At 41.2% G+C, this 72089-nt stretch overlaps 2 protein-coding genes and 5 long non-coding RNA genes across 11 annotated transcripts in view; 3 read left to right on the top strand and 4 right to left on the bottom strand.

The window, feature by feature from the left end:
* LOC112181313 overlaps window positions 1-1605 on the bottom strand; it is a 1797-nt gene extending 192 nt beyond the window's left edge. Inside the window, exons 1-3 of the mRNA XM_024319715.1 lie at window positions 965-1605; window positions 421-613; window positions 1-360 (exon numbers count right to left, since the gene is read on the bottom strand). The exon at window positions 1-360 is cut by the window's left edge and continues 192 nt beyond it. Of these exons, the coding sequence (XP_024175483.1) occupies window positions 1-360; window positions 421-613; window positions 965-1605 (1194 nt within the window). The remainder of the gene's footprint in view (window positions 361-420; window positions 614-964) is intronic.
* A 9446-nt stretch (window positions 1606-11051) lies between these two features.
* LOC112181320 (protein PLANT CADMIUM RESISTANCE 2) lies at window positions 11052-12473 on the top strand. The gene is made up of 4 exons (XM_024319716.2): window positions 11052-11193; window positions 11282-11353; window positions 11441-11653; window positions 12118-12473. The coding sequence occupies exons 1-4, from the start codon at window positions 11100-11102 to the stop codon at window positions 12201-12203; spliced, it is 465 nt and encodes a 154-aa protein (XP_024175484.1). The 5' UTR covers window positions 11052-11099; the 3' UTR covers window positions 12204-12473.
* A 3031-nt stretch (window positions 12474-15504) lies between these two features.
* LOC112181323 lies at window positions 15505-16721 on the top strand. 2 transcript variants are annotated; one of them, XR_005804290.1, is made up of 4 exons: window positions 15505-15598; window positions 16016-16104; window positions 16206-16370; window positions 16665-16721. It is a non-coding gene; the product is annotated as an uncharacterized LOC112181323 (long non-coding RNA). The 2 variants fall into 2 exon arrangements; XR_002928791.2 differs by lacking the exon at window positions 16665-16721 and adding an exon at window positions 16457-16553.
* A 138-nt stretch (window positions 16722-16859) lies between these two features.
* Window positions 16860-17258, top strand: LOC112181314. The gene is made up of 3 exons (XR_005804289.1): window positions 16860-16939; window positions 17055-17118; window positions 17200-17258. It is a non-coding gene; the product is annotated as an uncharacterized LOC112181314 (long non-coding RNA).
* A 9818-nt stretch (window positions 17259-27076) lies between these two features.
* Window positions 27077-31221, bottom strand: LOC112181315. Its single transcript, XR_002928771.2, has 4 exons — window positions 31116-31221; window positions 29875-29945; window positions 28064-28143; window positions 27077-27496 (listed from the first exon to the last, which is right to left on the bottom strand). It is a non-coding gene; the product is annotated as an uncharacterized LOC112181315 (long non-coding RNA).
* Window positions 31222-53923: 22702 nt separating this feature from the next.
* LOC112181312 lies at window positions 53924-56175 on the bottom strand. 4 transcript variants are annotated; one of them, XR_002928770.2, is made up of 5 exons: window positions 55683-56175; window positions 54766-54820; window positions 54560-54676; window positions 54260-54359; window positions 53924-54132 (listed from the first exon to the last, which is right to left on the bottom strand). It is a non-coding gene; the product is annotated as an uncharacterized LOC112181312 (long non-coding RNA). The 4 variants fall into 4 exon arrangements; XR_005804297.1 differs by lacking the exon at window positions 55683-56175 and having other exon boundaries at window positions 53924-54129; window positions 54766-55374; XR_005804296.1 differs by lacking the exon at window positions 55683-56175 and having other exon boundaries at window positions 53924-54129; window positions 54256-54359; window positions 54766-55374.
* A 5485-nt stretch (window positions 56176-61660) lies between these two features.
* On the bottom strand, window positions 61661-63762 carry LOC112181322. Its single transcript, XR_002928790.2, has 4 exons — window positions 63406-63762; window positions 62928-63024; window positions 62714-62779; window positions 61661-62369 (listed from the first exon to the last, which is right to left on the bottom strand). It is a non-coding gene; the product is annotated as an uncharacterized LOC112181322 (long non-coding RNA).
* Between the last annotated feature and the right edge of the window lie 8327 nt (window positions 63763-72089).

Below are 72089 nucleotides of genomic sequence, written 5' to 3' on the forward strand. Positions count from 1 at the left end.
CTCATCATAATTAGTAGCATTATTAGAACTTTGAGAATTATTAAAAGGGGAAGAGTTAGGAAAAGCCTGAGGCTTCTGATAAAAGCCTGGTGGTCCACGATTGAAGTTCTGAGCTTGAGGAGGTCCTTGCACATTGTCATTATTCCTCCACCTAAAGTTAGGATGATCCCTAAGTCCAGCATTATAGGTGTTGGAGAATGGATCGTATTTTTGTCCTCCTTGGCCTCCTTGAAAGCCTATAGCGTTAGCTTGCTCCCATTCTTCACCTCCCATGAGTTGTGGGCATTGATCAGTCGCATGTCCTTGCATGGAGCATACACCACATGCCATGGCCATTCCTTGTCCCTTTGTTGTCAAGACCTGAGACACAAGTGAAGTAAGCTTATTAATTTTATCTTTAAGATGGCTATTAGTACTTACCTCGTTGACTTTTGTACGTGTAGAGCTTAAGACATCATATTGTTGAGCTGTGAGGGCTCTATTCTCAAGCAATTCCTTAGCAGCCGCAGGTGACTTGTCGATGAATGATCCTCCACTAGCTGCATCAAGCATTTGTCTCTCTAGAGGCGTGAGACCTTCATAAAAGTATTGGAGCAAGTTCTCCTCCTTCATCCTATGTTGAGGACATTGCACCAAAAGTGCCTTATACCTTTCATAATATGCATGGAATGACTCATAATGTGCTTGCTGAATACCTATGATCTTCTTCCGAAGCACTATCACACGTGAGGCAGGGCAATACTTCCGAAGCACTATCACACGTGATCATATTGTTGAGCTGTGAGGGCTCTATTCTCAAGCAATTCCTTAGCAGCCGCAGGTGACTTGTCGATGAATGATCCTCCACTAGCTGCATCAAGCATTTGTCTCTCTAGAGGCGTGAGACCTTCATAAAAGTATTGGAGCAAGTTCTCCTCCTTCATCCCATGTTGAGGACATTGCACCAAAAGTGCCTTATATATACCTTTCATAATATGCATGGAATGACTCATAATGTGCTTGCTGAATACCTGTGATCTTCTTCCGAAGCACTATCACACGTGAGGCAGGGCAATACTTATCCAAGAATGCCCTAGTCAACGCCTCCCAAGTGTCGATGTGTCTAGAAGGCAGCTCATATAGCCAATCTTTTGCTCGATCCATAAGTGAGAAAGGGAATGCCTTGAGCTTTAAAATCTGCAAATCTGCTTCGTTGGGCCACATGCTCACACAAACAAATTGAAACTCCTTCAAATGTTTGTTAGGATTTTCACTAGAGAGACCATGGAACGTTGGAAGCCTATGGAGAAGACTTGATTTCAATTCAAACTCTGCTTCCTTTCCCTCTGCAGCTGCAGGATAGGTGATGCATGTTGGGATGGTGTTTCCTGCATTGGTGGATGAGAGTTGCCTTATACTTGCCATTGGTTCTTGCTCTTCTTCCTCAAAATGTTGAGGTGAATTTGGTGGTGGAATTTCTACTTCAATGTCTTCAAGTTCCTTAGTGATGTCTTGGATTTGCACTTGTGACGTTTGTCCATGTTCGTTCTTCCTTAATTTCAAGTTCTTCTCTAGCTCGTTATCAAGAGGTATCAAGGCTCCTTGAGGATTGTTTCGTGTATGCATACAAAGTTCCTTCAACGGGAAGAGATAAGATGAAGTTAGTAAGAAGTAATGGAATGAAACACAAGTATAATAAGACAATGAATTTCAAGAAAAGCACTATCTTAAGTTAGATTACCCGTTGGTTTATGTGAAGAGAAAAAGTTCGAGATTAAGTTTGAATCAAGGTTTGGACGTGCGGCCCAAGATGTTTCAAATGTTAATAATTCACTTCCTCTGGAAGAAAATCTACTGTCTCTACGGTGTCCAGCATACAATCATCACAGACAACGGCACACAGTTCAATAACAAGGAACTCATCTCTTTCACCGCCAACCTGGGTACCAAGATGCATTTTGCATCTGTCGCTCACCCCCAAACCAACGGCCAGGTCGAAGCAGCAAACAAGATAATTAAGAAGCTGCTAAAGAAGAAACTCAACAAGGCCAAGGGTTTGTGGGCGGAGAAACTCCCGGAAGTTCTATGGGCCATCAGGACGACCCCAACTTCCGCCACTGGTGAAACTCTCTTTTGTATGATGTTCGGAACTGAGGTCGTCCTGCCTATCGAGGTAACTCAACCAACCGCTAGGGTTGAAGGCTACTGCCCAGAGACCAACAGCGATGGCATCAACCTTGACAGGGATCTCCTAGAGGAAAAACGACACAAAGCCCATCTGCACAACCTGCAAAACAAGCAGCGGGTATTGCGTTTCTACAACGCTAGGGTCAAAGCCCGCAACCTCCAACTGGGGCACTGGGTAATGAAGGAAGTCATACCACCGCCAACAAAACTCCGCCCAACTTGGGAAGGTCCATACAAAATTGTAGAAGTCGTTAGCCCAGGCACCTTCTACTTAATGGACAAGGATGGCGTCACAACGACCCACCCTTGGTATACCGAACACTTTCGGTATTACTACAAATAGTCATGCCGCTACCCAAGAGCATATTGACTTAGCTAAATTTTTGTTCAATATTTAGCTAAGGGAAGCTACCCAATGGGTACGACCCCGCTTTTGTAAACGCTGATCAGTCAGCTATCAAAGACACGAGGAATTATTTAAACCATTGTTACCAAGTCTAGCACTAGGGGCAACTGGCAACGTCAGTCAGCGGACCACGTCCGCTACATGGTGCACTTGGACCAATCTTAATTCCTTTAATGTTTCATTGATTGGTAAAAGCAAAACTTAGTCAAAGCTCTAGTGGTACAGACATCATATAAAAATATAAATAAAAAAAAAACCAAATTCTGAAATTTCATATATTTAGGGCTGGGACTCCCCACCCAAAAGAGTTCATTACATCAAACAATTACTCCTCAGTGGCTACAAAAAAAGAAAGATAACTTCCATCTTTCAAGGGTTGGCTCGGCTGCCTTCGGCATCTCCACCTTCGGCTTGCGGCAACGGATGTAGGCGGCTTGTTTGGTCAGATCCGCGGGCAGTGGGACTTGGAGTCTCTATTGTACCATCCGCCCGGGTATGGGCCGCTAAGAACCCAGTACGGGACACCTCCGACTGGGTAGGAGGAGTCCGCTGGGAATCATCCGCCGGGTATGCGCCACTTTCCCCACTACCCGAGCAGGCACCATCAACCTGAGCGGGGGTAGTACCCTTTGCCGGCGGAGCATCCTTAGTTGGCGGCACGATCGGCATGGACGCCTTCGCCCAGTCAATGGCGCCTTTCTGCTCCAGCATCTCCACATTGGCAAGGGCACCAGCCTTCGCAACCTCAATCAGCGCCTTCTTATATTCCGCCGACTGCTTGAATGACTCCACAACGGCGGCAGTAGCACGGCTCCCCTCAGCATCCAGGCGAGCAACTTCACCCTCCAACCGTTTAACCTCGACTTCACCCTAAACCGTTTAACCTCGGCCACCCGATCTTGCAGCAGGGACATATCTTGCTTCAGCTTGGAGAATTGATTGTTCCTCTCCAGGTCCCACTCAATGGTGACGGCCAACTTGCCACGGGCATCCCCTGCATCACAGTTGACCTTTGTCAGGCGTCGCTCCACGTCCGCCAACCTGTCCTGGGTCTCCCCAAACTCCCTCTGAAGACCCGTCACCTCCTCCCTGAGCTCCCGCTCAACCCGAGGCTATTTCGACGCCGCCAAAAACATCTCGTGCAGTCCAACATAGATATGCCCAAACGCCGTGCTGAAGGGCGTCAGCGGCGGTCGAGCGTACAATCCCTTCCAGGCCGCCGAACCCGAGCCGCTCACAGAGGTGGTAAAGAAACTCCCGCTCACCGTCATTTAAGAACTCGGCATACTCGGCAAAGGAGTCTAGGTCGCTCGCGGGCACCTCTCTCGCCAAGACTGCAAGAGCCTTGGGCGGAGCCTGTCGTGCCTTCTTCTACTGGTGAGCGCCAGTGATCTCCACGTCATCCTCCTTTTCCCCACCAGAGTCATTTTGACCGCGTTTTCGCTAAAGCACTCGTGTGCTTCCAGCGGGAGCAGGCCTCGATCCCCTCATCGGCGGCTCCAACCCCGCAATGGTGACGGCCTCCGCTGGGCGCACTGTTTTCTCCTTGTGTACCTCGCGCAGGGTGGCAGGCGCCCTCTCTTTCTGCGGCACCACCTCACTAACTGCACCAGTCCCCGCCTGAACGGCAGGCAGGCGGTCACCACCAAGATGGGAGTGGTGCGGCATGGATAGCACCACAGGAACCTCGGACGGGCTTAGCGCCAGCGTTTCTGGGTTCACAACCGTCTGCTGAGCCACCAGCCCGGAAGCATACATGGTCTCCATGAAGTTGTTGATCTCAGCACGGTCCATGGCTTTGGCAAAGGCGTCACGACTCGCTTTGTTACCCGGCGGAGTTTCTACAAAAAAAAAAAAAAAAAAAAAAAAAAAAAAACAACAAACCAGTTAGCCTGGGACAATCTGATCAAAGGTGCGGTATGGCCGAGATTGCTTACCAACGGCACGAGTCAGTTGTTGATCGACCAACAACTCCCAGCCTGTAAGGAGACGAAAATCCAGCAAGTTACGATTCGCCAGCAACCTCTGATACGTGCCACGCGGCACTCTTCTTCGTGAGTCAGGTTATAGCGCAACCCCGCTGCACAAAAAAGGTAATTGTCAATACAGAATACAAGGCTATATATAAAAAAAAATTAAAAAAAAAAAAAACCCGCCAGTCATGTTCAGCGGAGACCGACAAACAACCTCGGATAGGCTGAAACTCCGACTTAATCCTAAACGTCGGCTCCCCCTCGTTGGACCCCGCTTGGTATTCCCACCCCGTCATGGCAACACAGAAGGTCTCCCGCCAGTAAGACATGGAATCTCTCAGGTTCTCGATCAGCTTGGGCACTCCCTGGCGGCGACTCAAGTTTACCTGCCCTCTGCAACCTTGGCGCTTCACATACACCAGTTCCTAGAAGTGCCGCACCTCCGCCACAGTTGGTCCCTCGCAACCCGACAACCGCCATAGTGAGTTCAGCGCTAGCATCAACTGCCACATGTTGGGGCAGATTTGCCCAAAAGCAACGCCAAACTCGCACACCAAAATTTGAAGGTTTGGCACCAACGGGAAGGTCACTCCCTGGCGGAATATCGCCTCATGCACGGCGGCAAACCCCGCTGGAAGAATCGAGGCCTTCTCGTCTACCGTCGGCGGACGCAGCTTCACTACGGCTGGCAACCGGAACATCCGCTTCAGCCAGTTGATCGCGACAATAGTCATCCTACCTCCTGCCTCATCAACAGGGGTGTCATCCTAGAGGACCCACGCTGACTCAACATCCTCCCTCGCCACCTCTCCCCCGTCAGCAAAACCACTGGCAGCACTATTACTTGCCAACCGCTCATCACGCATATTTTGGGCAGCGGCAGCCTCCCCTGCCCTAGAACTCTCAGGACGCGAAGCACGACCCATGGCTACTTCCCAGGGTATGGTTTGTAGCGGCTCAACCTCTAGCGGTTCTGGCAGTGAGGTTCCTGCATGGGCAGACAGACACAACGAGTTAATAAAAATTCTATCCGCCGCGCTGAACGACACTTCAGACCCGGAGTCCTCACTGCTTGAAATCTCTATGATGTTGGCCATCCCAAACCCTAAAACCCAAATCAGTCAGCTCACACAAGATCTAACCTATCCCTATATCAGTTATACCCAAGAACATCAAGAACAGTCACCCAGAAAATGCCAAAACAAGAACAAACACATACTCAACCCAGATTCGACCATCTAGCAAATCCCTAAGCCCTAACTCTGTGAAACACCATAACTCAGACCCAAGACTCAACTTACACCCTCAGAACACATCGGGGAAGAATAGATCACACACAAAAAAAGACCCAAACCCAAGAAACCGGCCATGGCAAAAATCCAATGAAACAGGGATGAGGTTCTGGATTACCAACCTCAAAGATGAAATCTCGGGTGAGATCGTGAACACCTGTCTTTGATGCAGGAAATCGTCGTCCTTCCAAGTGTGATAACCCCACGAAATCGCTGCAGTTTCCTTCTCGAGTCTCAGACGAACAGAGCTTGAAGACGATGAGTGGAGTTTGAAGCTTTGGCAAAGTGTCAAATCTTGCTAAGTTCCCCCCCCCCCCCCCTTTATGTCAACGTCAAACAATTCTAGGCCGTCCACTAAAAAACGACATCACGTACCAACCGTACACGTGTCTCACGACTCCACTTACTCTCCGGATTAACCGAGGCGTCGCCTCGGTTACAAAATCCATCATTACTCCCATTAATGGTGAGGAGACGGCTAGGCTGAGGAGACACGCCTCCACACGCTAACCCTTTATAGGTTACCCACGTGTCGACCACCATCAGATGAAGCGTCTAGCGGAAGTAACCGCTGGGGAAGAGATCGCCAATCATCGGAAATCCCCGCTGAGCGAAACGCCGCTAGCTGAACTTCACTTGTCACCTTCCAAGTGACAAATTCCCCGCTGAGCGAAACCCCGCTAGCGGAACTTTTCACTTCACCTTCCAAGTGACGAAGTCCTCGCTGAGCGAAACCCCGCTAGCGGAACTTCTCACATGTCACCTTCCAAGTAACGAAGTCCCCGCTAAGCGAAACCCCGCTAGCGGAACTTCTCACTTGTCACCTTCCAAGTGACGAGGTCCCCGCTGAGTGAAACCCGGCGAGCGAAACTTCCTCTAGTCAACTGGCAGGAAAGGCAGCCTCTGCTACACGCAACACTGCTGGCAGAGCTCCCTTTCCATCTTGCAAACCGTGTACTTTGCTGAGCGCAACACCGCTCAATAAAATACCTCCAGCCACGTCTATGCTACGCTGTTTCCTGCTACAACCAGCTGGGGGATATCCGCCAGCGACGAATCTTGAGGCTACGCCTCACTCTGACAAAGACCGCCACGCGGCGTTACGGTCAGATCGTCCATACGGGACACAGGGACTTGTCAACAGTCTACGACGGCCCTGATCAAGTACGTTGACCCCCGTCACTTGGGTACTAAAGATTGGGCTCGCTACCCAACATCCTCTGCTCCGTGCAGCTCCCCCTCAACAAACAATTTGCCGACCATCCGGAGGTCCGTCTTGGCTAGGGAATGGGGGACTCCCTGGCGGGCCTAGTAGGGGCCCACCCGAAAGGGTATAAAGCGTTTGCTCAGTAAATCCTTGGTTGACAACGCACTGACGCTAATTATGCTTTTGCAAGTCTAGCGGAGGTAACGCTTCACACCGCCGATCAACTCCCCAACCAAGATTGTACCTACATGTGCATTTGCAAGCATAATTAGCTATAATGAGCCACGCTCATTGTACTTCCAGAGGTACCAACTCCCACCAAATGAGTGACCTACCAAAGCACGGCCAGGCGGGCTACCGCCTGAGCCCCGGATCGCCCCCAGGTCACTGCTGACGCGTCGCCACACGCCGCTCCAAGATAGCATCAGAAGCTCAGGACGCTGGGAATCGAAGCACATCAGTCCCACATCGAAAACAAGAAGAAGATCAGTCTTCTCCTTACCTATAAAAGGTCCTCTCCTCTCTCCTCATTAATTACGCATTTACTACTCATTTATCGTTATGCTACCTATATGCATTGACTGACTTAGGCATCGGAGAAGTGAAGACCGCCCAACGCGGTCTCCCTCTGACGCCCTGTCTCTCGTGTGACAGCTAGCGAAGGCCATCAAGTCCTCAGAGTAGCGGTCTGCCCACCGGACCCGCGTTAAACGAAAGATCGGCTACCGTCGGACTTTGAGCATTAACAGCAGGTATAGGTTTCTCAATTCACATCACCGGCCATGAACTTTTTCTCAACTCAAAACTTTAATCCCCAATTCAATATCTGCAAACTCAACTAAGATAATATCTAATATTTCTGAAGCACCAAAGCTCTCAGATTTGGTTGATTTCCAGATTAGTTTCTCTTAAAGATTCCCAGGCCGGTTCAAACCACTTCCAGATTACTACTTTCGTTTAGATTGCATAGAAGGTATATTCAAAATAAATTAATAACAAGTCATACCCTCTTATTTGTGTGTAAATCAACTGACAAACCTTTTGACTTCATATTACTAAGGTTATGCAATAAGGGAAATCAAGTAAACACACCTTATTCTAGTTGCTTCCAGGTATACATGCCAGACATAAACAATTACATAAATTAAAGTCTAAGACCTGCTGGGAAGAACGGAGAAGACAAATCAACTTTAACAAAACCTAATCTTTGACATGATTACTCTGATTCAGAAGCGAAGCACAGACACCCATTTCAAAATTGAGCTCAAGAAATATGCAATAAACTATGAATTTAAAATACCCACTTCAGAGTCATCAATATCAATCCCAAAAATAAACATCCTACAAACTCACTCGAAGAAATTATTTGAGGGAAAAAAAATGGAGAGAGAAGTTGGTACCTTTGGAGTAGAGAACTATATGAGCATACTCGAATCAGAGACAGCCTATCTTCCATAAACACTTGAGAATAGCAGAAGAAGACTATGCAAGGAAGAAAAGCTATAGATCGAAGTCAATGATGTGCGATGGGTGATTGAGCAGCAGAGCACATCGATAAAACTCGGCTTTTTTTTTTCTGCTCAAAGAGAAGATACCTGGGTTTGAGTAAATGAACAGGGCGAATTCTAAAGTGAATTTGGTGAGATTCCATGGTGGGAAGCTGAAACTTGAAGAGGGAAAATTTGAAGAACCCGGGAAAGTGAAACTTTAGGGTTTCCTTTTTCAATTTTGGTGCAGAGTGCTGTGATTTGGGAGACTTATATTTGTACCTCGATATTATTGTTCTCTATGTTTGGGTGTAGCGAATCGAACCTGTGACGTTATACCAAACTTGGTAGCGCCTTTGTCTTAATTACGTCCTTGTTTAGCTGGATAGGCGTCCGTGCTTTCTCTCATTGTTTTGATAAAAACTGCAAACGTCCTAAGTATAATACAAGGACGCATTTTTAAAACGACGTCATTGTATCCAAAACCCGTGTGTTCCCCATCTAGTTTTCTGTAGTAGTGGAGGGACTTGAATTTCATATTAAAAAGGGGAGTTGAAAATAATGTGATTTTGTCACTTTAGTGATGTATGTTACCCTTATGAGGTAAGGTTGTCGAGTTTTGAAAACAAGTCATTGTGGAATTCGTTTATTTGGAATTGAAGGGTGATTTCTTGGTTTTGGCGGAAGTTGTTTGATTTCTTTAATTATTTTCCTTTTTCATTCTATTATTGATTTTTATGTAATCGATCTCCTGAACTAAACTATATGCAAGGATTACTATGGTTTAAATTGTTTGTTTTAATGTAATCTCCTAAACTAAGTTATATGCAGGGATTACTGTCTTTTGAATTGTCTATTTTAATGTAATTTCTTGAACTAAGTGATATGAACTATATGCAGGAGTTGCTATGATTTGAATTGTGTGATTTTGGTGATCTCCTGAACTAATTTTCTATGCAGGCATTACTAATTTTTACCTAGTATGATTGTGTGTTTGGTTGTGTTTTGTGGAGTTAAATGTTGTTGCTTTAATTTATCTCACGAGTTGAGAAATTATAAACATGAGTGACGTGAGTCATTTTAATTGAGTTTACTCATACGAGCTTAAAAAGCTTAGCGGGTTTGTTGTTTGCAATCCCGGCGCACTGTTCCACGGTGTAGCGGTTATTCCTGCAGGTGAGGACCACCAGGGCTGAGTAAGAGGGCGTGGTTGCAGTAGTGTAGGTTCATAACCTATTTTTGTTAGTGTACTGCTGTTTTTGGTATGCTCCTAGCAAGCGTTTACATTTGTATATCAGTTCTCTCGAGTTTTGTAAACACTTATTGATGTGATATTCGACTTAAGTGATCGAGTCTTTATTGACGTTTTGTTGTTGCTTAGATTAATTTGAGAATGTTTCTACACTATTTTTGGGAAGTTGGTCAAGTTATCTCATTTCGAATTCAAATATCTTTATTCAAAATTCGGGGCGTGACAAATAATGAGTGTACCTATCATATATACCAGTGCATATTAATTTTTGTACAAAGTTTTATTTTTTTTACTAATGGATTGCTAAAGACATGTACAATATTTTATAATATTTGTAAGGGGTAAGAGATAGGTGATATGCAACACAAATTATATTGCACTCATGAGTAACATTTCAAACATGCATAGCAAGAGAGGAAGACGTGCATCGCTCGTGCAGGAAGGCTAGTATATGATTATGCAAAATAATAATTTTTTTTTTTTAACACTGCAAAATGGTAGTTCATGTGAAAAGGAATTTGTTATATATCATGATGTACTTAATTGATACAAGTTCTTAGCATATTTTGGCATATTCTAACTCAATGATATGCTTCATGACCATAAACGTAGAAATTTTTTTTTTCTTGCGCACTAATTGTGAAGAGTTGAATTAAGTATATACATTTCCTCTCTGTTTAAAAATAACATGCATTTGCTTTTAAACAAGAAGATTATATATACCAAGGAACCTATGAGAGACTAGGTGATGTCCATAAGAAAGAAAATGAAAATCCATATCATAGTAAATGAAAATTGATCCCTCTTCACACAACATGTGCATTACCACCATAAAAACGATATTATACATTTGCAACTAACCCCATTTCAAAACAATATTTTAAAGATAGTACAAAGTCAAGAGTGCATTAATCGTAACAAAATTACATAGACACGTGTAATTAATAAATCACACGCGCGAACGCGGTTCTTCCGCATGCGCAAAGCGCTCATGCAGGAATTCTAGGTTATAGATAATTTCCTGATGCTCACGGCCTCACTTTTGTAGTTTTCTAGATAAACAACCATTGGCCCAAATTTAATACGCCTAGCTTATATCTTAAATAGAACGTCGTTGGCGCGATGATCCACTGAGCACGCACACGGCAATTGTGACGTATGATCCACTGAGCACGCACACGGCAGACGCGTCAACTAGACCTGGCCGAGGGCATTACAGTACTATAAAAGTCCTCTCTGTCCAGCTCATTTCTTCACAAAGGGTTGAGAGTCTAGTTTTAACCCTTCCTCTAATCTAATCCTAGCTTGTCATCATTATGTCCTCATCAAACTTCCACAAGCAGGATGCTCCTAGAACCCCCGAGCCTTGGAAATCTGGCCTCCTTGACTGCTTCTCCGATCCCAAAAGCTGTAATAAACTCGCGCCTGCTCCGGTCCATCTTCATTACTAATCTGCACGAGCAAATTAACTCGAAACTAATTTTCTGTATGGATACAGGTTGCTTAACATATTGGTGTCCATGCATCACTTTTGGCCGGATTGCTGAGATTGTGGATAAAGGCTCTCCATGTAAGCACCAGTTCTTCGGATACTTCTAAATTTTTTCCCTTAGTTTCCAGAAATGTCGTTGAGATTTAATTATGTCTATGAATGTAGCTTGTGCTGCAAGTGGAGCAATGTATACGTTCATAGCTATCGTGATTGGTATTCCTTGCTGGTATTCATGCTCCTACCGCATGAAGATGAGGGAGCAGTACGCTTTGGACGGGAACCGTTGTAGTGATTTTTTGATTCACTGCTTCTGTGAGAACTGCGCCTTGTGCCAGGAGTATCGTGAGCTCCAAAGTCGCGGTTTTAACATGGCCATCGGTATCTCATTTTGTCAAATCTCTTTTTAATTAGATTCTAAACCAATACTTTCGATCATTCTCATAATAAGTTTTAAGTTGATTTTTAATTCCTAGGTGATAATGCATGTTAGTTCACGTACTCCTAATTAATTACCACTTTGTTATTAACATACGTGTTCTCACACACCAAAAGGAAAAGGAAAAAATCAATCAAAAGTCAAAATAAGTTGTTTAACCATCCAATTGCATCAAATAAGTGGACTATTATGATAGTGTGAAGTGTGTGTATATAACAAAAGGGGTGAAGATGGAAGAATATATGAAGGTAGAAAATCTCTAGCAAAATAAGTCTTTCCAAATGAGAAAGAAAAGTAGATGACATTGAATCATATATTATTATATTAAAAGGTTTTCGATCTTGCATTGATTATATATATCCAACCTAATGAGTGCATGTTCTAATTGATCAAGTAATTGTTTTAGGATGGGATGGAAATATGGATGCAAGGAACCGCGAAGTGGCAATGGCCCCAGTGCCTCCGATGGTGGAGGAAGGCATGAAACGATAAATGAATATATCAAGAATTTATTCAAAAGTTGTATTGTCTACTATTTTTAAAATAAAGGGTTGGTATGGCTGCCCTCAAGTCTTGATTAATGAAATTGTCGAATATAAGGAGGGGGGACATTGTGCCTGAACCCATGATTACAATAAGCATCTAGAGAACGTCTCAAAATAATAGCAGGAGTCTCTATAAAATATATGTATTATAGCATGCACCAACTAACAAAGTTGTATTGTCTGCTATTATGTAAAAAAAGAAGATTTATGTTATGAATATCGAATTAGTATTTTGTTGTTGTTAACGTTGAAATTGTGAATTTATTTAATGTATTTATTTTTTAGGGCTAAATACTATTTAGTATCCTGTAGTATGGGTCCAACATCAATTCAGTCTCTCGACTTTCAATTTCATCAAAAACACCCTCACACTAGTATTTCTCGTCCAATAGGTCCTTCTGTCGGGATTTTGTCAAATGGAGCCATTAAATAGCTGACGTGGCATGCCAACTGAGCACAAGTGGGGCCCACATGAAAGGAAAAATTCCAAAATAAAATTTCAGAAAAATAACAAATCTCTCTCTCTCTCTCTCTCTCTCTCTCTCTCTCTCTCTCTCTCTCTCTCTCTCTCTCTCTCTCTCACTCCCTCCCCCCCCCCCCGCGCTTTCTCTCGTATCTTCCTCTTCAATATCTTCTTACTTCTCTATCGTTTGTGTCTTCTTCATAGCAGAACAATTATCTCAAATCAATTCTAAGTTGTCTAATATACACAACAAAAGAACATGGCAATTGGAACAGTGAAACTATATGAACAAAACCCAGAAAAATAAAACAAACAATTCAAGGTTGATGTCTCTAGGCATGAATTCGAGTATTGATTATCTGGGCATTAATCTTAGCGATTGACTTTTATTAACTAATTTTTATTTTGGATTGCTAATCTGGGAAAATCTGAGCTCAAAGTGGAAGAGAGGGACAACCTCAATGATCTCGATGTTGTCGCAGGGGCACGACTATAGTTAGACTCCGGAATAGACTTGGTTTCCACGGGTCTAGAGTTATAGTTCTTCACAAGTATGTTGTCGTGCTTTTTAGCTACGTTCATGGCTCCAATAAGCTCATGAAATCTTGTGATGCGTCTGACATTGACATCAATTTGATAATTCTTTGCAATCATCAATGCCAAGATGGGGAAGGTAGAGAGAGTCTTCTCGATCAGCATCGTATCAGTGATGTTCTGTCCACAGAATTCCATCAAAGATTTGATACGAACCTCGTTTACTTTGGATAAACGTTTTGTCTGACAGACCCTCGACACGTGGCTGTCATGCATTGGGTTGGCATGTGGGTGTACGTCTTCGCAGCACGCCCGTCTCTTCGCCATTAATGTGAGTAAATATCATTTTTGTAACCTAGGCGACTCCTCAGTTAATCCGGATAGTGGGTGCGATCGTGGGGCACATGTATGGCTACTGTGTGATGTCATTTTTTAGCGGACGACCCAGATTTACTTGATGTTGACATAAAAGGGGGGGAACTCGGGGGGATTTGACACTTTCTCTACACTTCAAACCAGAGTCCTTGTCTTCAAGCCCTATTCTGTGAGAATTTTCTATGCACTACTAAAAACAATTGCAATTGCTTCTTTAATTTGCGACGGAAAAGTTTTCCGTCGCGAAAAGTCAGCTTTTGCGACGGCATGTGCTACGGCTATTTTATCGTCACATCTCGAAGAATTTTTGCAACGGAGGTAACCTTACTGTCGCATAATTAAACATTTATTGCGACAGTATAGTCACGCCGTCGCTTGTATAATTAAAAAAAAAAAAATCAGAAAACAAGACTATTCAATCCTTTAGACCAAAACTGATTTTCTTTCATGCCACTTCCTCCTCTCTCTCTCACGCTTTATTCACCGATCTCAAAACTTAACCTAGCGATCCCCGGCCTCCATTGAAGCAAGAGATTTGGTGAGAAGTAGAGGAGATCGAGCTTCATTGACGACATGACCGAGGTGGACGAGGAGGAAGAGGATGACGACGATGATGATGAATACGACCCCTATCATGGCGGCGGCGGCGGGAGTCGTAAGCGGAGCAAGAAGAGTCCCTCCGGTGGATTTTCTTGATCTCGAAGAGGTGGTCGCGCGATTCAGATGAGAAGGATGAGGAGGAAGATACTATACATTATCAATAAGCCCCTTTGCTTTTGGGTCTTTCTAAATGTACCCAGCAAATATCTATATACACCCAGCAAATCAATTTTGCATGAAAAAACAATTATGCCCTTATAAGAAATGATGATAAAACTTATGGTAAATTAAGATAATAACAAAATGAACCATAAAATTTAAACCTAGCAGTTCATTGCATTCAGGGAACTGAAGTCGCTTTATCATTCGACATAAAATTTTTTTTGCAATTGCATAGAACTCAATCGCACTTCGATTAGTTGTTAACAACCAAATAAGCATTATTTGTTTTGGTCAATAAGCTCCAGATAGCCACCCAGTTGCGTCACCATGGCGTAGAAGCATAAGGGTAAACAACATTCCAAGGACGACGGGAAAGGGAAAGAAGTTATGTCAGTCTCAGCGAGAAAACTTGTGGCTATGTTGTGGGATATCAATGAAGTCCTTAATTTGAAAAGCAAAGTTTCTAAAATCATAGAGGAGGTGGGTATTGCTCAAATGCCACCAAAATTGCCAGATACATCTTGTGGGGGGGGGGGGGGGTAGTTCTTCGTTTTTTATCTTACTATTATTCTGATAATTTTGATAACATTTATGTTCGTGTTTTCATATTGGATAGTAGTAGTAACACAAAAGTCATATTTCATGTGATGAATGAGTGCTAAATTTTGTGTATACGAACTGTATTTAGTTTCTCTAAGTTCTTCGAAAGAACTTTGTTCGTGTTGATTATCGAAGATTTAATTAATTGTTACTTGCTATAATGGACAGATGGAGATATGTCCGAGGATTTATATATATTCTCATATCTGCAACCAACTAGATTGAGGTGTTGGGTATTCAAAAAACTGAGTTCGATCATTTCAGACGAACAAAGGAGTTTTTGCTCAATATTGGTTTTGTTGGATGTTTGGGTTTTGCTGGGTTTAATTAACAAAGGTATTATTGGATATTTGCTAGGTGTAGTTAGAGATATTTTATAATTTTGCTGGTTTAAAAAAATTTGCTGGGTGTACTTAGATATTTGCTGGGTACATTTAGAAAGACCCTTGCTTTTTCTCCTTCTCTGTAAATTTAACCCCAAATAGCTTTTAACCCAAAAAAAAAAAAAATACACCTCCATGAAAATCCCCAAATCCAATTTTGATCTTTTTGACCGGTTTGTTGTAGGTACCAATACTCAGACGAACGAAGAGGTTGTGATTAAGCTGGTGAGTGTTGCAATTGAGCCCCTGATGTTGACTTTTGTTTTGTTGCTGATTTGGTTCTGTTTGATGCTAATTTGGATGTGAAAATTCAGTTCTGAAAATTTGGGAGAATATGGTTTATGAGTTTATGGTGTGCTTGGTAGACATGCTTCAGCTTTCAGTTTATTAGTAATGCCATAGGTTTGGGGAACATGCAAATAGTTCTTAGATCAATGGAATTTGTGGTTACGCCGATTGCATTAGTGGTATCAGCTTGCTTTGTCATGTACTTTTCCTGTTTTGGTTTGTAATGAACCGTAATCGTCTTCAGTCTCTGACTTTTAGGTTAATTAGAAGAATCAGTACCACTGGAGAAAGAGGGTCAAATCCTCTAATTCCTTGTTTTTTGCCGAGTTCTATCTAATGAATTTGGTTGACCAGGTTTCCAATTTTGAGGAAAATGTGAAGACAAAACATCCTCAGTTGCTGTATGAATCCAAGTTGTATAGGATCCTAGCTACAAGGAGGAAGTATGTAATTTTCAGTTGATTAGTAGTTTTGTTATAGAGTTTTACACTATTGGTTTCAATGGCTTACAAGTTTTTCTGGTTTGTAAATTTGTTGTTTGCAGCTGGGATACCAAATGTGCGGTGGTTTGGAGTTGAAGGAGATTATAACGTTTTGGTAATGGATTTGCTGGGTCCTAGTCTTGAAGACTTATTTAACTTCTGTAGTAGGAAACTTTCTTTGGAGACAGTTATGCTGGCAGAAGACAGTTATGCTGGCAGATCAAATGGTAGGCCGGTGGTGATTGAGTGTATGCATATAGTCGTTGTATTGGTTTACTTCCTAAATTCTAACATTCTTTACATGTATTTTTAGATCAATTGTGTTGACTTTGTTCATTCCAAATCCTTTCTACATCGTGATATCAAGCTAGATCATTTTCTCATGGGATTAGGATGGCATGCAAAATAGGATTTGCTCAATTTTTGCATGCAATACTGATCTACTTTGTTATACTTTGAGTGTGTATTTCTTTTATTGAGTTGCTTATGCTAATATTCATATTTGATTTTCACTTTTGTAGGTATACATGATTGATTTTGGTCTGGCTAAGAAATACCCGTCAACATATTCCTTATAGGTGAGAATGAATGATGCATGCATGTGGGTGTGGCTTTTAATAAGTTATATGTTTATGAAACTAGATATGGTGTACGAGAAATATTGGGAAAGAGAACATGATTGCAGGTAATTTAGTAACACAAAATTTGCATGTTGTGTGATATGAATGCTGCAGAGAAAACAAGAATTTGATTGGAACAGCAAGATATGCAAGCATGAACACCCACCTTGGGATTGGTATGTTTCAATCCTTCCTTTTGTATTTTGGTGTTCTTTGTAATATAATGTTGTTCCAGTTAAGTGTTATATCTTATTTAATAACGATTTCTGCTCTTTTGAACTTTATAGCTAGAGCAAAGCCGGAGGGATGATTTGGAATCTCTTGGTTACGTCCTGATGTACTTCCTTAAGGGAAGGTGTATGTCTTAAGACCTTATACTAGCTTTTTGGTACTGCTACCTATTGATAGTTCATTTGATAATGCTATTTGCTTGTAGTCTTCCTTGGCAGGGACTAAAAGCGGAAACTAAGAAACAGAAATATGAAAAAATTAGTGGGAAAAAGGTTTCTACTTCAGACTGAGTTCTTTAACTGGTTTTTACTGCAGGGGCGGGACATGTATGTTATGGTGAGCTACTTGATGGGAATTCTGGAAGTTTACTTAGTACTGAGTATGTGGTTGTCAAGTGAATTTAACACTTTTCAGAACCTGAAGAATTTTTTACTTAATGTCCCTGCATTTGATAATGTTGATAGTTTGACCATTTCTTCAACTTCTAATAAAAGTGCTGTAGAGTTGACATGGGTTGCTTTGGCTGATCACTAATTGTCTTTAAACAATGGCTGGTCTTAGAATTGTGATTGTTGGTTGGTTATAGATGATGGTTTCATAATATATTTCAATTTGTGATATTTGTTGCAGATGGTACTAGCTTTGGTGTGCAATTCACACCATTTTTTTTTTTTTATAAATGAAAATTCTTTTGCGACGGGAAAGTATCCGTCGCAACTAATTCACCCCACTTTTTTTTTTTTTTAAATGAAATATCTTTTTGCGACGGCAAAGTACCCGTCGCGAATAGTTTAGCCATTGCGACGACAACAGTTTTCCGTCGCAAATAATTTGTGCAACGAAAATTTACTGTCACAAATGGATCTTGTGACGCCACCTATTACAACGCTAACATTTCCGTCGCAAAAAGCCTAATTTGCCGTCGCAAAAGCTTAATTTGCGATCGCAAAATAGGCGTCGCAAAAGCAATTGTTTTTAGTAGTGATGAGAACTTTGGAAAGGTCGATTTCTGCAAGTGAAGAGTGAGAGTTTTGGAGAGAGACTACACCCAAGGTAGAACTGAGCATCCCTAAGGGCACACAAATCACGTACTTCAGGTTGGTGCTCTGGCCTCAGTATTTCAATGCTTGTTTATGTGTTGTGTCTCTCGATATTTCTGCTTTGTGGATGTGTTCTTGCCACTATGATAATGTGTTTGAGGGTGTAGAAAAATCTTTTGGGTTTAGCCGTTTTTGGTAGAGGGTTGATGTCTGGTGCTGGGCTAGATGGTCGAATCTGGGTTTCGAAGGATAGACGTGATATTTTTTTTTTTTTTTGCGGTTTATGAGTTTAACTGTTCTTGGTGTTGTTGGATAAAATTTGAAATAGGGTAGCTTAGATCCATGTGGAACTGATTTGGGTTTTAGGGTGTTTTTGATGGCTAGCGTCGTAGAGATCTCAAGCAGTGATGATTTCAGGTCTGACATGTCTCTCAGCGGTTTCGATAGGGTTTTATTGATTCGTTGCATCCGTCTGCCCCTGCAGGAACCTCACTGCCAGAACTGCTAGACATTGAACCGTTACAAACCATACCGTGGGAAGTAGCGATGGCACGTGCTGGGTGCCCTAAAACTGCGACGGCAAGAGCGGACACTGCCGCCCGCCAGCAGCGTGAAGAGAGGCTAATTAGCAACAATGCTGCAAGCGGTTCTGCTAGTGGGGAAGATGCAGTAGGGGAAGAAGTGGAATCGGCCTGGGTCCTCCGTGACAGTACTCCTGTTGATGAGGCGGGGGGTCCAATGACTATATCTGCTATCAACAGGCTGAAGCGGGTGTTCTGCCTCCCTGGCGTTGTGAAGTTGCGTCCGCCGACGAAGGATGATGAATAGTCATTTCTGCCTGCAGGCTACGCATCTGTTCACGAGGCCGTGTTCCATCAGGGCGTGACGTTTCCGCTGCTGCCGAATCTTCAGATCCTGATTTGCGAGTTTGACCTTGCGTTCGGGCAGATTTGCCCTAGCATATGGAGATTGTTGATGGCGCTAAACTCGCTTTGAAGGTTGTTTGGTTGCGAAGGTCTGACCGTGGCTGAGGTGCTTCATTTCTACGAACTTGTCTATGTGAGGAGCCAAGGTTGTAGCGGACAAGATAATCTTACTCGTCGCCAGGGGGCGCCTAAGTTGATTGAGAATTTGAAGGATTCGAGGTCCCCCTGGCGGTTGACCTTTTGCGTTGCGACCGAGAGATGGGAGTACGACGCCAAGGTGAACAAGCAAGCGCCGACCTTTAGAATTAAGTCGGAGTTCTAACCTATCTGAGGTTGTCGCTAACCCTAATGACTAACGCGCTGTGACTTCTTAGTTGTCATTTGTCTTTTTTATTTTATTTTTTAACATCGTTTTTGCTTTTGTGTAGCGGGCCTGCGTTTTACGTTGACGCGCTTCACTACACCTTTAGAGGCTGTCGCAGCTTCACTACACCTGGCAAGCGGAACACCCGCTTCACAAGGTTGACGGCAGCCACAGTCATCGGCTCGCTCTCCTACTCAACCGCTGTGCCATCACCGAGAACCCAGGCTAATTCAACCTCTCACCCCACCAGCGGAGCCGCTAGCGGCGCTATTGCTCGCCAGCCTCTCCTCCCGCCTTTTGCGAGCAGCGGCATCTTCTCTTGCCCTAGAACTCTCAGGACGACCAGCACGACCCATGGCAACTTCCCAAGGTATGGTTTGTAGCGGCACAATGTCTAGCGGTTCGGACGGTGAGGTTCCTACAGGGGCAGACGGATGCAACGAGTCAATAAACACCCTATCTGCCATGTTGAGCGACTCGTCAGACCCAGAATCCTCACCGGTCGAGATATCTACGACGCTAGCCATCCCAAAACCCTAAAACCCAAACCAGTCAGTTCACACAAGATCTAGGCTATCCCTTTATCAGTTGAATCCAAGAACATCAAGAACAGTTGCAAAAAAAATGCCAAAACAAGAACAAGTAACACCCAGATACTCAACCCAGATTCGACCATCTAGCAAATCCCTAAACCCCAACCCTTTATCAAACACCGAAACCCATTCCCAAAACTCGCTTTACACCCTCAACACACACTAGGGAAGAACAGATAACACCCCAAATCAAAAACCCAGAAACTGACAGATGCAAAAAACAAAGAAATCCAATATAACAGGGATGGGATTCAGGGTACCAACCTCAAAGACGAAAGCTTTGGTGTGATCGAAGGCGCTTGTCTTCACTTCAGGTGATCTTCGATTGGAGAAAGTGGCTATGAGTAGCAAAAAGGTCCAAGCCAATTGGAAAAAAAAAGAAAAAGGCATGCATGCTTATGTTCGATAGTCCATAGTCAATTCAAGGAGCATATACAACAATTATCATGGCACTTGATAATTCACTGTGCTATAACTTGCTTGGTAGCCTAGTCAGAGAATGCACATATTAAATTCAATAATGTAGCCATATGTGTCAGTAGCTAATGAAAACGGTGCGTGCAGCCAACCATAGGTAACCAATGTTATATGTAATTATATATAACAGAGCTAGCATGCATGAGCAGTAAACCGAACACGTATATAGCATCAGGCATATCACCCTATTAGATACGAGGGCACTTGTGTGAATGATGATTAGCATGTACGTTTAGTTTTTACATGGTTCATGACGGCTCAATGAAGGAACAAGCAAATAGTAAGAAAAGCTTAGCTTGTCGGTGCTCGATGAGTTACGACTGGAGGAACTGGTCCTCGATGATTCTTTGTTTATAGTTGCAGTGGAAAAGGCTTGTCAAGCATACGGATGAATTAAGAGGCAAGAAGTGGCGAGTGCATTAGCTGTTTGTGACGCTACTGTGGCGAGGCATATTCTCTAATGGTTGGCGGAGCCATGCGTAGGAGCTTTGCTTAGCTGTTGGCGGAGCATTGCTTAGCGGTTGGCGGAGCCTTGCTTAGCGGTTGTCAGAGCCTTGTGTAGCAGTTGTCGGACTATTGCTTAGCTGTTGGTGGAGCCTTGCTTAGCTGTTGTTGGAGCTTAAGGGTTGTCGGAGTGTTGCTTAGCGATTGGCGGAGCATTTCTTAGCGGTGCTTAGAGGTTTTCGAAGCATTGTTTAGCGGTTGGCGGTGTTTGCTACATAGCGGTTGACGAACGTCAAGGACTTTGGTGGTGTTGCTGCATAGCGGTTGGCAGTGCGTCAAAGTTTAGAGGTGTGGTTGACGGTGCGTCAAGGAGGAGGATATTTTGAGTGTGCTCAGGACTTACTTGACTTGACGCCAAGCCAAGGCTGCCAAGAGTCCTGAACGCCACATTAGCACTAATGCTTAATTGTAACTATAATAGAATAGTTGGAGCAAGCAAATAAGTTAAAGTGCCATTAACTAGCTTTATGTGTGAGAGTTGATTGATGAATATATTCAATAGTTGGAGCAAGCAAATAAGTTAAAGTGCCATTAACTAGCTTTATGTGTGAGAGTTGATTAATGAATATATTCAATTAACTAACATGGCAGATTGATGAATATGTTCAATTAACTAACATGGCAAAATGATCATACACGTAGCAGAGTACATTCAAATTAGGATTAATTTCAGTTTACCTCCCTGAGGTTTGGGGGTGAAATTTCACCCCCTCTACTTTCAATTTTGAAATTTTACCCCCTGAACTTTTCAATTTCAATCAGCCGTGTCCAATTTTTACTGTTCCGTCCAAATTGGACGTTAAGTTTGACTTTTGAGGGTTAAAATGGTCATTTCAACATTAAAAAAAAAATTCTGTTTTTTTTTTTTCTGCTTTTTGTTTTTTTTTTTTTTTTGTTATGTTTCTTTGTTTTTTTTTTTTAATTTTGTCTCCAACCTATACACCACAAGTTATAATAGGTTTATAAAAACAAAAAAATACTCTAGGTAGTTGAAAGCCGCTCGCTGGTCTACGATATTTGTGACATATCTCCGATAAAGTGAAGAATTTAGGATATATCCCAAATAAAGTGAAGAAATATTTGTAAAAAATAATTTTACACTTTATCTGTAAATAAATATCTGTATATCCCCAATAAAGTGAAGAAATATCTATGTAAAATCATTTTTGGTCTACGATATTTGTGATATATATCCAATAAATTGAAGAATTTTAGGATATATCCCCAATAAAGTGAAGAAATATATGTGTAAAATCATTTTTTACAGATATTTATTTACAGATAAATATTGGATATATATCACAAATATCGCAGACCAAAAATGATTTTACACTGATATTTCTTCACTTTATTGGGGATATATTCTAAAATTCTTCACTTTATCGGAGATATATTACAAATATCGTAGACCAGTTAGCGGCTTTCAACCACCTAGAATATTTTTTTTGTTTTTATAAACCTATTATAATTTGTGGTGTATAGATTGAAGACAAAAAAATAAAAAAATAAAAAATAAAAATAAAAAACAGAAAAAAAAAAAAATTTATTTTTAATTTTTTTAAATTTTTTATGTTGAAATGACCATTTTAGCCCTCAAAAGTCAAACTTAACGTCCAATTTGGACGGAACCGTAAAAATTGGACAAGACTGATTGAAATTGAAAAGTTTAGGGGGTAAAAATTCAAAATTGAAAGTAGATGAGGTGAAATGATGACACCCCCAAATCTCAGGGGGGTAAACAGAAATTAATCCTTCAAATTAATTACATGTGTGCTGTATGTGTGCACAAGCAAACAAATACACGGTCTCGTGTCATTAAATTGGAGCATAGCAGATCATGCATGTAGTTGAGACATGACAAGTAATGTTTTAGTGGTTATATCATTTGCAAGCATGCAATATATTATTAGACATGTTTCTGCATAGGCACAGGGTCTTGTGTCAAAATACCAAATGTAGACATAAAAGCAAGACTTATCTTATTGCTTGCTGAGATTGGCTGCAACTGAAGTCTGACGAAACCAGGTTCGAATCAGATAGCTGTGAACCTTGAGGCTGCCCGTGTATGATGATCAATCACATCTACTACAGGTTTGACCAGTGAGGTTTGAATTCTAAGCTCGAAGGTTTACAATTAGATTCCGATAAGAATGGTTGATTAATTGACTCGAATGATAAATTCTAACGACATGCTTGGTGAATGACGAGGTTTAAACTTCGCCTTGGGCATGGTTGTACAAACCAGAAATGATCATTGCCGGCTTTTGTTGGGATCTGCAAGTCTTTTCTTCTACTTTGACAATGCAAGGCTTGGTGGTCCGTCAAAGCCTTTGGCGGTGCTTCATTGTCCTGGCGGTTAGGAGAAAAGAAAGAGGCTCTTGGCGGATGGTGGATGACTCTTGGCAGTGCAGCTTCGCAGTTGCCGCTGATGATTATCGTTTTGGCATGTTGCTTCCAGACCGATAAGAAAACATAGCCAACAAGAGAGGAGCTGACATCATGGGTGCCCAGAGTAGTTTTTAGGATGCTTACACTAGATGACGTTATCGAATCTTGACGGGCTGCCATGATTGTAAGGATTTATCGATGCTTAATGGGCCGCCATGCTTGCAAGGATTGATCGAAGCTTGACGCTATTTTGCTTGGTGGATATTGCTTGGCCGAGGCGCATGGCGTGATGGCGGATGGGGCTTAACGGAGGTGATAGCGCTTGTCCCTGCTACTGATACTCTGGTGGAGCAGTGGTCAATGAGGGAATTGTGATCAATGACAGATGACGACCTCGTTAAGTGCGATAAGCATTGAAGATGACGATGATCAATGAGTTGGCTACTCGGCTTTGTGGAGCATCACGCTGACTAGAGGGCGAAAGTTGTCGTTGACGAGCCAACAACAGAGAAGTTTGATGTCGACAAGAGACTCAGAGTAGTTTGATCACTTGATGCCAGCAAGAGACTCATGGGTGTCCAGAGTATATATGGCGGTGGTTCTTGTGTTGGTGGTGCGACAAGAAACAGGGCTGCATCAAATTTTGAGTGTTGGAGCTCGTTAAGTTTGCTCCTTTAATACAAATTTTTTTTTTTTTTTTTTGTATGTTGGCATTGGCCAGCCTTAATGGATTGGCGTTGACCATCCATTAAGTTGGCGTTGACTTTGCTTTGACTTGAAACTTTGCTTTATGTTGAATTTTTTATTTTTTATTTTGGTTTACCACTAAGTATGGGATACTTTTGTGTGTTGTGTGTTTAACGCCAAAGAGGGGATAGTTTTTTGTGTGTTACTGCCAAGTGTGATACTTGACGTAAAGAAGGAAGCCACTGAGACTCTGAGAGTTGATGATAATTTGAAAACATTGAGTGATGATCAAATTATAACTCAAAGACGAAATAAAAAAGTTCCGTTAAGTTGACTTAAAGTGTGGTAAGTGACGAAGCCATTGTATCGGCTTCCCACAGACAGCGCCAATGTTAATGTCAGAAACCGAATGCTCTAATTAACATTAGAAAAAAGAAAGAAAAGACACGATATATAGTGGTTCGCCTCCCGTCATAGCGGGAGACTACGTCTACTTGAATATTGCACTATATGTGTTTGGGCCTTGCGGCCCAACTTGATTACAAGAGATGTTGTAATGGGATGGTTTCTAAGTGGGAGGAGTGGTCCCTTTTATAAGGAATGAGCCACTCTCCTTTACATTTTGTTCAATGTGGGACAAGAAATCCTTCTTCTAGTCTTCAAAGCATGTTGTGAAGGCATATTGTCATGGTTGGGAAGTAGGCTTCCCGACAAGCTCTTGAGCACTTCCGACTACCATGGCGTAGCTTGGACATCGAGTTACGGGATGCATATCGTGGTTGGGTCTCACCATGGCTTGTGGGCCCCCCATTGAGGGTGTTACATATGCTTGATGACATACAGAATAAGCCATGCTAGTAGAGGTATCTACACGAACAAAGACGAGAAGGCGTCATTTCTGCCAGCGACATATGCCACTGTGCACGAGGTCGTGTTCCTTAAGGCGTAAGGATTCCGCTTCTTCCAAATCTTTAGATTTTGCTGTGTGAATTTGACATTGTGTTTGGGCAAGTTTGCCTAAACATGTGAAAAATGATGATGGCTCTGAACACCCTTTATTGATTGTCCGGCAGCGAAGGTCCCACTGTGGTCGAGGTGCTCCATTTTTATGAGCTCGTGTACGTAAAATACAAGGGCTGCATTGGAATCTTAGTAGTTGTACCGGGGCGCCGAGGTTCCATGTCCCCCTGGCGGACTACCTTTTGTGTCGCTACTGAGAGTTGGGAGTACGACGCGATGGTGAACTAGAAAAACCGACCGTTAGGATTACATTACAGTTTCAACCCATATGAGGTCGCCGCTAGACTTCTCTGTTGTGTTGCTTTTGAAATATACGTGAATACAATTTTTTTTTCTTTTCTGACATGTGCCCCGTTGTCTGTGATGATGGTGTGGGGTACGCCGTAGCGGCAATAAATATTTTTCCAGAGGAAATGGGCCACCTTGGCTTTTGTGACTGTCGTTAGTGGTTCGGCTTCTATCCATTTGCTGTTGTAATCGATGGTGATGATGATGTACTTGAACAAACCCCTAACGGTTGGCAGTTTGCCAACGAGTTTGAGGCCTCAAGTTGCATGGAGCCAAGGATCAATGATGATTGACAGTGGCTTCGATGGTGCGTGTGGGAGGTCAGCGTATTGTTGACACCTGTGGCATGACTTGGAGACTTTTTCGGCGTCGTCGCCGAGGTTGGGCCAAAAGTATCCTTGACGCATGGTTCGATTTGCCAAAGATCTGGCACCTGAATGATTTCTACACTCCCCTGTGTGTATCATTGCCAGTACCACCCTTCCCAATTATGGTGTTAAAACGTGAGATTTGGGTGAGTAAAACCCTAGTGGTAAAGTTTACCATTTTGGATGTTATAACGGGTCGCTCTCCGCTTGAGTTGTCCTGCCTGGACCATGTCGGTTGGCAGCATTCCATTGCACTTGTACTCCATTATTTCATCGATCTAACTAGGATTGACCTCGATGTTGAATATTTCCACTAGGGTTTTGGTGATGCATAGCTTGTCAAGGCATTCTACCCTTGTGTCCGTCAGACTTTGACGAGGTTGAGCGGTTGTTAACTGTTTCTAGTGGCTTTCTCCGGGTACCTCACACAGAATGCTATACCGCTTGGGGTATCGATCCAACTCCTAAACCCTATACCAGGAACACAACGTTAGAGGGATAAACCATACCGGATGGTTTATACCTCTCCGATGCCTGAGTAAGATACTAATATATAAATGAATCGAGTAATAGTAAGTAAAGGAGTTCTTACCCTCAAAAGGTGGTTGTGCTGATGCTCTAATACTCGAGCGTGGGAAAAGAGTTTCCCATCTCTTCAATGTGGGACGCAGGTTGTCCCTTTTGTAGCTATATTAGCTTTTTGGTGTGTAATTTGATGAACTGCGCTGATCAGGTCTGAGCCTCATTGTGCCCGGGGTGTCGTCCCTGATGAGCACCATCATGGTGGGCTGTGAACCCGGATCATGGCATGGTACTTGGGTATTCGTACAGGGCCCAGCAGATAGTGCCAAGACGTAGTGAAACATCTAGTATGTACAAGTCCCCCAAGTTCCCGTTCAAGAGATGTCTTGAGTGGGGACTTGATAAATTTCGGCACAAGGTTTGGCACTGATGTGCCCGTAGGGAGTTGATTACACGCATTTCTATGCATGTAATTGTATCTAAAACATTAGAAGTAAGTGGATTTCCAAGTCAATTATAATGTAATTAATCTATTTTTATCTATTTTGTAGGAAATATGCGGGGTTGTCGATTTCGAAAGAAAATGGCGCGAAAGGAGAGCAATTCGTAATTTTCGACAAAATGACGAAATTAGAATGACTTAATTAATCAATAAGCATGGATTGATTAATCAGTTGAGCATTTGGTTAATTAGCCACTTACTTGAACATGCATCCACGTTTATAACCATTAATTGGTCTAACCAAATATGAGCTTGGCATGTGGCAATTTTTCATTCTATTCACTTACCATCAGAGCTGATCTGTCATATACATAACTAGCAACAATGCCCGCGCTTTGCCGCGGGATGTGAATCGTAACCATAATGTTTTTTCTTACTCCCTAAACTTAAAAAGGAAAGGATATAAATGATAGAATTGTTTTCATTACTGTTGATCATCTAAAACAAAAGATGATCTTATCATAGTAGTGGGTCTAAAAAAGTTGGTCTATTGTAAAATTCAATTCAAAAATAATAGATAGAAATCAATACACGCAATAAAGACCAAACAATGTGGTATCCCTTTTCGATTCCAAGCATCAGAAGTATGTATGAAGTAAGTCATGCATCAGAAGTATTTGTACAATTATCCTATCTACAATTGTACAAAGGCCAGATTGCAAAAACCAACAAAGGAAGGAGGGACAAAACAAAAAAATTACAGGAGAGAAAATTACATGATTCACTTTGTTGTTGACAACTTGAAGCAGAACAAACCTTTTGAAAGGACTTTGCATCCAACAAAGCAATGTCTTCTGATGGAGTAGTTGCTGTACACAGAACACTGCGGTTACAAAAAAAAAAAAAAAAAAAAAAAAAAAACACACACACACACTTATCAACAACTTAAAGTAGTCAATTGTTACAATACTAATTTCTGATCTAACCTGTCATAAGAGTAAATATATAGGCACTGCACATAAAAAATGGGGGAAGATATAATATATGGTGACCACCTTGTTGCTATACTTAAAACTATTGTGCTAATGTTCCTATTGCATAAAAACGCAATAATGTTCCTATTGATTTCAGATTCCAGGTTCAAGATAAGCATTCATTTTCTAGTATGAAAATGGAGCAGGGGTTTAAATTGTTCAATATAAATGCAATAGAGTTAGCTTACTTAAATCGATGAACAGTGCAAGGGGAATTAGTATCATAATTAACTAAGAAGAAGAAGCAAATTCATTTCAATATCTCAATTTGCGAAACATAAATCAAAATAATGAAACTCATGTTAGCTCAACTACTGATTCCTTACTCCTTTCGCCAATATTTAACTCCTAACATAAATAATTCAGAAGGACAGTATATACAATAGGTTAAGTTGCAAGTAAAATTAAATACTTACCTTTAGTTTCTTCTCTGACCTTGCTGCATCTAATGTTTCAAACTACAATTGGCTCCCTCTCCTTGATTCCAAATGCAAATCTGGAAATTTTAAATTAAAACACAGGACGTATTATATACATATATACAATCAAATAAGATTAATAGGCAGAATAAGAATAAAATAGAAGACATGATCAAATAAGAGGCAGAATATGAGATTACTATGAAGACGCTGGAAATAGTCCCCACGCTTTGCTGTGGGATGTAACATTATCAATGAATTAGATGTAATAGAACTAAACTTAAAAAGGACGACAAAATTGTTTTCAATTGTCTTGAGACCATTGCTACATTACAAATCAAGGATCTCAGACAAAATTGTACAATATGACAAAATAGTACAATATCATCACTGCAGATCATCTAAAACAAAAGATGAATTAAAGTTTCTACTGGAAACATTTTCCATTATAGTAGTTTTCAAAAATAGGCTATCTTAGTTTAAGGTCAACTTGGTTACAATTGCTGAATGGAACATTTTCTAAAAAATAGTTGTTCCAGGTGTATATATACAAAAGGTGTTAGCGTATCAAAAGTTGGTCATGAGTCTCTCCAAAAACATTGTTTGCTGCAGTTCTATCTATACAAAAAGGGTGCAGCAACAAATACTAATTCAGCAGGGAATAAAATTTAGAAAAGGAAACTGAAACAGTGACCACTGACCAGGATCACACTGCTTATAAAATTTCTTCAAAATTTGCAAACAAAAATTGAGAGCAAGGAAAATTCATACTCAATATCCAAAAATTTACTGAGAGGAGGAAACCAATTGGAAACTGGAAATTGATTACCTAAATAGTGAAATGATACATAATAAAGGATACAGTTAAATGATATCAAATCCATTATTATGCATCACTTCACTATTTAGGTAATACAAACCCAACAGAACAGCATTCACTCACTATAAATATCCCAGAGATTCATTTGAAAGTTAAACACTATGTATGAATCTGTAACTCATATCAATATCAGCAAAAGAATAATGCAATAGAAGGGAACAACAGTGAACTACTGAAGTTCATGTATAGAATTAAGCTTTGAAATTAAGAATATTGCAGAAGATTAACAAAAAGGCATCAATGACACTACTAAGGGACATGTATGTTAACTGTATACAAAAGTGCACATGATGAGGCACCAACCAAATGTTAATACAAATAAAAGAACCAAGCTGAGAAGGTAACTTAATTGCAGCAGTTACAGAATTCTACAAAACATAGCACTTATCAGAGGATTCCAGTAATAAAGTTAGGACTACTTGCAGCAACTGCCCCTAAAAAGTCATCGATCCTCAGAAATAAGCCAAGAAGGTCAAAATCCCTACTTCAATAATTCCCTGAAATAACACGAATAAAATAAAAAATAAAAAAATTCATAGAAACAAAACTTAGATTAATTTCAACGATCAATATCAAGGAGTGATGATTAAGGAAAAGAAGCGCAAAGAGAGAGCCGGGGAAAAAAGAAAAGAGGATGCCGTGGCTCATCAACTGCAATCACAAAATGATTCAAAACCTCATTCCTTATCATCAACTATTCCAATCCTTCACCCATCAAATACAGCACCCAGAAAGAATTTCAAATCACATTCTCACAAATTCACAAATAACTTCCACTTGTCCTATTTTAAAGCGAGAAATATACTTAAATGAGAAAAGGCACAGAATACTCAATCAACTTAACACAGGACCAGCTACTTGATCGTATTTGAGAGCGAGAAATATCCTTAAATGAGAAAAGGCACAGAATAAAAGATTGAAGTCTCACCTATGAAATTCGAGATGAAACTGATTTCCCTTCTTCCCTTATCTATTTGAATGCCTCAGACTTTACAAAGACTGCAAATTATGGAAAATCAAAAGTTATTTAGAGATAAAAAAAAAAAATTAGTTCTAACATCAGAAATTCCCAACATTGTCTTTGGTCACAAATTCCCATAAAACAAAAATTGTTCTCTCTGTTGTTTTAAATAAAGCTGACAGCCAATTTTCACTTATACTATTTAAGATTACTCTTAATGCTTTAGCTGTTTGAAGATCACATCTCATTGAACCCCACTTACTCAGAATCCACTATTAAATATGGTTCAGAGCACGATAATTATGAAACCAAACCCAAAACCTCTCTAAGAAAACCAAACTCCAACAGCTCACTTTCAAAAAAAGAGGGGAAAAAAAAAACTCACCACCAAAAGACACTAATCAAACTTGTTAAGAACACTAAACAAAGAAAACAGCAAAGAAAAGTTACCTCGAGCAAAAACTCCAAAATCAACAGACCAATAAAAAAAAAAATCAAATAAAAACAGATAGCAGCAGCAGACATTACCAGCACTTCAAGTATAATCATATCAAATCAAGGACGACATACAAAAATTCATCCAATCAAGGAAGCCACTATCTAATGTCTCATAAACAAAATAAAATAAATAGAAAAAAGTATAATCCAGTAAAAATACCCATCGCAATTGAACAGCCTTAATTTAACAAACTTCCATAACGATACAGAAGAAAACAACTCAACTCAACAACCTAATGTCTCTTTTCAACCAACACATAGAAATCCAGAAAGAAAAGGGGTGTAAAACGATGAATGCAAGCAAGAGCCACTACTCTACCAAGCACCCACGGATCAAACAAACCAAACACAAAACCCAATTTCACAATCGAGGATCAAACAAACCAAACAGAAAACCCAATTTCACCTAACAAAACAGTGGAAAAACCCAGAAATCCGAAACCCCCAATTCCCATCCAAAGACCACAACTTTAAACAAAACCCACATTTACCAATATTTGAGAAATCCGAAACCCCCAATTCCCATCCAAAGACCACAACTTTAAACAAAACCCACAATTACCAATATTTCAGAAATTCGAAACCCCCAATTTCCTCCAAAGACCACAACTTTAAACAAAACCCAGAATAACCGAGCCCAGAGGAACTCGAATCGAGACAATATTCAGAGTCGGATGCAATCAGACCTGAGAATTAGGTGAGAGAATTACCGGATTAAATGTTCAAACTTTGGAATCCTAGCTTGAAATTATCGGATTCAATTGGATTGACTTGGCAACGACTCTATGCTTTAGGGATTTGCCTCCGATCTCCAGAAAGCTTGAGCTTTGTCTCTCTTCGAGGAAGCTCAAAAACATGGTGCTGAGTGATCTCGTGCTGAGTGATCAACTGCAGGTTAGAGACGGAAATCAATCCCTTTGCCACAGAAATCAATATTCCTTGCCGCGTATCTAATCAAACCCTCCATTTGCTAAATATCTGCACCACTGTCAAGCTAATGAGACGCGAGAGACCGAAAAAACCTGAACCTTCTGGGGTTCTAGCATTCTACTGTCGGCGGGTGTTTATAACAGACCGAATGGCAGGGATGTAACTTAAGAAAAAATTAAGGGCAAAAGCGTCATTTACTTCGGGCTCGAATGAACAGTGGCCACGCGAATGAACAGTCCACGCCCTTTAGATTATAGATAATATGAGCTTGACAATCTATCACGTGCTCTCCTTTCAATTAACCAAAGCTATCAATCATACCCTTCTATCCAACCACGTGTCCCATTATCCTATTTACCTTTTCCTCCCCCACACGAAATAGCCACCCATTTATCTCTCTCTCACAGAGTACCCATATTTATATCCTCTTCTCTTCAACCCTGAGAAGAACAGTAGCCGCACCAAAAACACCAAAACAGAGGCAGCCCAACTCTTCTCCCATCTTCTTCCTCCATTTTTCCTCTTGCCTTTCTATTTTGTTTTGAGATTTGAAGGACTACTCATACAAAGTTTCAAGGATCCACCAAATGACTCAATTTCTACAAGATTCAAGATTTGGGTATTTTGTGGGATTGTAATTCAAGGCTAGTCATGCTAGCTTCATAGCTATTTGTGACTATCTTTGTTTTCTCCTACACTTCTCTACTCTTTGCTATTTGAATTTTGTAATTTTGATGTTTGTGAGTAGTTACTTTTGGGGGCACTCTAGCTCAATTTTGATGTAATTGACATATTTTTCAAGTGATAAATAATATATTTTCATATGGGTGCACTCTAATTACTATGTCAATTGATTCTTGATGCATGAATTTTAGGGAATTAACCACTCTATTTGTTATGTATTAAGATTTGTGATGTGTGATACAATTGGTGGTTCTTTTGTTCACTACCTTCATGTAATTAGTGTGGTGTGTCAAGTAGTTGCTTAATCGAGAATTAATGATTGCCTATATTCCTATTTTCTTGTGCTCTTCGCCTTTAATCCTAGATGTTGTGGCCCTAGCAAGGCATAATGATTAGGGTTAGAGAGTTCATTCTTGCCTTAGTCGGAAGAATGGATACCAAAGAGAGAAATTGACTTAGTGACCTTAACCGGCATTAGGTAGAGAACTAAGTAATCGTTACATTCTAGGTTGTAACTATTGCTTAACCGAAAATGTGAATACACTTAAGGAAATTCGGCTTAGTGGCCTTGACCGGCATTAAGTACGGGATTTGGTTCTCATGAATATATGTTTGTTTGCTTGAAATGTGTTCGTTGCATTGAAATTGCTAGAGAGTGATCCCTAGCACCCAAAATCTATCTCTCTTTTATTTTTCTTCATTTTTAATTGTTGTTATTAATTTAGTTTTTGAAGTAATCTTTTAGATAAATTAAAATCACAATTTTGGATGACAATTTCTATCTCATTGTAAATAGCCATCACTAGCTAGGCTCTTAGCTTTGATTAGATTAGCCTTTTTATTTGTTTTATTTCCTTTAGTTGCTTAGTGACTTTAGTTCCGACTACCCAAGCATTGTGGGTTAGCCACTAATCCCCGTGGTACGATAATTTTGGGCACAATATTTCCCTATCTTGACAATGATGCGTACGCTTGCATAAATGTGTATCAAGTCAGGAGTCCCCCAAGTTCGCGTGCAAGAGATGTCTTAGGCGGGTTGCTCTGTAGGTAGCTATGCTACAGCGCACCCGATATACCCATTAGGGTAGAGTGAGGAAGTGATCCTCTAGTACCCGTTGGAGTTAGAGTGAGGGCTTGAGCCTCTAGTACCCGTTGGGGCCGGGTGGGAGTGAGGGCTTGAGCCTCTGGTACCTGTTGGGGTTGGAGTGAGGGCTTGAGCCTCTGGTGCCAGTTGGGTTTGGAATGAGGGCTTGAGCCTCCAGTACCTGTTGGGGTGGGAGTGAGGGTTGAGCCTCCAGTCCCTGTTGGGGTTGGAGTGAGAGCTTGAGCCTCTAGTACCCGTTGGGGTGGGAGTGAGGGCTTGAGCCTCCGGTACCCGTTGGGGATGGAGTGAGGGCTTGAGCCTCTAGTACCCATTGGGGTGGAGTGCCTGGTGCATGCAAGGCACGTGGCACGCAGAATCCAGAGAGGGTAATAAATGCTCGTCGCTTCGATTTCTGGTTGTTTGCGAGTTTAAGGAGTGAAAGTAGATAGTGGGACATGTGGTGCAATCCGACGATTGGCAACCCTTCATTGTCAATGGTTGTGATTGCTCATGGGTTGAATTTAAGAGGGAAAACCTCTGTTCCTCTTCTTCATTCTGCAAGCTCTGTGGAAAAACCCTAGTGAAATTTTTGCACTAGTTTTTATCGCTATCAGTGTGGAGAAAACAGACAAGTGGCGGAATTGTAATTTTGTGGAGAGCTAAACCGGCCGAGCGACAACAGTAAGAAGAGGTAAGAATTCGATTATTGATTAAACTAGGTTTTTTTTTATATTTAGTTTCTGCCTTGTCTTTCTGGGTTTCTCTTGGGTGGAGGTTTCTGGTTTTTGTTTGATTTTGCACTGTTGTTTGTGGTATTAATCTGCTCGCTAGATGTTGATTTTGTGTTAGAAATGGTGGAAACTGGTAGGAATATGAATGGATTTTCTGGGTTTTGGATGATTTTCTGGGTTTATGGTAGTGGGGAGTGATCCACACTTCAATTGGGCCCTAGATCTGGGTCTCCGGGCTGACTCCCCCTTTTTCTGATTCCAGGTAGACGTCAAGACTAGGGTACCCGTAGGCTATTAGGATGGAATCAGAAACAAGAGCTAGAGGAGAGTCATCGCACCAAGCCTCAGAGAGGCAGGCGGAGCAGGCCATAGATGCCTATTTGACAAGTAGCGGTACCCACGGGGGGTACCCGGGGGAGGAGACCGCTTCGTCAACAGGAGTGGTATAGGATAGTGAGGGAAGTGAGGGGAGTGAGAAGACTGAAGGGAGTAGAGGACATCCGGTGTCCGGAGAGAAGGTAACCGTTGCGATTCCTGAGGGAGTGCCAGTATGTAGGTACACGCTGGTGGATGGAACGGCATGTGAGGAACCAGGCAGGAGTATGACCATGAAAGAGATAACTGCTGTTAGGTTAAGATGGGGGATACCCAACCAAGTAGAGTAGAGCTTAGACCTTTGGGTCCTGCTGAGTTGGCCTGCAACCCTCCTTCTGGGTGGGTAGTACTCTACGAGAATCAGCTGCACCAGGGGTTATCTCTGCTATTACCAAAGCTGGTTCAGTACCTGCTAAGGATGCTTAACCTGTCCCCGGGTCAACTAACTCCGAATGCGTGGCGACAACTCCTCATTATGTTGGCAATGTAGGACCTGTGCTAACAAGGTTGGCCAACGATAAACGAATTCCGAGCAGTGTACTAGGTAGCCTACTCCAAGAAGTACGGAGGTACCGTGACCTTTAACGCGCGGGACTATGAGCCGCTCGTTACCAATCTACCCACGTCCCAAAGCAAGAAGTGGAAGAAAAAGGTGTTTCTTGCTGGGGGCAGGTGGCAGATAAAGAATAGTAAATGGCAGGTTATGGGAACCTATCAAGCCATTGGGGACTAGACATATGTGTTATAGGAGGTGGAGAGGAAGAGCATTGCCAGGGTGTACGCCATTTGGGGTGACACCGAGGGAAGGAGCTCCTACATATTCATCCGATACTCTATACTTGATAGGTTGGGTTTAGGAAGAGTACCCGGTGAAGAATTACCCAAGAGTTGTGTAAATTTTCTTTTTTGAGTTACCATATAACTGAAGGGATCTTGTTTTTCTTGCAATCAAAGTACCAAAGAGGAAACCCAGAAAAGGCAAGGAAGAAGATAAGATGGATGATTTGAAGCTGATGGACAGGTTGCTGAACTAGGGAGAGGAGGCTCTGAAGATCGATGAGGACCTGGAGGGCAAGACGACCAGGAATTCGATTGAGGACATCCTGTTGGAGATACCGGATGAGGGGCATGGGGAACCGAACACCAATGTTCAAATAAAGAAGCGGGATGATCCTTCCTGTCTGGGGCCAGTGGTTACTATTGTAGACTTGGAGAAGGACAAGTCAAAAGGATCGGGGTCCCAAGCGTCTCTGTCAAGCGAGTCCCTGGGTAGTGAAGACACGCTTCTTTCCGGGGAAAAAAGGAAAAGAGTTCACCGCCACCGTCATCGCAGCAGGGACAATGTGGAGGTGACATATACTAGGCGAGATGTGAAGGGGAAGACCATGAAATTGAAGAAGAGTCACCAAGGCCCTCGGGAGTCAACCCAGTACTTGGGTATACTATCCCCGGTGCTGCTCGTCATCCAAAAAAAAACAATCAAGCAGCTGCTCTCTGAGTATGGTGTGGCAGACAAGAAGATCGTGAGATCAATGCTCGGGGACCTAAAGGACATCGACCTAGACCGCATCCGGGCCAAGGACAATACTCCACAAGAGAATAGAAAGTTGTCGAGGGAACCGTTAAGTTGTACAGGCATTGTACAACGTGTACACCATCGATGCAAGTGAGAAGGATACCAAGCTGAAGGAGGAGGTGAACAATCTCTCTAGGCAGGTTAAATACCTTCACGAGGAGAAGGGGAAATTGGAGAAGGAGCGGGACTCGTTGAAGAAGCAAGTGTCCTCCTTGACCGCCAAGGTTGAGAAGCTAGAGGAGCTGCAAAAGAAAGTCCCGGAGTTGGAAGGAATAGTCGGGGAGCTAAAGAAAGAGCTGGAACAACTTTGGGATGCTGAGGAGAAGGCTAAATGCTGGAAAGCCAAGGCAGAGTTCTTGGAGGGCCGGGTTCCCGAAGAGAGACGCGAAGCCATTGAGGAGTTCAAGGCTTCAAGCAAGCTTGAGGAGATGATACTGAGGGCTCAAGACAAAGCAATCATCCTGAAGTACCGTGAATGGGTGGCAGCCGGGTACATGAATGAAGCCAAGTTCAAGAAAGGTGCTCTTGAGAAGAAGAAGAAACAGAAGGAGGCTACAACCAAAAAAGGTGCCGGCGGGTCCCAAAGCCAGAGTGCCAGAGAGGACCAGTAGTTTGGTGTTTTCTTTTTTGTTTTTGTTTTCAATAGTAGTAACTTTGTTTCGAACAATGGCCTAATGAGCCGGTAACAAGGTTACACCTTAATTCTTTTGCCTGGTAGTCCAGGCTTTTTGTGAATGGTGATTTTTGTACCTTGAATGGGAATTTAAAAGGAATTAAAAGTTCTTGTATTTTATGCCTTTGTTTGAGCGTTTATGGCTCTATGACCTATTACTAGAATAGAGTAACCGATAGTAAAGCTAAATGGCCGGGGCCTTTGTAATTGTCAAAGGTAGAAAATGCAAGAAATGGTCTAAATAATTCCTTTTTCCATTCGAGTACCACATGGTGGTTAATACAAAATAAGTACCTGTTAGGTAGCTTGCCATAGCTGGATGGACAAAAGCAAAAAGCTAGGACAAGATGCTCTAGGAGCTATTTGTAGTAGTAACGAAGGCGTTGGGTGTTCCACGGGTGCCGTGATACTACCCCGTCCATGTCCCGGATGTAGAAGGTTGCAGGGCCTACCTCCTTCACGATCTCATAGGGACCCGTCCACGAAGGATCCAATCCCTGGCGTTATGGGTAAACTTGCTTCATGACCCAGTCCCCCACCTTCAAAGTCCTGGACTGCACCTTCGCATCGTAGTAGCAAGTTATTCTCCTTTTTCTTGCAAGATTATGCATATGCGCTACATCTTGGCACTCCTCAAGTAAATTGGCATCAAGCTGAAGGCCCTCGGCATTGGTACCATCATCGAAGTATTCAATCCTGCCACTTGGGATCTGTGTTTCAATGGGGAGGACCGTTTCAGTTCCACAGGCCATGCAACAAAGGGTCTCTCCGATAGCCTCTGTAGCTGTAGTTCTGATGGCCCATGATACCTCCTGGAGCTTAGAAGCCCAAAGGCCCTTGGCATCGTCGAGCTTCTTTTTTAGTATCTTCTTGATTATTTTGTTGACAGCTTCAACTTGACCATTGGTTTGTGGGTGGACTGGGGATGCATATAGGATTCTAGTGCCCATGTTCTTGGTGTAAGCCCTCAGTTCATCATTGTCAAACTGGGCCCCGTTGTCTGTGATTTTGGTGTCCGGGACTTTAAATCTGCAGTAAATGTTTTTCCACAAAATGTTCTTCACTTTCTCCGTAGTGACAGCGACGAGAGGTTTCGCCTCTACCCACTTTGTTTGGTAGTCAACGGCTACAATGGCATACTTGAATTGTCCCAGTGCTATAGGAAGTTTACCGATTAGATCCAGGCCCCATTAGCAGAAAGGCCAAGGTGCGAGAAGGATGGAGAGGGCAATAGGCGGTGCCCTTGGAATATTCACATACATTTAGCACTTGTGTCAAGAGCTTGATATTGTTTGAGATAGGGCCGACATGATTGGCTAGAAATATCCAGCCCTCAGGGTCTTGTGTGTAAGAGATCGGGCCCCTGCATGGTTGTCACATACACCAGCATGTATGTCCTTCATTATCTTGTGGCCGACCTCTGGTATTAAGCACTTGAGGTTGGGGAAGCAATGACCTCTTATGTATAGTTTAGCATCCATTATTGTGTAGCGAGCGGATCTTAATTGAAGTCTCCTGGCCTCAACCTTGTCGTCCGGGGCCAAACCATCGACCATGTATTTAAAGATTGGATCCATCCAGGAGGCAGAGTGGTCTACCGTAAAAATGTCTGACTCCGTTTTAGAAGTGCTTGGCTTTTCCAGTATTTCAACCTTGGTAGACCCGTATGTAGAACTTAGAGAGGTTGCCTCAAGCTTGGCACGGGCATCTGCCTTGTCATTTTTTGCTCTGGGTATTTGAGTGATGATGTAGGCAGTAAATCTCTGAACCAGTGCCCGAGCTAGGGCTTGGTAAGAAGACATGTGAGGCTTTTTTGCCTCGAAGTTACCGCTGATCTGATTCACAACCAACTGGGAGTCGCTGAAGATATGAAGGTGTTGGACGCCTAGTTCCCGGGCGATCTGTAGACCCGCGATGAGTGCCTCATACTCTGCGGCATTGTTGGACGTCTTGAAGGCAAACTTAAGGGCGTGCTCGTAGACTTGATCCTCCAGGCTGATTAGCAAAATACCGGCTCCACTTGTCTTCCTGTTAGATGCGTCGTCAACGTACAATCGCCAAGTGCTTGGTGGTTGTGGGTTCGGGGCTGGTGGTTCAGGCATTTCCGTAGGTGGATCATGAGGGGGAATAAGTTCATAAATGAAATCTGCCGCTGCCTGGCCCTTAATAGTTGTCCGGTGCTTTTAATGGATGTCGAATTCTCCCAATTTGATGGCCCACTTAATTAATCTTCCCGACGTCTCTGGTTTCTGCAAAACTTGTCTCAATGGATGATTAGTAAAAACTGTGATCGAGTGTGCCTGGAAGTAGTGTCTGAGCTTCCTGGCCGACACAAGGAGGGCCAATGCTACCTTCTCAATGTCCAGGTACCTTGACTCTGCGCTAGTGTAACCTTTTCCAGAGTAGTACACCGGGTACTCATAATCAGAATCCTGCCTGATAAGCGATGAGCTTACAGCGGTCAAAGATGCCGCGAGATATATGTACAACATTTCTCCAAGAACAGGTTTGGACAGCAGGGGTACCGCCGCCAAGTATGCCTCCGAGGAAATCTGCTTCGTGCTCAGTGGTCCAGGCTATTAACTGGACGTGCTGGGTTTTTAGTAACTTGAAGAAGGGGGTACATTTGTCCATGAGTCTTGAAAGGAATCTTGACAGAGCGGCCACCTTACCAGTAAGGGATTAGACCTCGTTCCGGTAGGTAGGGGATGTCATGTCTAATATAGCCTGTACCTTCTTTAGGTTCACCTCTATTCCCCTGTGGCTAATGATGTACTCAAGGAACTTCCCCACTTCAACCCCAAAGATGCACTTCTGTGGGTTAAGCCGCATACCGTTGCATAATATGATGGCGAAGACAATTGATAAGTTTTTTTACGTGGTCCTCGGCAGTTAGGCTTTTGACCAGCATATCGTCCACATATACTTCCATGATAATACCGATGACATCTGTAAACATGGAGTTGACAAGTTGCTGATAAGTGGCACCTGCATTTTTCAATCTGAAAGGCATGACCTGGTAACAATAGAGACCTTTGTCTGTGGTGAAAGAGGTGTACTCCTCGTCTGCGGGGTTCATTCGAATTTGGTTGTACCCGCTGAATGCATCCATGAAACTGAGTAACTGGTACCCAGCGGTGGAGTCAATTAATTGGTCAATTTGTGGGAGCAAGAAACTGTCCTTAAGGAATGCCCGGTTGAGATTTGTATAGTGTACACACATACGCCATGATCCCGGCGCTTTCTTTGGTACCATAACCACATTGGCTAACCACCGGGGATACGTCACCTCCTTGATAAAATTGATGGCCATTAGTTTCTTCACTTCAACCTGGATAGCCTTGTACTTATCATGTGTGAAGACTCGGCGCTTCTGTCTTACAGGTGCCGAGAAAGGAACAATGCTGAGGTTGTGCATGGCTATGTTAGTTGGTATACAGAGCATGTCCTCATATGACCAAGCGAAAGCTAATGCATTGGAGTGGAGGAACGATATTAGGTCTTCCCTGATAGTCGGAGCCAACTTGGTACCTATCTTGACAATTCTGTCCGAGAATTCTTCGGACAACACGACCTCCTCAATGTCTTCCACGACACCGGGCCGTTCTTCGTCAAAGTCTGTATCATGTCTGAGATCCTCGTACCTGTCCGTGAGAAGGTCGGTGACTACAGGCAACATTTATGACTTTCCCTTACCCTGAGATACCGTTAAAGAATAGCACTGCCTTGCCGCGGCCTGATCACCTCATATGGTCGCTATTCCCACCGGGGTTGGTACTTTCATCATGAGCATGTGGCCAGCGATGAATGTCTTTAAACCAGAGTGTCGGCCGGCCTAAGATAACATTATAGGATGAGGCACAGTCAACCACAATGAACTCTATTTTGATGGTGGAGCAGTTTGGACTTTCTCCCACCATGATCGATAAGTAATCTGATCCAAGTGGCTGAACAATTTCTCCGGAAAAGCTGATAAGGTGCTCATTATCCTGTGACAGCTTGGCTCGTCCCTTGTTCAAGGCTTTGTACGCATCGCGAAATAATACACTAACAAAGGCCTTAGTGTCCACGAGTACCCGGGAAGTAATATAGTGGTCCATTTGGAGAGTGATCAAGAAGGGGTCATCATGGGGCATTTTAAGATCAACTTCCTCCTCTTCCACTTTTTGATAGACTTCCATCCGGTCACGCTGCCTTGCCGAGGGGAGTTGTGGAAATTGAAAACTTCCAGGTGGCCAAAATTGGAGCATCTCTTCCTCCTGCGGGGAGGTATATCCTTCAGGCCTCCTCCATGGATCGTGAGGATTCGACCGCATACATCGATGGCTCCTATTTCCTTGGCGATGAGTACCGTTGAAGTTTGCCTGTAACGTCCCGTATCTTAATTTACCTGTTTACTAGTCATTTGGATGGTAAACGACATTTACTTTCACTTTTACTGTCGTTTCGGTACTTTTAGGAGGGTCTAAAAGATGACTTTTTGTTCGGGTCAAAATTTGAGAAAATTTTCTTCATGAAAGTCGTAGAGGACGTTAAACCGAGCGTGTGCATATGTGGTATGTAAAAATCAGAGTTTGTATATGAACGTTATGGCCAAAATACTAAAGTTACTATTCATGATAACTTTCTATAAATAGGACGAGTTACTGTGGTAACTCACTCAGAATTTCTCTCTCCCCGATTTTCTCTCCCTCTCCGACCTCTTCACCTTCTTCCGGCCATAACTCCTTCATCCAGCGACGGATTTTGACGCATAAGGTGTCGTTGGAAAGCTCTCTTCATTCTCTTCATTTCTGGGTTGGTTTGGTAGCTTAATTTGAACTTTGGAACGTGCAGCAAGGAGAAGAAGAGGGTGGTGATGCTGTTTCCTTAGGTCTTTGGTCGAAACTTGAGTTTCCGGCCACCTCTGGCAACGATTCTTATTGGGTCTTGGAGTTCTTGGATCATAAAACCAGCCCTCAAAGTTTATTGGTCAGATTCGAAGTGTGGAGCATGAATCGAAGGTTTGAATTACTGGGTACTATTTGGAAATCGAGTTTTACTGTTTGAGCTTAGTTTCAGATATTTTCATGTGTTTTCTGATACTTTGTGGTAGTTGAGAAAGATGTTTGGGTGGTTGAGACGAAGCTATTGCCAAAATTAGTGGCCGGAGGCGGAGGTTGCCGGTTAATTTCTTGTAAGTTGTAGATTTTTTAAATGTGATTTTGGTGAAATTTGGAGGGAATCCAACGAGAATCGAAGGCTTTGGACGTAGAGGAGAGGATTATAAATTTAATTCCTATTTATCGTAAATTAAATATCCGTCCTATATTTATGCGTTTACGGATTATAATTGTACAGGGTGACGTATCGAACTACTAGTTGGCGAAGAAGCCCTTATGCAGTTATGCGTGATTGCCTAAATAGTACTGTGAGTGGACTTTTGTTTTAAATAATGATGCATGCAATTGTTTTCCCGAAATGATGATTGATTGATTTATTTATTTATCATTTTATTTATTAGGCATAATATTTGGCTTTGGACTATACTTTTGGCATTGTTTTTCCGTATGAATTTCGGAATTGAATTTAACATACTCGGGTTTTGACTTATGAATTGTTTTCGGGAATATGAATTGATCTTTCGGAGATTAATTATGATTTGGGAAATGGATTTGTGATATTATTTTGGATATTGAGCTTTTGATGTTTATCTCCGATATTTGATTATTATTTGAAATTATGATTAATATGAGTTTCGACGAATTATTTTCTAAAGTGATTTCCGGAATTTAACATTATATATTTTATTCGTCGATTTTGAGTTTCCTAAAGGATCTTCGAAAATGGGATTTTCGTTGGGATTCATGGATTACTTTAATCTCGCATATTGGTTTATGAATTCAAGAATATTTTGGCGTGCAGGACCACGTCAGTGATATATATTATTTTTCTCGTGAGACTTGGGGAAGCTTTATTGGTTTTTCATTTTTCGTATGATTTTAACCCACCATACCTGGGTCGTATTATTTTATTGCTAGCTAGCCTATTAGTACTTTTCCCCGCTTACTCTGTGTTTGTGGGTGAGTTGAGCAGAGCATGGGATGCTCAAGAGTGTGGGACACTCCGACCTGAGCCTGAGAGGCTCCCTTATTTGTATGGTGATGACTTCTTCCCCATACTCTATTGTTACTTGACTAGCGGGGCTAGTCCGATTTCTCTTAACCAACGGGGCTGGCATGTTTTCACGAGATTTCAGAGTTTAAGGAAATACGTTTTATAAACGTTGCATGCATCGAGGTTTTATAAATTTAAATAAGTGGGAAAGTATTCAAGTTTGCTTCTTTTAATTTATCTTGATTATTTATTTTTCTCCACTCACACTAACGTGTTTTTCAATACTTTCCCCTAGGCCCTTCTGTTTCAAATTCCTAGTTTGCAGGCTAGACTAGTTGAGGTCGGGCGTACAAGGAGTTGAGGCATAGTTGTCATTGCTTCTGCATTGTAGGATCTATTGATCCTTCACCTTCTTTACTTTTATTTCTATTATACCTTTTGTTTTAGAATTGTTCTGATAACCTGTGGGATTAATGCTATTAAGTTGAGAATTGTGTAATGTGAATTGGAAGATGTTGTGATTTGGGGAGCAGAGTGGCTCCATGAGAATAAGGATGGATTGCTTAGAAGTGTAAATATCTTTCTACAGGTCTTGGGTAGTCCACTTTTAGGGGAAGTTCTACCAAATTTTTGGTAAAATTTCTTCTAAGGTAGGCCTTGCAGGGCCACTTCGGATTTCAGGGTGAAATCCGAAGTGGGTCCTGTCATTGCCTTTCTGAACAAGCGACTCGATCGTATTCTTTAGGGCCATGTAGAGGCTGGTATTGTGTCCGGCATCTTCGTGGTATGTACAGAATCTGCCGGTATACTACTGTGTAAGCTTGCTTTTTGGGAATTTCTGGGGCGGTGGTCCCGGTATCTCAGATCTATTGTCGTTCCATATAGTTTCATACGAAGCGTTTAATAGTGTGAATACTTCGTACCTGGGTGGAGGTGGTGGCTTGGGGTTATGTTGTGTCCGGTCTTCGTGGTGGGACTGACTGTTTGAGTACCCACTAGCTCTGGATAAAGACTCCCTATGCCTTTTACCTGTGTTGTGGGGTGACCGATCTTGCTCCTGGTCCCATTCCATCTTCCTTGGCTCATCCTTAACCAAGGAAAAAGTGAAAGTAGTTGTCGTTTACCATCCAAATGCCAAGTAAATCGGTAAATTTAGGTTCGGGACGTAACAAGTACCGATGGCTATGCGCATATAGTCAAAACCCAGTGGCTGTGTGACATCGCGGGAGAAGCTAAGCAGCGGTTCATGGTCTTGTAGGAGCTTTCTGTTCCGCTGGAGCTGGTTGTCGCTGCCGTTGAAAATGACATTGACGGCGGATCCGCTGTCGACCAGAACTCTTCCCATTGACCATTTATCGAGTATTGCGTTGATCATGAATAGGTTGTCATGGGGGAGATGCACATCACATTCCTCCTCCTCGGAGAGAGTTATGGGTTCTCAACCAGATTTCGGTAGTTTAGCGGATCTCTCGTAGTGGATGTTGCAGATTTCCTTAGGGTGTTTGGGGTGTGCAAAGTGATTTCTTGCCCTGTGGGACATATTGTTGATGGTAGCGTCGCTGTCGATGGTGTTGATGCGATGCATGGACTCGATGTTGGCGACCACTGGCGCTGGTTGGCATACCTTGAATTGTTCCAGCTTTCCATCCCGATAAAGGGTCTCATTTGCTGTTTTGAGGGCATTGCAACTGTTGGTGTTGTGACTGTTGTCCTCGTGATATTTGTACCATTTTCCGGTGTTCCTTGGTTTTCCCATTCTCGGCTATTTTCTTGCGGGTGGCAGTGGGATTTGATCCTTTCATTGATCATATATCTCCTCATACGTGGCTGTAAGAACTGTGAACACTGTGTACAGCTGGGAGGATGTTGTCTGCTTGTTGCGGTTGTCACATTAGGAGGAACGATTACCCTTGTTGTGGTATTGCTGATCCTTGTGCCGCTTGTCCTAGTAATTGCCCTGCTACCATTCCTTATTTTTGCCACTTGAGGGTGTGGCAGAAGATTTGTTAGCAGTTTCCTGCTAGCAGGAGGAAGGCTGAGTCGCCTTGGTGGGAGTTTGCGGGGGTGGTGGTGTTTCCTCATATGTAATATATTCTGCCTGTGCATGGAGAACTACCTTGCTCATGATGTGGTCATATGCGGCGTTTGGGCAATTGTAATTGAGATTATACATGAATGGTCCCTTTAAGAGCCCTTACTTAAAGGCAGCCAGTGCCATTGTTTTGTCAAGTTCGTGGCATCAAGATGCCGCAGCTCTCTATCTTGTGACTAGTGCCTGTAGTGTCTCTTCTGTGCTCTGCTTGATGCTGAACAGCTGGCTTGTGTTGTAATATCCTGGACTAGGAGGATGGACCGTGACAAGAAGGCATTTGATAATGCTGAAAAGGACTCAATGGATCCAGGTGGGCACTCGAAGAACTAACTCATTGTCTCACTGTCCAGCGTTTTGCTGAATAGGTGGCATAGGGTGGCGTCGTCAAATCCCTTATTGTTAGTTACCTTCTTGAAGGTGTCCATGTGGACAAAAGGATCAGTGAGGCCGCTATACTATGCAATTTTTGGCCTTTTTGCATACGTTGGCTTGACAGTTTGTAAGATCCTAGCAGTAAACGGTCCAAGCCTTGATTTGAAGAATGGGTTTTGGATTGGCGCTGGGGCGCCTGCCTCTACTCAGACCAGTCTTTCCTCCAGCTGTTGCATTCTTTGCAGGATCATGGTGGTGGCGTCTCCAGTGGGCCCTGCCTATAGGTTCCACTGTGCCAAGCATGTCTGGGGGCTGGTGGGTTTTCCTCTCTTCTGGCTCGGCCCAGGCCGAGGTTGGTGCACGGTTGTGATTCTGCTTCTTCTTCCAACATTAATCGTGGCAGAGGAGGTGGGCCTAGTCTTGTCAGCTAGGGCGGGTTCAGTGGTATGTTCATCTATATGACTGGTACTGGTATTATTCTTCCACTGCTGAGGCGACTACCCCTGGCACTCTGCGATTATTCGCTCATCGTTGGGTTAGCGTTTGCTTCCAGTGCCTTCTTTAGTTTGTCAAATCTTGACATCAGTGTGACCATTTGTTTCTGGGATTCTGCCTTCTCCTTGCGTTCTTGTTCCTACTTTTTATTTGCCTTGTGGAGATCTGCCAGTACTAGATCATACTTGGCAGCGAGGTCCTAGCCTGGCGGTTGGCGACTGCTGCCCAGATGATTTTCTGCAGTTGACTGGTTATGTGGAATTAGAGGGGTAACTTGGGGTTTAACGCTGGGGTTGACTGGAGTATTAAAGAGTGTGCGGTTAACGTTAGCCGCGGGGTTGGTGGGTTGGGGATTGGTCGGCTGGTCCACTTGCTCATTGGCAATTTTTCCTCTACCGTTAGTCATTGTGGATTATGGTGGGATGACCTTTTATTCAAGGGTTCCCACAGATGGCGCCAATGTTAATGTCTGAGATTCAGCAGTAGTCAAATCTCGTTTAACACTGATCCAGGCTTAGACCGTTGCTGAGGAGATCGTAGTGCTTCCTTTTCCTGTCAAGTAAAAAACAAAGGGAGTCTGAGGGAGACCACAGTAGGCGGTCTTCTCTACGCTGATGCCTAAGTCAGTCAATGTACTCATGTTGAAAGAATAACATTAGGTAAGTAATAAATGCGTAGTTAATGAAGAGAGAGGAGTGGACCTTTTATAGGTGAGGGAGAGACTGATATCTTCCTTCTTTTTGATGTGGGACTGATGTGCTTTAGTTTCCAGCTTCTGATGCTTCAGCAAGGTGATCTTGGAGCGACGCATGACGGTGCGTCAGCAGTGATCTCGGGCTAAGCCGGAGTTCAGGTGATAGCTTGTTTGGATGTGTTTCTGTAGGTCACACCCTTGATAGCAATTGGTGTCGTTGGCGGCAGTATCAGCATGGCTTATTGTAGCTGATTATAGTTAGGCAAATGCTCATGTAAGTACATGTTTCATTTCTGCTTATGCTGAAACCATCTCGAGGAAGCGGTACAATTAATGATTTTTTGGTAACTACCAACCTACCCTCTTCTCTCTTCTCTTTATGTTGTCCCTCTTCGTCTCTCTCCTAGCCTATCAACTAAAACCTCTTTTCCATCTCATCGGTTAGAAGTATTACCATGTATGTTGTTGATATGCAGGTTTTTCTTTCTCAATCAATATATTGAAGTAATACTTTTTTTGAATTTCTGGGTACCAGTCTCTTTCCTTCTTTCCATACTTCTATCAATTTGAGCAATTTGCAAATTAATTGATCCTCTCTCTACACAAGCTGCAAATTCATCCCATCTCTCCACGCAATTCACCCAAAGAACTGAGGAACCATTAATCAAATTCCCAGCAAATTGAGTCAGGATTCTTGGTAATAAATAGAGCCAAATCCTTTAATGGGCAAAGGTTTTAGCCATTTTCCACCGTACAATTCCAATAGTTACTTGTTCTTGGTAGCTCATGAATTGGAATGGGTGCTTGCAAATGATTAGAAATGGGTCCTGGGCATGGATCTTGACCAGATTGAGATGGGAGGAAAGAAAACTCTTAATTAATGTTCATTATCATTTTCAACTAATATAAAACAAATTTAGTCCAATTATATTATTTTCATAATATCATAATGCAAAAATTAAGATTTTCAAGTATTTTTTCTTTGTTTGGTTTTACTTCTAGACATTTTTTGGCCAAAAAAAAAAGAATAGAAAGAAATACTTCATAAAAAATAGAAATTTTTTTAAGGACATCTGATTTATGTGTCTGGCCCAAACTCTAGTTGTTTCTATGTAAGAAACAGGGTTGTCATGAGAGCTTCCACATCCGATATCTGTACCTGCCAACCATGAACAGAGGTCAGAGGGAAAACCGGGCAAGCCGGTCTTCGATCCTCCAATGCCTAAGTCAGATACATGTAAGAATGTAGACTAGGTAGGAGTAAATGGAGAGCAGTGGCTTACCTTGAATGAGTGGAGAGACATGTATTTATAGTGTGAGGATGGGCTTGTCACCCTTTTGTTTCCAATGTGGGACTTGGTGTGGCCTACCCAATACCTCAAGTGTATGGTACCGGCATCATGTCTGGGCGTTATCGGCATCATTTTAGTAGTTAGCGAGTCTTGTGCTTCCGATATTTGTGCCTAGGCGGTATATATACAAACACTAGTGACTTGTCCAAGTTGTAATAGGAATAGTCTTACAGATATCTTCCGACATATACTAATTATTGTACGATTTAGTTTCCTTGTAAGACTCATATTATCTTCTTGTAATCCTCCATATAAAGAGGCCATTATTATTAATGAAAACATAGATTATTCTCTCCCAAGTCTCTCTGTTGTTCTGTATGTACTTCTGATTTCCTAAAACACGTTATCAGCACGAAGCCCTAATTCTGAAACCCTAAAATCGTAACCTTCAAACCCTAACTTCCCTCTCCGTACATCTTGAAGCCCTTGACCCCAGGAGTCTAGAACCGGTGGCGGAACCACCAGAACCTACCAATGAAAGTTCTGGATCTACCTGTTAGTCTTGCTCGCCTCTGCTAGCCTCGCCTGCATAGAGCCCCCATGCGTCAACCCCATCAGCTAGCCTCGCTAGCGCTTTCTAGATAGCCTTGCTTCACCTCGACAGCAACCTGCCCTAGCGCCCCCTCGCACACACACGTTAGCTTCACTTTGCCTCGACAGCGCAGCGTCCTCGCACGCTAGCCTTGGCCAGCCTCGCCAGCGCAACCCGTTAGCCTTGCTAGCACAATTGTTGCGCAGCCCCCGCTAACACCAGCGCACAAGCACACACAGCAGCCCCTGCCTTCTGTTAGCCTCGCTATCAGCAACCTCCAGCCAAGTTCCGGCCAGCAATCAGCCACCGGCGACCTCCGGCCACTTTTTCTAGCCATTTTTCGGTGACTTTTCCAGTGACCTTATTTCGAGGTAAATTTTTATAAAAGTTGCCGCTTTCAAGTAATTTCTTTTCTCGGGGACTTGCAACCTCTCCTCTTCTACCCTCCACTTCTTCTTTTGTGGGGAGACGTAAACCGAAATATGGGGGTTCGTGCTATCTCCACGCTTGGAGCTTGTTGAGATCTTCAAACTTAGAGTTTGTAGAGAATTTATGATCGACCACTTACATCATTGTTTCGATCTAATCTAATACCTCTTGAAATCGAATTTCTTGGGAGTGACTACACTCATAAATTTTTGTTGTTCTCGTGGTAGCCTTTTTCGCTCCGAAACTAACCCATTTTTTTGTACATTTTCGGGATGCGTAACCTGAACAAACTGGACTTTGCTCCATTGGGGACAAATGACTTTAGATATCACAAGTGGGTTCGTGATGTCCGCCAGCATCTCAAGGCCCAAGGAATCTTGGAAACGATTCTTGAGCCTAGTTAGGACGTGTTAACTGTTGAGAATGCTCAAGCTTTGGAAGCAAATAGAGCAGCCTTGGAGGCAAATAAGGGAAAAGCTGTCATCCTAATGACTCACCATATGGATGATTTGCTCCAGTACGAGTATCTGAATGAAGATTACCCCAGAAGGCTGTGGGTCTCACTCAAAGAATTAGGCAACGTCTGTGACACCCTGCTTCCTGACCTAGATGTGAGATAGCATAATCTCCGCTTTCTGTGATTTCAAGTCAGTTCTTGAATATGACTCGGAAGCACTTCACATCAAATCCTTAATGGAATTCTGTGGAAAAGATATCACAGATGCGATGATGATCTAGAGGACTCTCTCTACCTTCCCCGTCTCTACATTGATGATCGCTAAGAACAATTGATTAATATTATTGCAGGACGGATCACAAGGTTTCATGAGCTAATTGGAGTATGAATGTCTCTAAAAAGCATGACAACATCCTTGTGAAGAACTATAATTCGAGACTCGTGCGAACCAAGAATATTCCGGGGTCTAATTGTAGTCGCGCCCCAAATGGAGGGCTCCAAGAGCAAAATCCTAATCCTAAGGATACTTATGAACGTTCTGGTCTATATAATGGCCTTACTTGGGAAGGTAACCGCCAAAATAGGCGGACACGGAACCGAAGAGGTCAACGAGGAAAGAGAGAGGGAGGCAACGCCTCCTGCCATGTTGGTGGCGCCACCAATACTAAGTGTCATCCTAATGGGTTTAAAAGCGCCTCAATCAAGCAGAGATGTATGTTCTCGATGTGGAGCATCCGGTCATTGGTCACACATTTGTAGAGCTCATGAGAGTATTGTCACCCCTACAAAGAGTATTGTGAAGCAAGAAAAACTCACTATGGGGAACAAGAGGATCAAGAAGGTGATCTCGAGTTAAGGGTTGAAGACTTCAAATATGGCTAGAATCAATAGATCACCGATTTTGTTCAAGTCTTTATTTTTCCAAGAGATGTAATATGGCAATTGCCACAATATTATTAGTGGATGCCATCGGTTAAGTTTTCCTTCAACTAGGCTCATCCAAAATGAATATAATGTCTAGGAAGGTTTTGAGATAAGTGGTACTTAAGCAAGCTTTGCTCCACCGACATCTCTCTACTCACCTGGTCATATTTATTTTGAAGTTACTGAAAAAGTTAAATGACTACCTTTGTTTTGCATTAAGCTAATTTCGGATTAGATTTTCTTTTGTTCAAAGAAACAATGATGTATACCGTTGGCTTATGAATAAAATTTTGAGTACTTTTCATTTTGACTCCATGTCAATTATGAGCTTTTGAGGAATGAATCCTAAAGAACTTCAATGTCTTCCGGATAGTGCGACTACGCATACCATTCACCGCCATAGGCAATCATTCTTAGAGATGTTGCCTACACATTTCTCTGTGACTACGATGGCTGGGCCATCAAGTTTAGTTCAAGGACATGGAATAGCTCAAATTCCTCTTGCCACCTTGATTATTGTCACAGAAAATCTCTACACTCTTAAAGAAAATCGAACCCTATTGAGCTATTCGAGTCAAGGATTCCATGCAAAAATGCATGTAGAGAACTGAAAAGAGTTCCTTTGCATGTAGAGAACGGAATGGAGTTCCTTTGCGCATCTTAGAGAAACTTATGTCTCTCTCTAATGGACTTTATGTCACCACTATTTGAGCCATTAAATCCAATAGAGTTATGAGAGAATATCTCTTGGATTTAGACACATATTGACTTTTTCATGATAGGATAGGTCATCCTATTCATGATATGATGATCTGTCTACTAAAGACTTCACACGGACATCCATTCTTTCCAGTGACATGAAGCAAGAATCAAAGGTTGATTCTTGGACTAAGTTTGACTACCACATCTGCCTCTAGCGCTGCTGCCATCCACTGCAGGCCTAGGACCACCGTAGTCCCCTCTAATGATGCCATGGTTGGCGTCTCCCACGGCCATGATGCCATGGATGGTGTCTATCATGGTGATGGCGCTCTAGGTGATGTTGCAATCACCAACTTTGCTTCAAAATAGCATTTCAGACGCTCAAGCCAAACCAAAATCCTTATTGGTTACTTCTAAGGCCTCTTTCTCGTTCTACAAAGCCTATTCCTTACGGAAATTAGGATTGAGATCGTCCATCACAAAGGATACGAAAATACTCATTCTGTTCTTACATAGAATCCGAGGGGATTCTGTGGACTGATTCAACCTACTTGCGGACGTTTAAATATTTCATGATGTTGGTTGACCCGCAAACACACTAGTCACGTGTTGTGCAATTGCCTACTTCTAATGTTGCTTATATTCCATCCTAGCACAGATTATATGGTGACGGGTTCACTCCCGGATAATCTCATTCAGTCAATTAGACTTGACAATGCTAAAGAGTTTACATCGAAAACTTTCAATGATTATTGCATTGGGACTGATGTTGGACATCATATTCCCATGTACACACCCAAATGGTCTCACAGAAACGCTGTGATGGTAGCCCAGACATTGGTAAAGAGCACCAATCACTCTAAATCCGCTTGGGGTGATGCAATATCGCATGCAGCTATGCTAATTTGTCTACGACCCACCGCCACTAAATCTATCTCTGCGTTATAGCTAGTGACTGGGTATAAGTATCTTGTAATTATGTATATTTGAGTCCACCATTTATGTACCTATTGCGCTGCCACATCGCACCATGGTAGGTCCTCATAGACGAATGGGCATATATGTTGGATATGATGCTCCAACATTTGTCCGCCACTTAACACCCTTGCTAGACTATCTCTTTACCGCATGTCTTGCGGATTGTCACTTTGATGAGACAGTCTTCCTGTAGTTAGGGGGAGATAATAACACTAATATTCAGCAGGAATGACATAAATTATTGTGGTCTATCCTCATTATGTCCCATCTCGATCCCCACTAAAGTGACAAGATCACACATATCTACTGCAAACATGCCTGCAAGGATGGACGTCCCTACGAGAGGACGTAACGCCACCCTACATGAAGGTAGGCATGACACCAACGCCATAGAGAGTGGCACTCTAGTGTCACAGGTCATGGCCCCAGCTAGGATGCGTGGGAGGCCCATTAGTTTGAAGGATATTTTGGGACAATTCATTTCTTTAATCATCGACACTCAAAATCCATCTCATGAGAATGTTTCGGATTATGGTTATTGTTTGGGGGACGCCTCAATATCAGAACTTATTCCTGAGAATATAGAGCTCTCTGAAAATTACACTAGTGTACATGAGACGTGGGATAGACACTCCATCATGATTTATGATGTATTCGCGCATGAGTTTATTGAGTCTGATGATATCGAACCATGCTCCGTTGATGAATAAATGCCAACGTAGAGAAAATTGGCTTAAATAGAAAGATGTAATCCAGGCTAAGTTGGATTCTCTAATGAATAGGAAGGTTTTTCGAGCCAGTGATGCAAGCATCTCCTAACATAAAACTTGTTGTCTAATGGGTCTTCGTTAGAAAGCGTGATGAGAAAAAGAGATGGTAATCTTGCCTTATGGCGCAAGGCTTCTCACAAAACGCCCTAGAATCGACTATGAGGAGACATATTCTCTCGTAATGGATGTCATTGCACTCCACTACTTTGTCAGTTTGGTAGTTTCTGAATAACTGAACGTGCATCTTACGAATGTGGTCACTATGTATCTCTATGGGGATCTAGATATAGAATAAATGTGAAGGTTCCTGGTGGACTTCATTTACCTAAGTCAAGTGGCTCTAGACCACGGAGCGCGTTTGCAAAGAGATTGAAACGCTCAATAAAGTGACTACTTGATTGGGAAGGGATATGCTCGCGCGTTTCCATCACAAGTTTCGGATTCTATCGCGGTTCATGTTGGCGACATGATCTTCATTGGAAGCCCTTAAGGAGTTAAGAAAAACTGCTGAACACTTGAAATCCGATTTTGAGATGAAGGATCTTGGGAGAACACGATTTTCCCTCGGTTTGAAACTTGAGCACCGTGTTGATAGATGCTTAAACATTTTGACTAGGTCAAGCCTTCAAGCACGCCTATGATTGTCCGTACTCTTGTTCCTAAAAAAAATATCCTCTTCGTTTGAAGGATGATGACGAAGATGTGCTAGAGGCAGAAGTGCCCTACTTGAGTGGAATAGGCATATTATTGTACTTAATTTAATGCACAAGATGGGACATCCCATTTGCAGTGAACTTGTTAGTTAAGTATAGCTTTGCTCCAATGCGATGCCATTGGATTGGTGTAACAAATATCGTTCTATACTTGAGATGTATGATTGATATGTGCATGCTCTATCCAACTATCCCTACAGAGAGATAATGGATTCAGACCTATCACACACCAAGAACGCCGCCAACATTGGCCTGCATCCTCTATCCATATCCCAAAACGATAATAGTGTTTTGGAAGGTTTTATTAATACTGGGTACCTCTCTGGCCCACATAAAGGTCATTCCCAAACTGGTTATGTGTTTACCATGGATAAGACCGCGATATCTTAGAGGTCTACAAAACAGACCCTAGTCGCTATATGTTCCAACCATGTAGAAATTATTGCTCTTCACGAAGTAGTTTAGATCCATAATTACTCATGTTCGAAGTAATTGTGATTTGAAGTCTACCACCACTACTACACAGAATACTTTTAATGCCATGAAAAAGATTCAATGACGTTTTTCAAACGCCATAACGAACGTCGTCTCTACTGGTGCCATCTTTTCCAAACCACTTCGATGACGTTTGATAAACGTCATTAAAAATCTTTAATGACGTTTGAAAAACGCCATAGAAAGTGTTTCAATGACGTTTTCTAGACGTCATGGAAAGATTCTTCCATGACATTTTCGAAATGTCATAGAAGAAGATTAACGGCATTTGTGAAACGTCATTGAAGGATCTTTCATGACGTTTTCCAAACGCCATTAAATTTATTTCATATTTAAAAAAAAAAAATTTTGATTTCTGGTTAAATTCAGAAATCAATTATCTTTTTATTTACACATATCACAATGGAGACATAATACTGCTAGTTTCATTAAGAAATCATCACAATTGTTTCATCATTTAGTTCCACTACATCATAAGAGTACCCAAAAGGAAGACCAAAAGTTGATAAACTAGGCTGACCCGCTCCACTCCACTGGTCTCCAACTTGCAGTTGTTCCATACTTTTGCATCTACTTTAAGATAGAAATAGGAAAGAAAAAAAAAATAGTAATCAGAACTCAACATATAAGACTGTCTTCACTTTGTGGTAATTTTACTCATACAACCTACTTCCACAGTAACTTTACTCATAAAACATACCATGTTCAACCTTCTTTGTGGAGGCTTGTTACTCTGGTGTATCAGGGGCAGCTTTCTTCAGCAATGGCAACAATAGTTCAATCATGGCGCACATATGTGCCTACCACATTCAAAGAAAATTTCAACTTAAATCTGACATTTGAAAAGTTATATTTTAGTAAAAACCAATGCATCATTTGAATTCACATAGGGCAAATCAATATTTTAATAAATACGAGACTGCATATATAACTTGGAAATATGGTATACAATGTTATTGTCATTCTAACTTCATTGTGATCAACAGTAAAGATGTTCTACCTCAGTTTGACCCAAACCAACTTAAGCTCTTGCTATGCTTTCACTTGCAAAATCTTTGGGCTTTTCTCTCATTGCAGCATACATAGTTATCATTCTCTTGCACTGACTTTAAAGTAACTGCAGCAAGCAACAAAACTAGAATAAAGAGCAGAAATAAACCACAAGGGAAAAAAGAATAAGCCATATCTTTGTGATATTAGACTTACATATCGATGTGAATAGCATTCTTCTAGACCCATGGTTGTTGTTTTCTCTACAAACCTGCTTAAGTGTTAACAAGAAATCCAGATAAGAATGTTAATATTCAGTCTATTTTAATATACTAAAATTCAAGGACTGACAAAGGTGTGAAGGCCTGTCAAACAGATTGTTTCGTAACAAGGTTGCTGCAAATTTGAGAAAATTTCAGAAGACTGGTAGCAAGAAAGAAAAATTCACCAACAACTACTCTTCAGTTATTTCATGCAAAACTCTCCAGATTTGAAGAAGACATGTAAAGCTATTATTTTGCAAAATTTCAGGTCATTCGCAGTTCAAATGAGTGGTCAAACAAGAATCCAAAGTAGCAGAAAATACTGATTTCTGCAGAAATTCTGAAACAGTGCAGTAATTTCAAAATGGCATAAGTATTTCATTTTAACTCCGTTTTTCATGAAACCAAGCTCAAAATGATCATTGAAGAGTCTATTTTAAGCTAGCAAAAACTGAGAGTAAAACAAGAAGTATAGGGTTTTCGAAAATCATGGAATAGCCCACTGGTTCAGCTTGGGTGCTGTCTTTGAGGCATAACTTCAAACACATGGTGTGCAATAATTGAACTTGATCCTTCCCAGTCCTAATCATCCTAATGGAGTCACTGGACAAAATTATCTTAAAATATGGTATACCCAAAACCAATTATACTCCAAATCAAAACCTCTACAACCTGAAAATTGTCTGAACCTGGAACCCATCGAAATCCTTAATAGAATCACAGTTCGAAAATACCAAACGAGATATCAAATAGACACAATCACATAGGGATTTTCAATGTGAAGAAAATGTGAGAAATCTTCAATCAAATAGATCCAATCACAGAAAATACTCAATAGGAATAAAACCCAAGAGATATTTCAGATTTAACCTGTGAAATTTTGACAGAGAGCTAGTCAGCCTCTTCTTCTTCTTCTGCTTGATGCAAGAGAACAGTGACTTGATATGGGGATCGGCCTCGCCGTAACATCTTCAGGAAGCAAGAGACGATGGATTGAGACCGAGGATGAAACTCGAGTTGTTTCTGCTTCTTGCTCCAGATCGAGAAGAAAAGGGTCAAGGGAGGGAGGGACGGAGAGAGAACAGAGAAGAAAATTAAAGTTGATTGGAATGTGTGAAGAAGAAAATAGGCTGGGTGCGGGCGGGCAATTTAAAAAAAAATCAAGTTTTTTCAAGTATGACGTTTACAAACGTCATGGATAAACGTCATGTTGTTTAAAAAATTTTATGACGTTTCGAAAGTGTCACAAATCTTTTACTATCAAATTATTCATGACGTTTCAGTCTGAAAACGTCATTAAAATGTTTTTTGATGACGTTTTTGTCAAAATGTCATAAAAAAACTGTCATTAAAGGCTATCTTTGTAGTAGTGCACATATGAGCCTACGAACATTTATTAGGGTAATGCTGCTTGCTTTGGACAAATGAAGGAAGGCTATATCAAAAGCGACAACACCAAGCATAATCAGCAACAACAGACTCTCCTCAAGATCGAAGTGAACTAGGTTCGATCTAAGGACAATGTGTCAGACTTGCTCACTAAGTCATTGCCTAAATTCACTTTCGAGAAACATGTTCGTAGCATCGTTTGCGGAAGTTATCCTAACTCCTATGACCGTAGTCATCAAGGGGAAATGCAGACATCAAGGGGAGATGTCTACATGTTTGGTCTCAAAACATAAAGGGTGTGTTATACTCTTTTTCTCCTTCGATCGAGGTTATTTTTGTTCCACTGGATTTTTGTTACTCGGCAAGGTTTTTGACGAAGCAACGAGATGAGCACCACGTTTGGGCGACACAAGGGGCAGTGTGTTAAGGACATCTGATTTATGTGTCTGGCCCAAACTCTAGTGACTTGTCTATGTTGTAATAGGGTTACTCTTACAGATATCTTTGAAGATATCCTACTCATTGTACAATTTAGTTTCCTTATAAGACTTATATTATCAATGAAAACACAGATCATTCTCTCCCAATTTTCTCTGTTGTTCTCTCTGTGTTTCTGATTTCCTAAAACAAAATTGAGGGTAGTTTAGTTTGAGTTGAGATTACACATGACTAATATAAATATGTTTTCAACATATTAAGCATTCATGTCCACTTTGGTGATTATACACAACCACAACTCTTTTTACTAACAGTTTACCAAACACCTAAAACAGCTTTTCATTCTCACAGCACTTTTGAAAACAATTTACCAAACACATAATTGATTTTCCTCACACCAGAAGTAAAAGCAATTCTGCCCACAGCAGAAGCAAACGCATTTCTGCCCTTAGCACAGCAATGCCAAACCGGGCCTTAAACAACTGAATTCACCTTTTTCATTGTTTGTTGATGAACTTTCCAGTCAATTGTTCACTTTAAAACTCAACGCCTTGAACATTTCATTCTTAAAAACAAAAACAAAAAAGGAAATCCTTGAATATATTGTTTATTGAATAAGCGAACATCGATCTTGAAGTTTTGTTTTCAAAAGTAAATATCTTGATACATATTTAGACTTTTTTTTTTTTTTTTAAGTAGATCATTCATTGATCATACTATGAACTCAGGCCAGAATGGCACATTACATACGCTTCCATTGTTGAAAACAAAGTAAAGCAGATAAGAAACATCGTTGTATGTACGATAGTGCCACTCATTCGACATCAAATCTCACATATTCTAGTAATGAACTAGAACATAATAAAGCACAAAAAGTGCAGACTGGATAAAACCTACTAAAAAAATTTGAAAATGTAGGGATTTATCGTAAAAAAACCTAACCTAAAAAGCAGCGGAGCCCATCAGTCCAATTTTTTGTTTTTTAAATATGTTAGTGCATATATTATTCATGTTTTATATAAAAAAAACTAATAACGGAGCTAAGAAGCATGAGCATGTTATGCTTTTGCCTATAAAAATTTGTTATATTCATTATTCATTACTAATTGACGAAGTGGTGTTAGCTTAGTGATTAGAGCACCTACTACCTAAGATCCAGGTCCTGGGTTCGAGTCACCATGGAGGTAGGAGTGAAATCCTTTTATTCTCTTTTTAAACAAAAAAAAAACAAGCAAAATTTGAGAAATTAGAAGCTAAAAAAACAATTGATAATTTCTCCCTATTTTAGGAAAACTGAATTGGGAGAGAATAAGCTATGCTTTCATTGATAATAGGGGTCTTTTATATTGAGGATTACAAGCAAAGAATATAAATCTTACAAAGAAACTGAATCGTACAATAATTAGTATATCTCGGAGCATATCTCCTGTAAGACTAGTCCTATTACAACTTGGACAAGTCACTAGAGTTTGGGCCAAACACATAAATCAAATGTCCTTAAACACCCCTTATTTATTAGCAAATACAAACAAATAGATGATGTATGAATCGAGACCTTCTTATATCTTTATTTCTTATCATTTTATGCCTAGCTAGTCAGCTACACACATCAGAATTAATTGTTTCGTGTGATAGAACTAGCGGCCATGTAGCATTCAGAAATGACTTGCTTTCAACATGCACTACTACTTCCTCCTCCTCCTCCTCCTCCACCACCACCACCTCCTCCTCCTTCTCCACCTCTGCCACCAACACCCACTCCCCCACTATCATTTCCTGTACATCCATCACACAACGCACGTACTAACGCACACAAAACCATCATACCTAAGACACCAAACCCAACTATTCTTACGATTTCAAATGAATTCATTTTTCTTATGACTAGCTATCTCTACTGGATATATCTGTTAAATGGCAATATCAGTTGTGTATATTCATCTCCAATTAGGAGGATTTATAGTATGGTCATGAGGTCAACAAATACAGTTGTGGGGTTAGGAGGTGTCCAGCAGGAATATGCCCTACGCACACGTAGACCTTGTGGTTCAATCATGCAGGTCCACAGGTTTTGAAGTCAAAAGTCATTGATCTAATTACCTACTTAACTACTGTTATCATTCAAAACCAAGGTTTCAAATTTCGGTTCCGGTTTCGATTTCGGTACTTCAAAATTAAGGAAATTTCAGAGAAAGTTTTGATTTCGGTTAAAAATAAAGAAATCATGTTAATTGCATTTATAAAATGATATTTTTGAATGAAATTTTTACATAGATTAAACTCACCTATAATAAACCTATTTACAATGTAGCTCTGTAAAATTATACATTTATAATAGAATTGTGATATTTAATATGTACGAGTAATTAACTAGTACTGTAATAGGTTGCTATTATCTATATGTAATTATAATTGTGTTGTATATTGATAATGTGAATGTGATTTACTTTTTTTTTTTTTATGGCTGGAACCCAATTGAATTTTCATTGTTCCACAATATATAGATCCACTCAACCTTGACTAACTCAAACCTGACTAAATGGCGTACAAGTCGAATTGTCATTGTTCCACAATATATAGACCACTCAACCTTGACTAAATGGCATACATTGTTCCACAATATATAGATCACTCAACCTTGACTAAATGGCGTACAAGTTGAATTGTCATTGTTCCACAATGTATAGACCACTCAACCTTGACTAAATGGCATACATTGTTCCACAATATACAGATCACTCAACCTTGACTAAATGGCGTACAAGTTGAATTGTCATTATTCCACAACGTATAGACCACTCAACCTTGACTAAATGGTGTACAAGTTGAATTGTCATTGTTCCACAACGTATAGACCACTCAACCTTGACTAAATGGCGTACAAGTTGAATTGTATTGTTCCACAACGTATAGACCACTCACCCTTGACTAAATGGCATACAAGTTCAATTGACATTGTTCCACACTAAATGGCGTACAACTTGAATTTGGACAATGCATATAAAAGCAACATTTGAGTAATACTAGTCTTACCCAAGGTTTCAAATTTGGTTTCGGTACTTCAAATTTAAGAAAATTTTTGAGAAAGTTTCAATTAGCAAATACAAACAAATAGATGATGTATGAATCGAGACCTTCTTATATCTTTATTTCTTATCATCTTATGCCTAGCTAGTCAGCTACACACATCAGAATTAATTGTTTCGTGTGATAGAACTAGCGGCCATGTAGCGTTCAGAAATGACTTGCTTTCAGCATGCACTACTACTTCCTCCTCCTTCTCCTCCTCCACCACCACCACCTCCTCCTCCTTCCCCACCTTTGCCACCAACACCCACTCCCCCACTACCATTTCCTGTACATCCACAACACAACGCACGTACTAATGCATACAAAACAAACATACCTAAGACACCTAACCCAACTATTCTTACGATTTCATATGATTTGATTTTTCATATGACTAGCTATCTCTACTGGATATAACTGTTAAATGGCAATATCAGTTGTGTATATTCATCTCCAATTAGGAGGATTTATAGTATGATCATGAGGTCAACAAATACAGTTGTGGGGTTAGGAGGTGTCCGGCAGGAATATGCCCTACGCACTCGTAGACCTCGTGGTTCAATCATGCAGGTCCACAGGTTTTGAAGTCAAAAGTCATTGATCTAATTACCTACTTAACTACTGTTATCATTCAAAACCAAGGTTTCAAATTTCGGTTCCGGTTTCGATTTCGATACTTCAAAATTAAGGAAATTTCAGAGAAAGTTTTGATTTCGGTTAAAAATAAAGAAATCATATTAATTGCATTTATAAAATGATATTTTTGAATGAAATTTTTACATAGACTAAACTCACCTATAATAAACCAATTTACAATGTAGCTCTGTAAAATTATACATTTATAATAGAATTGTGATATTTAATATGTACGAGTAATTAACTAGTACTGTAATAGGTTGCTAAACTAGTGTTTTTATCTATATGTAATTATAATTGTGTTGTATATTGATAATGTGAATGTGATTTACTTTTTTTTTTTATGGCTGGAACCCAGTTGAATTTTCATTGTTCCACAATATATAGATCCACTCAACCTTGACTAACTCAAACCTGACTAAATGGCGTACAAGTCGAATTGTCATTGTTCCACAATATATAGACCACTCAACCTTGACTAAATGGCATACATTGTTCCACAATATATAGATCACTCAACCTTGACTAAATGGCGTACAAGTTGAATTGTCATTGTTCCACAACGTATAGACCACTCAACCTTGAATAAATGGCATACATTGTTCCACAATATATAGATCACTCAACCCTAACTAAATGGCATACAAGTTGAATTGTCATTGTTCCACAACGTATAGACCACTCAACCTTGACTAAATGGTGTACAAGTTGAATTGTCATTGTTCCACAACGTATAGACCACTCAACCTTGACTAAATGGCATACAAGTTGAATTGACATTGTTCCACACTAAATGGCGTACAACTTGAATTTGGACAATGCATATAAAAGCACCATTTGAGTAATACTAGTCTTACCCAAGGTTTCAAATTTCGGTTTCGCTACTTCAAATTTAAGAAAATTTTTGAGAAAGTTTCAATTTCAGTTAAAAATAAAGAAATCATATTAATTGCATTTATAAAATGATATTTTTGAATGAAACTTTTACATTCACTAAACTAACCTATAATAAATCTATTTACAATGTAGCCTCTCTAAAATTATACATTTATAATAGAATTGTGATATTCAATATGTATGAGTAATTAACTCTTACTGTAATAGGTTGCTAAACTAGTGTTTTTATCTATATGTAATTATAATTGTGCTGTATATTGATAATGTGAATGTGATTTACTTTTTTTTTTATGGCTTGAACCCAATTGAATTGTCATTGTTCCACAATATATAGATCACTCAACCTTGACTAACTCAAACTTGACTAAATGGCGTACAAGTTGAATTGTTATTGTTCCACAATATATAGACCACTCAACACTACTAGGATAAAGTTCATAGACATCAGTTCACAACTGATGTTAAAAAAAAAAAATCCGATGTCTTAGTGGGCGATGTTAAAGATCGCCAAAACTAAGACATCAGTTCACAACTGATGTCTATTTTGCAACGAGACATCGGTTTAAGGTTCAGAACCAATGTAAAAACGTTAATGTGATCACCATTTTTGTGTGTTTAGCTATTGTCAAACCTTCATATTTTGGCATTAGATGCTTAATGAAATATAGGTCTAACAACACAATTATCCATTTTAACATCGTTTCTGATTTAGAAACGATGTCTGATAATATTTTACACATCGGTTCTCATAAATTTTAGCTTATGGTTCATAAGCTTTTCGTGTGTTTGGTACATAATATTTCACTAGACATTCAATCTACATTCTGTAGTATAGTTTGAACTGATGTCCATATTTATGCTAGACATCGGTTTTCCCAGTAATCTGCGAGTTTTGGTAATTTGTATGCCTGTTAGATATATTACCTTTCCTCAGTTATACATAAGCAGGAAAGATATCTGGGCGTCTGATTAGATTTTGGACTACTATCACAGTAGCAAAACTACATAAGAACAAGATCTGATTAGGTGTACCTGAGCATCTGCTCCTGATGAAATTAGCACATTTAATACATGAGAGAATGCTAGGCCAGTTATCCTTTTAGAGTGACCTTTAAGCTTGCTCTTAACCTGCATCAAGAAAATTACGACTAAATAACAACCATCTAATACAGTACGTGCACTGCAAGTAATTAACCTGCATCAAGAAAATTACAACTAAATAACAACCATCTAATACAGTACTTGCACTGCAGGTAATTAACCATATATCGCAACATACCTCATCCACACGGACATTATATATCTGAAACTTCAACCCAATAATCTAAAGTAATAATCTCGTCACCCTCCCACAAAGAGAGAGTTAGAGGCCAGACCGCCAGACACCTAATATTTAGTTCACATCCCTTAGGAATGGAACAAAGACCACATTCCAGATGAAATTTAATTGTCTAGGGAAACATAAACAGTACCTGAGCAGGGGGTAAGGATGAAACCCAATCGGATGCATGTGTAGGAAGGAACCCCAATGTGTTAAGCTGCCAGGAACAATGAATATTTAACAAACTAGATTCCTTTATAGATATCATTAGGCTGCCAGGAACAATGAATATTTAACAAACTGGATTCCTTCATAGATATCATTAGGGATAAAGCAATTTATAAGAAAGCTGAAGAATAATTCACCTACTAGACACCAAGTGCCGAGCACCCCAAATTATGAGCCATGAAGAGCAACTTTGCGCAAGAAGATCCACTTTGCAGACCTTGTAGGGCTCAAAAACTACATAACCAAATTAAAAATCACAACATCAAGTAACCCAACATCATATGCACATCGATTATGCAGCAATGCAGAGAGCAAGTATGGTATAGGATGTCAAATATGTTAAGCTATCCATACAATACAAGCTAATACAATTTGACAGCACAATCAATTTAATCATACAATACAAGAGTAACTGACCAATAGTTTCAGAAAGGAGCTTTAAGCTTGAAGAATCAGAAATCAAACACATAAAGTAACCTAGAATTTCTGCTTTATTGCTTGAGGAAGTAAAACCCAGAAAACCCAGAAAATCATGGACATGTTCATGAGAGATATATCGATTGAAAACCCAGAAAGTAAAACCCAGACAACTATTCGACTGTCAGTTCGTCTTACCGAGTTACTAACGAGGAGAGCGAGGGCCGTCGACGCCTCGATGGTCGAAGAGAGGGGCTGAGATGGAGAGGCCCATGGAGAGAGAAAGAAGAGACAGCGACTACAATCTGTGTTTTGGGGGTGATAAGGATGGTCTGTGTCTTCGGATCTCGTCCTTGCTGATTGGGAGCTGCGGCTCCGTCTTCAAACTAGAGAACGGTCAGAGGCGGACAAGGAGGAGAAGAAGGAGGGGAACGGTCGGAGGCGGAGAAGGAGGAAGTGGATGTCGGTTGCTAGACGGCTGTCGCGGTGGTTAGGTTTTGGGAATGAAAATTGACGAAGTGTAGGAAAACATAGTCGTGGGAAAACTGACTAAGCGTTGGGGGGGAATGAAATTTTGGTTCCGCGCTTCCAAATTTTGTACTTAGTTATTTCCGCGTTTTTTAAATATTTTGAAAAAAAATGTATACATCTGTCAAATATAAAAACGATGTTAATTGTATGAATAGAAATCGGTTTTTCAAGAACTGATATTAGAAAAATAATTTACATCGGGTGAAATCTTAACTAATGTAAATGACATGATGTCTATTAACATTATTCTAGTAGTGCAACCTTGACTAAATGGCATACATTGTTCCACAATATATAGATCACTCAACCTTGACTAAATGGCATACAAGTTGAATTGTCATTGTTCCACAATATATAGACCACTCAACCTTGACTAAATGGCGTACAAGTTGAATTGTCATTGTTCCACAATATATAGACCACTCAACCTTGACTAAATGACGTACAAGTTGAATTGTCATTATTCCACACTAAATGGTGTACAACTTGAATTCAGACAATGCTTATAAAAGCACCGTTTGAGTAATACTAGTCTTACCCAAGGTTTCAAATTTCGGTTTCGATTTCGATTTCGGTACTTCAAATTTAAGAAAATTTCTGAGAAAGTTTCAATTTCAGTTAAAAATAAAGAAATCATATTAATTGCATTTATAAAATGATATTTTTGAATGAAACTTTTACAAAAACGAAACTAACCTATAATAAAGGAAAAAATTCAATTTACCCCCCTGAACTTTGGGCCTAAAATCAGACTGGTCCTTAAACTTTTTTTTTAATCAGACTGGTTCTTGTACTCTCATAGAACATCACCCGAGTCTAAATTTTGAATTTGCCTCTAAATGTGACGTCACTATAGCCGTTGGAGCTGACAAGGGGGCCCATACTTCAGATTTTTAATCCCTTAACGAGGGCAAAATGGACATTTCTAATTTAATACAATTTCTATTTTTCTCTCTCTCTCTCTCTCTCTCTCTCTCTCTCTCTCTCTTGTTTCCCAACTCTCTCGCCCTAAATCCTTCACCAAACCCACCACCCACCTTCGTCATGACCACTGCCGCCTTTGCTCTCTCTCTGTACATCTCTTGTTTCCCAACTCTCTGGCCCTAAATCCTTCACCAAACCCACTACTCACCTCCGCCATGACCACCGCCGCCTCTGGCCCTAAATCCTTCACCAAAGCACTCTCTTCTCTTCTACATAAAATCTCTAGACCTTCACCAAAGCCACCACCCACCTCCACCATGACCACCGCCGCCTTCTCCTTCACTCTCTAGGGCTTTTCCCGACACTTCTCAGCTGAAGACTTCACCTTTGGGCGATTCCAAGAAATGGGTCAGGATAATTTCACCCCCAGAAGAGGATCTCAAGTGGGCTACCCACCACCACCGGCACCAGCACCTCAGCCCAAGCAGCCTCTGCCGAACGCGTCCTGCCACGTGGCCGCCACATCCAGAAGACGTTCAACAACATCAAAATCACCATCATCTGCAGCTTCGTCACCATCCTCAACACCAACGACCAGGATAAGTTCATCAATGGCACCCAGATCAGTAACCCAAACGTGACGTACACGCTCAGACCCAAGATTAGGAACTGGGACACGGAGATAAGGCAGTGGCTTCAGTCGAATCGGGAACTTTGGGTATGGAGCTTGCGGGGTATTGGGCCAAGTTGCCTTTGATTAGCAAGCTGATGTTTTCGCATCCCAAGGTGGAGTGGATTTGATGGATGGACAGTGATGCAATGTTTACTGATATGGTGTTTGAGATCCCATTGGGGAAGTATGACAAGCATAATCTTGTTTGTCACGCCCCGAATTTTGAATAAAGAAAATTCAAATCCGAAACGCGAGAACAAACACAAGAAAACACACATAGAAAATTTTTCATTTAAACTAAGCAACAAACAAACTGAGCTCACAATGTCAATACCGACTCGTTCTTTAGAGTCACATATTACATTACAGATAGTTTACAAATCAAACTGAATCACAATTCAATAAGTAAACACACCTACCACAACTCACTATCCAACGGAAGAATTAAAACTAAGAGCACCCTTCCACGTCCACGCCATCAAACGTACACCTCAGCTTTGATAATGATCACTCGATCTTCAAACCTGCACAATAAACCCTACACCATAGAAAAGTGCACCGGGATTGAACAAAACAAACCTAGTAAGCTTTTTAAGCCCGTATGAGTAAACTCAATTAAGTGACTCACGTCATGCATGCTTATAATTTCTCAACTCGTGAGATGAATTAAAGCAACAATATTTAATTTCACAAAACACAATCAAACATCAAGTTCATATCATAACATATCATCTCAAGGTCAAATCACATTCACTTCCCCTCAACATAAAGCATTTGTCAAGATGATGACCTCACAACTCATTCACAACTCACTACAAGTCTCAAACCACAACCGCACTTACAATTGAATTAAGTAAAATCAGTAATCCCTGCATGGAAACTTAGTTCAGGAGATCACATTAAAAACAAACAATAGAAATCCCTGCATAGAGTTTAGTTCAGGAATTTAGATTAAAACAAACAATTCAAAAAGCGGTAATCCCTGCATATAACTTAGTTAAGGAGATTACATTAAAACAAACAATTCAAAAGACAGTAATCCTTGCATATGACTTAGTTCAGGAGATTACATTTAAAATCAAACAATTAGAATGACACGGAAAATAGATAAAGAAGTCAAACAACTCACACCAGAGTCGATGATCACCCATCAACACCAAAGTTGATGATCACCCATCAACTTCAAATAAATCATCTCACAACATGACTCGTTTTCAAAACTCGACATCCTTACCCCTTAAGGTAACATACATCACAAAAGTGATAAAAAAATCATATTATCCCAACTCACCCATAATATGAAAATCAAGTCCCTCTTGGTCAATAAAAGAAAGAACCCACACGACACTCTCAATTAAAAACATGTATTCAAAGGCTTCATGTAACCCTCGTGTTACTCCCCTGAAATACAAATAAAGACGTATATTCAAAGGCTTCATGTAACCTCGTGTTACTCCCCTGAATATACAATAGCAGACATACTAGAGCTCTAACTGATCGCAACCACTCACCGGCCAAAGGCGTGGTTCCCGATATAATTGCCTCAGTCACCACTGTGACACCAGATCAGTAGATCCGAAAACATTTAAAAGTCTCACACGACTCAAAATGTTACACTAACACTCGGTTACTCTTTCAACATAATATAATCAACCATTCCACGATATAATGTATTGCCACGAAGAGTAAATACTTGAAATGACAATCCAATCAACTCTCAATCATTTCTTCACCAATGTCACACCATCCAATATATATATTCCACATAAATATATATATATATATAGATATATATACGTAGTCATTCACGCAGGAATGACCACTAATACCAACTATAGGTTTATAAATTATACTTCTCGAAAATCATTTTATATCAAAACCATGTTTTAACCTACCCATCAACCATTATCGATCAAGTTCATATATTTTAAAACAAATAATTTATTTTGATAAATATGATTTTGCATACTAACAATTAAATCTACTAAATTAAACATAACTAAATTATCAACCGAAACACCGTGAGATTTACTCACCTCCATATCCTGCTACGTCTTCACACAAAACCAAGATAAGCACCAAATCATCCATACTCCGCTCACACAAGTCCGTCAATCACCTAATCACATCAAGGTCACACTCAATACAACACAAAGCACACAATTCACAACACACAATTATACAACGATCCAACAGTCGGATCCTCATCCGAGACCATCCAACATCTTCGGAACACTTCTACAATCACTATATCAAAACTACAAGTCGTTCAGACAGCCGAATCCTCACGGATAGAAAACCGATCGAACCGAAAACCCTAAAACTTGGAAAATTCATAACATGCTCATACGATTTCCAAAAATTACAAACTATATATCGAAATGCTCGTATCGACGAGTAGGTCGCACTGAGGAGTAGAAACTGCCCCAGAGGTGGCCGGAAGCTGCCGGAAACCACCACCACAGTGGCGGCGCCGCCACTAAACCAAAGTCAAAATTTGACAAAACTTCCAACATGAAAGTTCTTCATCTTTACTCCAATTGAAACTTTCATAACTACACCATAATCAGATTCTGAGCCAAAAAGTAGAATTTTACCTCGTAAGCCGAAGGATTCGAAAAACCCTAGTTTCAAAAACTCCAAAATTCGATCACCACAGATCAAATCGCTGCAAGCCTTCTTGGGGATAGCTTCTACTTCCTATGGGCTAGAAAAGCCCTCAAAGAAATTGAGCTATAGTGGCCGGAGCTGGAAGAACCAAGGCCGGCGATTTGAGGCGATTTGCAGCTCCACCGTGCAACTTCTTGACCTTGTAGCGTCGTCTACGGTGCTTCCCATGACGAATCACCACCACAGATGTGTAGAGGGGACTGAGGAGAGCAGGATTCCTTTTTTAATCGAAGCAAAAGGTGGCCGGAGGAGGAAGAAATCGGCCGGCGAAGGTGAGGGGGCGAAACTGGGCTCAGGAACGAAATGGAGAGGGATTTCTGGAGTTCTGGAAATTCTGTCCTTCTTTGCAAATTTCCCAAATTTTCTTATATTTATAAAATTTTCCCAATTTTCAATTGCTCATAACTTTTTCATACGAACTCCGATTTTCGCGTTCCGCATATCCTCGAACTCGTAACGACGCGCTCTACAACTTTCGTGAAGGAAGTTCTCACAAAATCTAAACGTATAAAAAGTCAAACTTCGTAACCCCCTAAAACGAGCACTTCGAATAATAATTCGTCCGAAAATAATTCCACTCAACCCTCGAACCACGAAATCGTACAAACGAACATTTTATTAATCCCAGGAAACATTTCGGAATTAATAACAAATTTCTGAGGTCTTACATTACCCTCCTTAAAGAAATTTCGTCCCAAAATTTAAGCACACTACCCAGCAATCAGGTAAGGCTAACTCGTTCTCAAATCTATTCCACGCCCTCCTGCAAGTAATGTACTCGTCGTTAAGCCTCCACAAGATATTGAACAAGTGAATATCCCTCGATCCAAGTAGCTATGTAGTCCCGTCTGGAAAAACAAGCCGATCATCCATAATGGCTGCATCAATACCCTTTCCAACAGTACCACAATCAAACAACTGATACAGGTACAATACCGAGCATCACCACACTACGACACTTTACCACCCCACTTGATGGTAAAACAATCATTTCATGAATCAAAACTCTGCAATTGCAGAACATCACACAGACAAAACAACAGTCCAGAATCCTGTCCTCACAACAGTATCTGCATCACTTCACCAATCATACAACCCCAACATTACACAAGAATTGAAAACAACAACATTTCAATCACTAAATCAACACATAAATTTGCCACAGTGAAACCATTCCAAATCATAAGGAATTTGTTTCACTAAACAAAACTGCACCAAGGTCTCAATCACCATCAAAATAAGGCATGCATAATCACTCATCAATTCCTACCATCTCATAACCAAAATCACAGTAAGGTCTAGCCTCAGCTAACCTACACACGAATTATCACCTGTCATTGTAATTACAATCAAAGTGGTATAGATCCTCTACTACCACAACAATGACCATACTCACACATAAATCAACACATAACATTACACACATAATCATTGTCACACAGACCACCACCCAGTACTGTCACACAATCACTACAAGTACTGTCATAAAAGCTGCTACAAAAGCACTACTAGCCCTGCCACAAAGGCTGCCACACAAGCACTGCTACACAAGCTGCCTGTCACACAAGCACTGCTACAAAAGCTGCTAAAAAAGGCACTGCCACAAAGGCTGCCACAAAAGGCACTTCACTACCTAAACAACATTATAGTGTATCTCCATAGCAACAATTCTGCATGCTACATCACTACACACCATCACTACAAGGCAATCCACAACACAAATCTAAATTATAGAAAATTACCATTGTACAACAATAGAGATGTATCACTCCGCAAAATGTAGCTACACGCACAAGTCTAACTATAGACATCATGCAAAAACCCATCACCACACAATCAATCTCAATACCACACCAAGAAGTCAGACCACACCCAAACATCTAGCTAGATACACCGAAGCCATTCAGAACACAAAACAGATGTGCAGAAATACAATGCTTCTCGAAAATCAAGAATTTATAAATGTTAAACACCTCCCACTCTGAAACATCTCTAGGCTCTACCTGCCCAACGAGTGTAGTCAAACAAAGTTTAGTAGCTACACCAATTGAAGTTTACTTATGGGTCCTCTGCCCTTTCCAGGACCCACCCTGAGTACTTGTCGCACTACTGCTCTCTGTAACTACCTTTCCCTCCTTTTCTCAGGAATTCTCCATAATTGTCATCTCCTTCCAAGACGTCTAGAGTTCCTGTAAAATGTTAAAGCACTAGCAAGGATGAGTGCTACATGATGCAACTGAAAAAGAACCACTCCTGCTTTAATCACCAGACTCAGTTTCCCCCTGGAACTTCCGAGTCAAGAACACTAGATCCATTGACCAAACAAATTGAAACAACCACGAGAACCGAGCCTCGTAGTCCCTGACACTCCTAATCCCTTGAACTAATGTAATTGAAGTCACCCTCTAACCTCTCCCTCACTGGAGTAGGAAGGTACATGTTCCGCAATAGTTCCAGTAAATCTCCCAAGTCATGGTTGATATAATCCTAAATTCCTAATCCCTAGCACAAAATCCCACCACCTTCCTACTTCACATTTGAATAGGAACGTAGCTATCTCTTTCTTCTTCATGTCGGTACAGTCAACCATATCAAAGTAGGTCTCCATGTTTTCGATCCATTGATCGGCCAACAGGAAATCTGAACCAACATGAATTGCCATTGCTCTCCGTAGTGACCTCCCTAGTCAGCCTAGACAGGTGAGTAGCATCAACTGCCTCCACAACAACGAAACAAGTTGTACTACCTCCTCCACCGAATAAAACTCCTCCTGAAAGGGAACCATGCCTTATCCTTGGCTCAACCTCTCACAGCATTCATCACCTAGTGGACATAGCGTCTTCCCTAAGCATTCTCAAAACTACACTAAGAACTCAAACTGCACACAAGGTCTGCACAGACACCTCGGAGCCACTTTAATCAGATAATCATATGCTGAAATAAATGCTCCACTAAGACGCCATGCTATAAAACAAGATATCTATCCCCTGATTAGTACCTTCCCCCCAAAACATCTGCCGATCCAACTCAGGAAAAGTACAACATCTACTGGTCAAATACTCGTACCAACTTAGATACAAGCATTGGTCAAACACCATGACCCCAACAACCAACTTCAATTGTACAAAAGAACATCACTTCCCTGAAACAATCCTCGCCGACTCAATCAGAGTTCAATCCAGAGGTTCCCATTCCTTAAAAGACTACAACTCAAAGAAGCTATACAAAGCTCCTACACTTCCCTTACAGAGCTGACCTATGCTCTGACGACTTAACGCTCTAAACAACACCTAACACTCCACATACCCAATGACTATGTCAATACCGAAGAGTATATGATGGGGATCCGCTGTAGACGGGCCATCACTCGAGTAGTACTGACTGTCACCAAATATGTACCTTATGCTCTGATACCAAACTGTCACGCCCCGAATTTTGAATAAAGAAAATTCAAATCTGAAACGCGAGAACAAACAAAAGAAAACACACATAGAAAATTTTTCATTTAAACTAAGCAACAAACAAACTGAGCTCATAATGTCAATACCGACTCGTTCTTTAGAGTCACATATTACATTACAGATAGTTTACAAATCAAACTGAATCACAATTCAATAAGTAAACACACCCACCACAACTCACTACCCAGCGGAATAATTAAAAGTAAGAGCACCCTTCCACGTCCACGCCATCGAACGTACACCTCAGCTTTGATAATGATCACTCGATCTTCAAACCTGCACAATAAACCCTACACCATAGAATAGTGCACCGGGATTGAACAAAACAAACCCGGTAAGCTTTTCAAGCCCGTATGAGTAAACTCAATTAAGTGACTCATGTCACACATGCTTATAATTTCTAAACTCGTGAGATGAATTAAAGCAACAATATTTAATTTCACAAAACACAATCAAACATCAAGTTCATATTATAACATATCATCTCAACGCCAAATCACATTCACTTCCCCTCAACATAAAGCATTTGTCAAGACGATGACCTCACAGCTCATTCACAACTCACTACACTACAAAAAATAATTGCAACGGCTACCCCGTTTGGCGTCGGCATCCATTTGCCG

This window comes from Rosa chinensis, unplaced genomic scaffold (genome assembly GCF_002994745.2).
Source record: "Rosa chinensis cultivar Old Blush unplaced genomic scaffold, RchiOBHm-V2 RchiOBHmChr0c23, whole genome shotgun sequence".
Classification (NCBI taxonomy): Eukaryota; Viridiplantae; Streptophyta; class Magnoliopsida; order Rosales; family Rosaceae; genus Rosa; species Rosa chinensis.

Excerpts from the sequence above, each read along its gene's own strand:
- LOC112181320 (XM_024319716.2), top strand. The coding sequence starts at position 11,100 with ATGTCCTCATCAAACTTCCACAAGCAGGATGCTCCTAGAACCCCCGAG. Across the intron at positions 11,194-11,281 it reads CTTCTCCGATCCCAAAAGCT|GTTGCTTAACATATTGGTGT; the intron begins GTAATAAACTCG and ends GTATGGATACAG. Across the intron at positions 11,354-11,440 it reads TGTGGATAAAGGCTCTCCAT|CTTGTGCTGCAAGTGGAGCA; the intron begins GTAAGCACCAGT and ends CTATGAATGTAG.